We start from the raw sequence: 60,948 nt of genomic DNA on the forward strand, positions 1-60,948 counted from the left end.
ATGGATCGATTTTTGACCTAATTCGAACTCTCCACCTTTGATTTAACCAAAACATCCAAATTGACTCCAATTATATTCATCACACTTCCAATGTCCCAAAATACACCAAAGCACCTCAATGAGCTGGACTTTCTCATTGTTATTCAACTTATTTACTAAAAGAACTTTACTTTAAAATTACCATTTTCGATTTCCATCACCACCATTCATTAAATTCTAACTAAGTAACACAAGATATCACAACAATCATCATCACTAGGTTCTTTATGAAATTCGGCCATGGTGGGTGCATAAACACTATGGTTTTTCATACTTGATTTTTTTACACCATAAATCATTAGTTCCTAACCAAATCACCTGAAATAAAATCAAATCCACCATCAACATACCATAAGGAAGATTCGGCCAATGAGGGTGATGGAAGAACATTAATTTTTCTTGTTTGCTTTTCATGCTACACATCACCAACCAACTAAAAACACTAGAATAACATATTTTCCAACTAAATTCATCATCAAATCTTCTCCCCCTATGTTCGGCCAACAAGGGATCCATCATGAAATCATGAATTTCAACCATGAAAAATGAGAAAGAATGCTTAGGAAAGATAGATCTCAAGTTAAAATTGAAAAATCTTACCTTTTGTCACTTGATTCCTTGAAATTCTAAAATTTTTCCTTGAATTTTCTAATTAGGGTTTTGTTCTTTTTTTCTTTCCTCTTTTCCTTGGTGAGGCCAAACATATGGGAGTGAAATGGGAGAGTCATGTGCTGATTTTTAATGTAAATTATAAAGAAATGAAAGCTTGCCACTTGTCACCATTCCATTGGTCCATGTTTAACACTTAACAACTAAGCTTTCTTTCACCACCATATAAAATATCTCAATTATCCATAATATAAAATGTTAATGGATGAAATCCTTAGTTATGACAAGTGTTGGGTGGTGTAAAATTCCAATTTTGCTCTTGGATGGCAAAATGACCATTTTTCCCTTACGTCATGAAAATTCCAATTTGACTCCAAATCAATCCTCGAACTCTGAATCACCATATTAAGTCATTCTGGGTTTTTAAAATTCTCAATTTCATCTTAAAATCTCTATTTGGACTAGTTCGAGGCTTAATTTAGCTTAGTTGTACTACTGGGTTCACTACCGACTTTTAACGATTTTTCGGGGCTTTCCAAATATGCAAACATATTATAAAGTACATGAATGACATGGAAAATATTTTATAGAGTTAGGCTTGACAGGATGCACACGGTGACTCCGGCTATGTGCACGATGTGGGGGGATGCACATGAGCTGGATGAGATGATAGTGGTATTGGTATTTATCCATGTATGTATATGTATATATGTTTAGAGAATGAAAACTCATGAATATGGTTTATGGTTGAAATGCATATGAATTTGGCATGTTGAACTTTGGAAATCTTTATATGTTTCATGTTGATTTTGTTATTTCAGCAGGATGGCTTTTTCTTGAGGGGAATGGAAACTTTTTCTTAGTGCTCTGATTCTCGCTGCAGCGAGAAACTCTCAAGTTTTAAGGGGTAATGCTGGCCAAAATCTTGCTGCAGAGAGGCAGTTACTGTAGCTTCTCGTTGTAGCGAGAAACTTTATGTTTTATGGCATAAATTTTGCTGCAGGGAGATTCATTCTCGCTGCAGCGAAAAACTATCTATTTTGTTTCTTATTTTGTTCGGTTACTGTCCTATTTTCCACGTCTTTGGTACCATAGTTGAGCATGGACTTCTAACATTAAGAAATTAATTAGTTAAGTTTGAAATGAGGAGGTTTGGTGAGAAACCCTTAGCCAGTTGAGAAACCCTCGTTCGACTAATAACTTGAATCCTAACTTCGCTACAACGAGAATGCCTTTCCACTGCAACGAGGACCCGTCGTTTAATTGATTTGATTCACATGAATGCTATTAAAGTTTTCACTCTCCAAATCCTTTATTGAGCATGGACCCTTTTCATAAAGTGATTTACTCATGTGGTGTTTACATGAGGGGTTTTAATAATAACTAAAACAAATTGCATTGTTTTGAAAAATGAATGCATCATGATTTCGTTAAACATTCCTTAATGTTTGCTTGTTCCCTTCTTGTTCACTCACTGGGTTTATACTCACTATTTTCAACGTCATGTTTTTCAGATCAAGAGGCAGTCGGTAGCTAGGTCGAGGTGTCTTTGTAGATTCGTATCTTTGGTAGGTATCAATGGCATTCATTAGCTACACCTTCACTGTGGTCACTCCGCTGGAAGCCTAGAGTCATTTTGTTGTAAATATGTACAAGTGGTGTAAATTATTAAATTGAACGTTTAGACAATATATGTACATTTTGATTGGTATGAAACTATGAGTTGGCAATGTTTAGTATTATTTTGATTCAAAGTTATGGAATGTAACTTAGTAACTTTTGATGGAATGGTGAATAGGTCATATAAATAGGCTTGCTTAGGCTTAGTGGACTACGTCCATTGGGCCCATGCGCCGGTCATGGCTAGGAATTTAGGTCGTGACAGTTAAAAGGTGACTTATATAGTTAGGTTAAAATAACTTCAATTTTGAAATTAAGCCTCAATATTATAACACATTATAATATTGGGCCCATTACTTAATTAAACTCTTTCAATTAAGTCCTTGGAAATTAAAATCAAAATTAATTTCCTTTATATTTTGCAATCAAGGCCTTATAATTATAACTATTTATAATTATGCCAAAAACTTAATTAAACTCTTTTAATTAAGTTTATAGAAGTTAATTACCTAGAATGTGATTTAAGTCTAACTTAAATCGTCACTCTCCCAATTTAATTCAATTGCAATCATTGTGTGTGACTCATTAGGTTCCCAACATGTTGGCAATGGAATTGATTAATGACTTAATTGATTAATATAAATTTTAATCAATTAATTTATAATATATTATGTAGACCAAGATTGGCATCTAGCAATGCATCATGGCTACCCAATTGTTGGGAAAATCAAAGGGTTCTTTGACAACCTTTCAGTGTACAGTCTATCATTGTAATTCATTCTCTCATCATATATCCCGGAAATGATAAGAGCTTGGTACAATGTCTACTCTTATTGACCTCCATATTTGTTCCTGCAATTATAGCATTAGCTTTATAGAGAGTTATGAAACCTTTTTCATAATCTCCATGTCGCCTTGGCCAAGGACTTCAATAAGCTAATGTTAACCAAAAACTAATAGGATATATCTTTTAAAACACTTGAGGTGATGATTCCTATCTTGACCACTCATTTGCCTTCACATGCTTCATATTATACCCAAAAGCATCCTATTTTGGCATCCTTGGTTAGGCATCTGTAGGGATGAAATCAAAGCATAGCACTCCACACATAAGACAACCTGGTGTCTCAAGTCTAGAGAGTGTTTACACAACTGACACATAAGAAGTATTGCATAGACACTAGAGTGTATTACCAAATGCACTTCTCATGGAGGATCAAGTTCAGCGAACTTGCTCTCGTAGGCAAGCACCTATATTCTAGTTCCAAGTATCTCTATACTTCAATCTACGAGATCGATTGCTTACTTCCAAAGTAAGGAACATAGAATATACCAATCTCTAAGCATCATTGATATCCAGTCTCAAGGATACATTGACTAGGAACATTTTGAGATTATGCTTTGATGCATAGGAATCTCATAACTGCAACCCATTACAATTTCCTTGCAAGGCATATTAATCTCATGAACTTCATCCAATTAGACTTATAACTCATTATAATTGATGTCTTATTGATGAAGGAAAACATTTAATTATTCAACATGAATGATACTTGTAATACCCCGTACTTTGATATGGTTGTTGAAAGGATTTATTTGCCTAAGCTAGTTGAAAATTATTAAGATTATATGGCATGTTATTTGAAAGAAATGAAAAAGAAATATTATGGATGGAGGATTGAGAAACAAAGTATTAAAACTTACATAGATAACAATGCATGTAAACTAGGAAATAATCGAGTAAAAGTGAGAATGATTGTTGCTACCATATATGTGGATTATGTGTGGAAATATAAGATGGATTTGGGTGGAAATTATTTAGAAAGGTTGAAGTAGACACGTGACATCATAATTAAGTTACCGGTGATATAATTTAAGGAATTACGTACGCAATGGATATAAGTAATTTTAGTAAAAATGTATTAAGATGTGAGTTAATTGAAGATGGTTTCATGATAGGATGAAAAATATAAATTAAGTAAGGATTAATTGATTGAAGTGCCGCCCATATACGTATATAATTAAATATATTGAGTTCGTATTATTGTTAGGAAGTGCAAAGATAAGGTTAGAGTACTATGGTGGCGTGCCGGAGTAAATAACAAGCGACCGGCCAGTGAAAATAGTTAAAGCCAACTCCAAACAAATAATGACTTAATATCTCGTTGTTGCCAGGTGAGTGAACTTGCATTAAAATGTTTTGGGATATACACGTTTATGTTTGATTGAATCCTCTAAAACGTTTTATTGGTTTTTCTTCAACAACTTGCATGGGAACAAGCCGTTATGAAATGTTTTATGTTATGAAATGGATAGTGTGATGAATTCATATGTTTCTGTATAATGTGGATATATGTATATATATACTATGTCATAAATGGTACCATTGTGTGACAAATACAACCGTGCATGTGCGGGGTGAGGTGTATTTGCCGGTGATGACAGTGGTGAGGGAGATGGATGGTGACACTACCCGTGTGCATAATGTGGGGGGATATACACGATGGCATTATTTTGTGCATGATGTGGGGGGATGCACACGATGATTCCGGCTATGTGCACGATGTGGGGGGATGCACATGAGCTGGGTGAGATGGGATGTCCGGCTATGTGCACGATGTGGGGGGATGCATAGGAGCTGGATAAGATGTGGTGATATACTAGTTGATATATGCTTAAGTATATGTATATGCAATAGAAAGATTATGATTATAATATGTGATTATATGGCATGATGAATCTTGAAAATTTCCCATTTACTTGTGAATTGATTTTATTGCAGCAAGAAACATTCTGTTTATACTGCCTTGCTTGGATGATTGCTAAAAATTTCCTCTCTTTCCAATTTCATGCTGAATGTGGTTCCTTCATCATTAAATGATTTAATAACCAAGGGTTAAATGGAGGGATTTTAATAAGAACTTGAACTAAGTTGTATTGTTTTCGAACTTAAGTGCATCATGATTTCTAAGCTTCCTTAACGTTGCTTGTTCCCTTCCTATGTTCACTCATTGAGTTTGTACTCACGTTTTTAAAATTCATATTTTAGGTTTCTTGAGTTAAAGGTGATTGCATCCTAGGACGAGGTGCTTCTCCCTATACATTGCTCGGTAGGTTTAACGTAACACTAAATGTTAGTAACCATGCCCAGAGTCACTCTGCTGACGATCAAGTTCTAATTACATGTATATGATTATTTGTTGTGAAATGCTGAGATTCACTTGTCAAATTATATGTATGTATATAATGGTTGATGATGCCATTATGAATACATGACTTGGTTTTATGAGTTGTTTTCAAAGGAATTGTAATTGAGCATTATGAATTTCGGATTCTAAAGGAATATGGATTAACGTATAAGATCATGTAAGTAGGCTTGCTTGGGCTTGGTGGGCTGAGCCCATTGGTCCCTTGCACCGGTCATGGCCCAAAAATTAGGTTGTGACAAACTTGGTATCAGAACTCTAGGTTTAGTTAAATCCTAGGGATTTTTGTGTGGTCAGCAGAGTTGTTGGAGTCCATGTAGAGTCTTGTCCTTAGATTGTGGGTGCACAACGCAAGTCAAGGACGAGAGGCTACCTAGGCCCCTACTTCATTAGAAACCCACCTGTTATTATGATGTATAAATGGATAAGTAATCAATGCTTGGTTATGCATAGGTTGGAAGATGCGCATGTTGCACGCGCCATGTCTAGAAGATACGGTAGTCCTGATGCCCTTCATAGTACTAGTGAAGAATCATTAGATTCCACTGCTAGGAGCCAATGGCGCTCTGATCTAGGTAATCTGGAAGGTGACCTGTCTCGAATTCCTATTAACTGGATTCCCTTAGAATTAGAAGAATGGTTTTGTGATAAGGAAAGCCTTGAGAGTAGCGAAAGTCTTAAAAGTGTGGACAGCTCTAACATTCAGGAAGCTGTAAGAAATTTTCTTTTGAAAAGATCTGAGGAATGGCATAGGGAAAAGACGAAAAAGGCAATTGCAAAGGGGAATATTCATCCCAAGAAAGTATCTGTTGTCCAACGTTTTCCTCCTGGTTGTGGAATAAGTGTTGTGCCTGTGAGTAGTGAGGAATACAAGAGGATACAGTAAACTTGGGTTGAGGATAAAATGAGAAAATCTCAAGAGGAAGAAGAGGACCAGGAAGAGGATCTGTCGATGTGCTCGGATCAAGGTGACGAGGATCCTAAAGACACTTAATATTTTCGTTGAAGTTCGTATCACTTTAAGTGTAGGCAAATGTTGTGTAAGGGTAATAGTAGTAGTTATCCGTACAAAGGAGTTAAAAGTTGGATTTTATTTTGTATGACTCAAACGAATTATAAAGTAGCTGTTTAAATGACTTGATGCATATTGGAGTCCCTCGATATGATAGAGATAGATTAGCGATATAATGATTGAGGGAGGATATTCACCTTAGTGGCATGGTTGGTCGCCTTAGATAATTATTAAGGATCAACGTAGAAAGTCATTAATGGTACAAACAACTACGAGACCTGACAAATGATTACCAATTAATCGTGGAAAGGTGAAATTTGAAATCCCAGTTGCAGTTACAATTTGGAAGAATATAGGAGAAATCACTGAGGCTATAGGTGACACTTAGAATGAATGATGTGATGGAGTCAAGGATTGTAATTTAAGCATGGAGGGGATTACAAAATGATGCCATGACATTATAAGATGATAATTTGGCACAAATATGGACTAAGGGAGGCAATTATGGAACTTGAGAAAAGGTGAATCCTTGATTTAATAAAGATTGTAAGTGTAGAACGTGGAGAAAGATGAACTATTTTCATGGTCATTTGTACTGAAAGTTAACAAAACTATTTGAGTTACAGGACAAGAAAGACAATTAATTGTGAATGTTAAGGAATTGGGGAATGTCATAAATGTTGAATATTTTTGTGTGTGATATTATATATTGAGAATTTGATGCACAATATGGCAAGATTGTCCTAAGGTGCGACTTATTGGTTGAAGGTAAATGTTAAAGGATAAAATGAGTTTGAAAATATTGACTTGGATAAGTGCATATGAGAAGCAAAAGAGAAGATACGCATAGTCATGAAAATTATGGGATAGGCTTGGAGAAAAACCAAATGGATCAGTTTGATCCCCGTAGTAACTTTAAAGATGGAAGAACTTATTCGTGAAAGAAATTTTCAGCAGCCATAGTGCTACAACACTAACTCTTTAGCGCTGCAGTGTTGAAATTATCCCATGTCCAATAGCCGCGACGCTGCAGCATTAACTATCCAGCACCGCAGTGCTACGAATACCTCATGTTTATGATGCATGAGCAAGATGGGAGTGGCGCGATAATGAGCTTACAAGTTGAATTATGGTCATTGGTCATTGAGTTTTGTTATTTGGGAGTTTTAAATGTTCTGAAGAATGTTTACATGAATGAATTGAAAAGTTTCTTTATTACCTTGTATATGGGCATATAATTGAAAGAGAAGTTGAAAGATTCTTGGAATGGCTACCTTGAGATAAGATACCATGTGAAGTATTAGGATGAACAATATGTTGACCAAAGTCAAATCCTAAGAACTAAAGGAGACGAGAGATTAAACCTTGTTAAATGCTAAGGAAAAAGTGAGTGAAGAGTTAGATGAATATATGAGAGATGGGTAAAGGATGTCAATACCAAGTGATGAAACTGTGAATGAAGGATTACAAGGGTGGTATAGCAAATGAGTTTATATAGAATATCGTTATGAGAATTTGGAATTCTTGTCTTGACCCAACTAAATGAAAAGGGTTAGTAACAACACAAGGCCAATTGTGTGGCACACTAGAAACCTATGAAGATGAATTGCGGATTGAATGGACGAATATGTATTTGTATATCTTTAAGAATAAGTGCATGTCCATAGAACGATATGCTCAAGATGTTAAGGAACAAATAAGAGACTAAGTGTTTCAAGAATGCATAAACATCCTTGAAAAGGAATTACCAATCATAAGCAGCTAGTATAAAATGTGGGAATTTGAAACTTGCTAAGGAGCCTGACGGCTAAATCGCGAGTTATATGATCATGTGCGGTGAGACATAAGTTTAAGGTGGCTATCTGTAAGGAAATACTCAAAAGGAATCCTGCTATGAATCTTGTGAAAATAAGCATTAAGTTATGTGGTTACAAAAAGAAAGCCGTAAGCTGAGAATGGTACTCACAGTCACTTTGAAAGGTGTTTGAGAAGAACCTTATTTCCAGTCTTACAATTCCAAGTACAAATTGTGAATTGACTAAGGGAGAATGACGTTATATCAGTATAAGAGAATAGTATAAAGAATTATTGAAGGTAATCTCGATAGTGAAGTCGGATAATGAAAACCTCCTAATGTATTATGGGAATTAGAATTCGAAAACGCATAAGCTATGCATGATTCGAATAAGTCTAAGTTTTAAGTGACTGATTAGTTAGGAATTGCAAAAAGGATATAATATACATGTTCGAGGCATGAAAGATAATTGAGAAACAGGGATGACTTGGAGGGATTGTGGTATTGCATAAGATGCAATGATCAAGTAAAAATGAATCTTTAAAGGATCAATGAGTTTATAAAGCATATACGCATACTGGATTGCAAGATAATGAAAATGACATTTAGTAAGTGAAATGTGACTAATGACATTATGGTGCAAGGATATATATAGTACAATGAAACTTAAGTATATAATTGAAAATGATAAGAAGGGAGTATAAGCATGTAAATGATGTGAAGTTTTGTGTAGGCATAATGAGAATTCGTACGGATTATGTAAAAGATAACTTGTGGTAAACGCAAGTGGAATAGTGATTTAAACATATAAAAAGGGTAATCTGAAATTGATTATACCCCAATGTTTATAGATTAAATATGAGAATTATTATAGCGAATCTTGGTTATGGAGAAGAACAAATAAAGGGAAACTTAATCCAAAGACACTTGAACACAAAGATCCCTACACACAATGAAGAATATTGACATTAGAAGTGCGTATACATATGTATGTGTGGGATTGATGACGTGGCCAACTAAAATGAAGAACTGTCTTTAGAGATTTGAGATTTAAACTCAATATATTTGATGAGTTGTTTGGATAATACAATGATAAGAAATCTCGTCAAAAGTAGAAATATATTGATATAAGAAATTTTGGAGAAAGATCCAAGGAAATGATATCAAGGAAATGTAATCTATGGCGTGATTAAGCCATGCAAGATGGATTGATATGATTACGAAGATTTAAGTTGCATAAATACGAAAAAAAAAGGGACATGAAGTATGAGGGAACGGTTGAAAGATTCAACTCCCCAGAATGTTGGAAATATGTATAGGAATAAATAGGGCATTTTATGATGCCATAAGTCATATAATGGTGTATGAGGATAGGATGAATGAATGTTGAGAAGTTTGACAAGAAATGAAGTAATAAGATGGTGATTGGTATACATAGCAAGTATAAAATGTGATTGAAATCGGTATGATCAAGATGGAGTTATGGTTCAAATTTAATAATGGGGATAATGGCATACTCAACATCTTAAAATAAGAGATAATGATCGTGAAGGGTAACGCCGATTTGATTCTAAAGAATTATAACAGATATAAGTGAAGCATTATAATCGAACTGGAGGTAAACAAGGTGAATGAATGACTGACGGTTTGACAAGAATCGAAATTAAGATATGTTTGAGGGTAGTGACAGAATTAAAGGCATACTTGGGATCTTAGTGATAAGAAAGAATAATTGAGGAGGGTACCATGGTTTTGACTCAAGGATGATAATAGATAAAAGTTACGTACCCTGACCTCGTAAAGTGTTCTAGTCAAATTGAAGATAATGAGGCGCGTAAATCAAAATTCCCTATGAAGAAGAAAATGGAATATGATCATTGATGAGATTAACAACCAGATGTTAAAGAGAATTCGAGGACGAATTCTATTTAAGTGGAGAAGAGTGTAATACCCCATACTTTGATATGGTTGTTGAAAGGATTTATTTGCCTAAGCTAGTTGAAAATTATTAAGATTGTATGGCATGTTGTTTGAAAGAAATGAAAAAGAAATATTGTGGATGGAGGATTGAGAAACAAAGTATTGAAAGTTAGATAGATAACAATGCATGTAAACTAGGAAATAATCGAGTGAAAGTGAATGATTGTTGCCGCCATATATGTGGATTATGTGTGGAAATATAAGATGGATTTGGGTGGAAATTATTTAGAAAGGTTGAAGTAGACACGTGACATCATAATTAAGTTGTCGGTGATATAATTTAAGTAATTACGTAAGCAATGGATATAAGTAATTTTAGTAAAAATGTATTAAGATGTGAGTTAATTGAAGATGGTTTCATGATAGGATGAAAAATATAAATTGAGTAAGGATTAATTGATTGAAGTGCTGCCCATACATGTATATAATTAAATATATTGAGTTTGTATTATTGTTAGGAAGTACAAAGATAAGGTTAGAGTACTGTGGTGGCGTGTCGGAGTAAATAACGAGCGACCAGCTAGTGAAAATAGTTAGAGACACCTCCGAACAAATAGCGAACTAATATCTCATTGTTGCCAAGTGAGTGAACTTGCATTAAAATGTTTTGGGATATACACGTTTATGTTTGATTGAATCCTCTAAAACGTTTTATTGGTTTTTCTTCAACAACTTGCACGAGAACAAGCCTTTATGAAATGTTTTTATGTTATGAAATGGATAGTGTGATGAATTCATATGTTTCTGTATAATGTGGATATATATATATACTATGTCATAAATGGTACCATTGTGTGACAAATGCAACCGTGCATGTGCGGGGTGAGGTGCACTTGCCGATGATGACAGTGGTGAGGGAGATGGATGGTGACACTGCCCTTGTGCATAATGTGGGAGGATGTACACGATGGCATTTTTTTACGAACGATGTGGAGGGATGCACACGATGACTCCAACTATGTGCATGATGTGGGGGGATGCACATGAGCTAGGTGAAATGGGATGTCTGACTATGTGCACAATGTGGGGAATGCACAGGAGCTGGATGAGATGTGGTGATATACTAGTTGGTATATGCTTAAGTATATGTATATGCAATAGAAAGATTATGATTATAATATGTGATTATATGGCATGATGAATCTTGAAAATTTCCCATTTACTTGTGAATTGATTTTATTGCAGCAAGAAACATTCTGTTTATACTGCCTTGCTTGGATGATTGCTGGAAATTTCCTCTCTTTCCAATTTCATGCTGAATGTGGTTCCTTCATCATTAAATGATTTAATAACCAGGGGTTAAATGGAGGGATTTTAAAAAAAACTTGAACTAAGTTGTATTATTTTCGAACTTAAATGCATCATGATTTCTAAGCTTCCTTAACGTTGCTTGTTCCCTTCCTATCTTCACTCACTGAGTTTGTACTCACGTTTTTAAAATTCATGTTTTAGGTTTCCTGAGTTAAAGGTGATTGGATCCTAGGACTAGGTCCTTCTCCCTATACATTGCTCGGTAGGTTTAACGTAACACTAAATGTTAACAACCATGCCTAGAGTCACTCCGCTGATGGTCAAGTTCTAATTACGTGTATATGACTATTTGTTATGAAATGCTGAGATTCACTTGTCAAATTATATGTATGTATATAATGGTTGATGATGCCATTATGAATACATGATTGGGTTTTATGAGTTGTTTTCAAAGGAATTATAATTGAGCATTATGAATTTCGGATTCTAAAGGAATATGGATTAACGTATAAGATCATGTAAGTAGGCTTGCTTGGGCTTGGTGGGCTGAGCCCATTGGTCTCTTGTGCCGATCATGCCCCGAAAATTAGGCTATGACAATACTGTTGCATGATTGGAATCAAGTCACAACCAATCCTAATTGGCTGCAGGGCTCATCCCAACAGGCCTTCTATCTACATCCATTTACCATCCCTTTCATTACAAGAATTTGATGGACATGGGCCTTCCATCTACACCCATTTGCAATCTTTTTGCACAGTTTCGAGCATAGCGCATAATAAAACTCAATCACTAGTAATTCTTGCAATCTTATCATGCTCATACATCCATATACATGTTTATTTCTGTATTCAACCAAACTCATGGTTATCATTTTCCATAGTCATATACATATATAATTTCAATCACATTATCACAATGGTGCATGCATAACCATCCACATTTACATTTAACTATCTATATATTAATTCCATATCAACATAACATCGTAGACCATTTTGAAAGGAAATCATTTGAAAGTGCTTGTCCCTATGCATTAAAACTACTACATAGTATATATATTTACATAGCGTAGATTCTTTTGAAAACTCATTTAAAACATTAAATTCATCTTTAAACCTTTCACATTTATGAAAAATGACATAGAAATCATGTAAGGCAAAGTATTAAATAAACATGCTTATATATATATCAACATTTTTAAACATAATATCTACTTATTTGGATTAATCCCTTAGCTAACACAAAAATCAATAGACCAACATTTCACTCCGACTCGATTCTTAGAGCTTCAACAGTCCCTCAACTTAACTTAAGGTTATAACTTCTATAAATTGAAACTAAGTTAGCATAACTTTAACTTAATCACATTATAATATAGCTTTCAACACTTAATCTATTATTCATAGATAAACTTAATAATATAAATACTTAAATCTATGTCTTACTTATTAAAAGAGTCACTCAACTTACTCAAGAGATCAACATATCCTTTAATAAGATGAACATGCAACAAGAAGATATTCCAACATCTCAAAAGATCAACATATCTTTTAATAAGATGAGCACAGAACAAGATAATATTCCAATCAAGTCACAGTTAAAAGTAAGAAGGAAGCACCAAATAGAGTTAAAAACACTTAGATTAGAAAAGTCTTATCCTCACCTCAATCTTAGATAAGATAATTGGATAATATTTTATTTCTGTAACAATTTATCTAATCCTATACTTGTACTATAAATACATTGAAAGTGAATGCAAATATGTGGGCCTTATTTTCATATTTAATATTGCTTTTCTTCATCTCTTTTCATATGGTATTAGAGCCTCAAGCTCCATTGAGCATAACTAAACAACCCATGGCCTCATCAAACTCCAATAACATAATCTCCTCTCCTATAGTTTCTTTAAATCCCACTCTTCTTTACTCAAACCAACAAATACCATAATTACCATTAATGCAGTAGCTTATCTTCTTGTTAAGCTCACTCCCTTCAATTTTCCATCATGGAGAACCCAATTTAAATCCCTCCTTATTGGTTACAAATTTTTAGGATATGTAGATCAAACATTCCCTTATCCTCTTACCATGGTACCTCAGGAAGGCACTAATCCTCTTATAATGGTGTCCAATCCTACCTTTGATCATTGGACAAGACAAGATAAACTTTTTCTTCATGCCATAATCTCCTCTGCTACAAAAAGTGCTATCTTTTTTTTTTTGCTTTAGTTGAAACCTCATTTGATGCCTCGAATAAAATCACCAATCTTTATGCAAATAAATCAAGGTCAAAGATAATGAACTTGAGAGAAAACCTCACCAAGCCTAAAAAAACAAGATTAGTATTTGACTATTTTCAAAATCTTAAAACTGTTGTAGTTGAATTAGCTTTGGTAAATTCCCTTGTGAACGAAAAGGAGTTGTTTATCCACGCCTTGAATGGCATTGATATTGACTTCAAGGAGAGATTGTTGCTGATGTAAGGGCTCGAGATTGAAACATTTCATTTGAAGAGTTATTAGACAAGTTCTCAAATTAATGAAGAACTACTAAAGAAACAAGATATTTCCTCATAATTAAACATACTTTTTGCTCACGTTGTCAGTGAGTTAACTACGACATCCCTTCCTATCAAGTCCAAACAGTCTTACAATGGAAATGTCAAGCCCGACTCTACAATATGTTTATTATGTCATTCTTACATAAGAATGCATGTTTGATTACTTGGATACCTCGACAATCGTTAAAGGACGGCAATGTACCAAATGGTACAATTAAGTTGAATTAAGCCTCGAACTAGTCCAAATAGAGATTTTAAGATGAAATTGAGAATTTTAAAACCTCAGAATGACTTAAAATGGTGATTCGGAGTTCGAGGACCGATTTGGAGTCAAATTGGAATTTTCATGACCTAGGGGCAAAATGGTCATTTTATCACTTGAGGTTAAAATCGGAATGTTGGAAGAATTTTTTGACCAAGATTGATCATGTAGAACATAATTTGAGTTTCAGAAGTGAAAAATTTTAATTTCGACATTTTTTCTATCATAAGGGGTAAAATAGTCATTTTGCCACCTCATGGGCAAAATTGTAATTTTACATACCCAACACTTGTCCAGCACATGGATTTTACCCAATATTGTTATGGATAATTGAAGGATTTTATGTGGTGGAGAAAGAAAGCTTAATAGTTCAGAATTTAAAAATGGACTAATGATAAGGTGACAAGTGTCAAGCTTTTATTTCTTTATCATTTTCCTTATAAATTAGCACAAAATCAGCCCATTTCTCATTCATATGCCTGGCCAAAGAAGAACAAAGGAAGAAAAGAAAGAACAAGAACCCTAGGGTGAAAATTCAAGAAAAAATTGGTGGATTGCAAATAATCAAGCAATCAAAGGTAAAATTTCTTGATTTTGACTTGTGATCTACCTTTCCCATGCATTCTTTTGCATTTTCCATGGTTGAATCATATGAAATCATGATGAATCCCTTGCTGTCTGAACACTTAGAGAGAGATTTTGATGGTTGTTTTGGTTAGATTTTAAGATATTTTAGTGTTTTTAGATAGTTAGTGATGTGTAGCATGAAAAGCCAACAAGAAAAATTCACTTTCTCCCATCACCCATCATTGGCCGAATTTTCCTTGTAGAGTGTGGATGGTGGATTTAATTTTATTTCAAGTGAATTAGTTAGGAAATGATGCATTATGGTGAGAAAATCAAGTAGGAAAAATCATGGTGTTGATGCACCCACCATGGCCGAAATTCCCAAAAGAAAATGTGAAGATGATTTTGCTAAATTTTATGCTATTTGACTTGTGTTTGATGGTTTGGAGAATTGGAAGAAAAAATGGAGTTAATTGGAGTTGAATTGGACATATTGGCCAATTAATCGAGTGATAGATCGAATTAGGCCAATACCGTATTATTTAGGTACACAATTGATTTGTGTAGAACACCATGTTTAGACGATAATCCAAACAATTTGCATCCCATTTCATGCATTAGTAAAGAGCCTGAAATAGATTTATAATGGTATGACACAGTATATTGAATTATGTGTCATGTATTGTATATAGGTGGTGAGCCCTCTAACAAGGGTAAAGATGTTGTGTTAGAGGACTAAGAATAAGAGTATTTCAAACTCCTGATACTGTGAGTAACCTTATCATCATCTTGATTATCTGAAGTGAATTTTAATTCGTTTTTGTGATTTTATGAAAAATGAGTTTAAATGGTAAATCTTTAGGTTTTATAAAAAAAATGTGTTTAAATGAAATGATTTTATAAAATATCTTGAAATTGAATGATGGCTTTGAAAATAGAGTAATTGGAAACCATTTGATGTATTGTGAATTTATGGTTCTAATTGAATGGCTTATGATAATATTGGCATGAATGGTTGAATTGGCAAATGTGCTGAAAATGTATAAATTATTGATTTGCCTTGAAAGGCTGTAAAATAAAATAATTGCCATGTCATGCTATTGCAAATTTTATTGTATGGTGGGTTTAGCTTGCTGCAGTGGGCGAGTTTTCTGTGGACCAGCCTATTAGAGGGGCACAGAATCTTGTTATATTTTACCTCGGTTGGAGAGGCGAGTAGGGTAACTCTCGAGGTATAACTTTAGAGTTTCATTTCACACAAAACCACCACATGAGGGTGAACTAGGCCAACGCCAAGGAGCGACTATGTTGTCAAAATAAAAACATGATTTATGCGTACATGACTTTTTAATAGCCTTGGCGGACTCGGTTGGGATAGCCCTCAACCAAGGTATCCCTGATAACTGAGTATGAGAATAATTTTTGGCATGAGCCAAGTTTTAAGAAATTCAAAAGCCATGTTGATCACTCGATTTAAATGAATTGATTTTATTTGGTTGAAATGAGTTGAAAGGTGATAAATTACAGTATGATAATTTATTTTATTTGTCTCCATTTACTCGGCTTTAGATATTTTAGATTGTATTTGTTTACTCACTAGGATTATATAATCTTACCACCGTCCTTTCCACCCATTTTAGGCTCAGGATAGTCGGTAGATAGCTCACTTTGTTGAGGGCTACAGTTGGACTTGCATCCTCAAAAATTGTAGGTTTACCGCTTTTAATACTTTGGTCATTCATGGGCCCACGTGTCACTGTAAATTAAATTTTATACTTTGATTATATGTATTACAGTATGTATGAATTTATTTAGCTTTTACGCTACAAAAATTATTTATCGGTAACTCTATAAATATTGTTTTATAAGATAATAGAATATTTTATTAAATATTTTTATTGTATTCTAATAGTTATAATTTCACATTAAATGAATGTTTTAAACATCTAAACTTATTTTTGATTATGAATTATGTGTTTTGTACTCGCCTACTACATTTTTATCTGGTTTCGAGATTTTTGACGAAAAATGACCACAATGCCCCTGTGAGAAAAAAAATATTTTTCTATTTTTTTGATTTGAAAATAGTTTATAATCTCTCAACACATGATACTTAACAACTGTTGCTCACAAGGGAGATGCAAAAACTGATATTAAAGCCTTGCGAGGTTTCAGTTGGTATTTCGGGTAGTGAATGTCTATCGGGATATCGTGGCGGTCATCACAGGCTCGAGGGGAGTGCCGAGTCATGACAGAAAATTTCACCAAGTTCAATTCTATATCTTTGCCTCAAAATATCGTTTCTAAGCATGCCTCATAAACCATTTCTAGAGTTGTGTATAAGTTATGTGACAAACCAAGTCATTTTGCCAAAACTGCTTCACAGTTAGGCCTCGAAAATTTACTCCTGAAGTCAATAATGTCAAGCCTAGCTCTACAATATGTTTATTATGCCATTCTTACATAAGAATGCATGTTTGATTACTTGGGTACCTCAAAAATCGTTAAAGGACGATGATGTACCAAATGGTACAATTAAGTTGAATTAAGCCTCGAACTAGTCCAAATAGAGATTTTAAGATGAAATTGAGAATTTTAAAACCCCAGAATGACTTAAAATGGTGATTCAAAGTTTGAGGATCGATTTGGAGTCAAATTGGAATTTTCATTACCTAGGGGCAAAATGGTCATTTTGCCACCTGAGGTTAAAATTGGAATGTTGGAAGAAGTTTTTGATCAAGATTGACTATTTAGAACATAATTTGAGTTTGGGAAGTGAAAAAGTTTAATTTCGACATTTTTTCGAGCATAGGGGTAAAATAGTCATTTTACCACCCCAGGGGCAAAATTATAATTTTACACCACCTAACATTTGTCCAGCACATAGATATTACCCAATATTATCATGGATAATTGAGAAAATTTAAGTGGTGGAGAGAGATTGCTTAATGGCTAAGTATGACACATGGACCAATGGAATGGTGACGTGTCAAATTCTCATCCATTTATTATTTAGCTTAAAAATTAGCACAAAATCAGCCCATTTCTCTTCATATGGCTGGCCATAGCAAGAACAAAGGAAGAAAAGAAAGAACAAGAACCCTAGGTGGAAAAATTCAAGGGAAAAGTGTGAAAATTCAAAGAATCAAGTGACAAAAGGTAAAATTTCTTGATTTTGATTTGTGATCTACCTTTCCCATGCATTTTTTTTCATTTTCCATGGTTGAATCACATGATTTCATGATGGGTATCTTGCTGGCTGAACATTTAGAGAGAGGTTTTGATGCTTGATTTGGTTAGATTTTAAGATATTTTAGTGTTTTTAGTTAGTTAGTGATGTATAGCATGAAAATCAAGCAAGAAAAATTCATGTTCTTCTATCACCCATCATTGGCCGAATTCTCCATGTGGAATATTGAGGATGATTTTGATTTTATTTCAAGTGATTTGGTTAGGAATTAGTGATTTACGGTGAGAAAATCAAGTAGGAAAAATCATAGTGTTGATGCACTCACCATGGCCAAAATTCTCAAGGAGAAATGTGAAGATGATTTTGCTAGATTTTATGCTTTTTGACTTATGTTTGATGATTTGGAGAATTAGGAGAAAAATGAAATTATTTGGAGTTGAATTGGACGAATTGGCCAATTAATCGAGTGATAGATCGAATTAGGCCAATACCATTTAATTTAGATACACAATTGAATTTGTGTAGAACACCGTGTTTAGACGATAATTTGAACAATTTGCATCCCATTTCATACATTAGTATAAAGCCTGAATTGGTTTTATAATAGCTTAGCACAAATGTAGTAAATGGCTTATTGTGCATTATGTCTAGGTGGTGAGCTTTCTGGCAAAAGTAAATAGATAGTACCCGAGGATCAAGAATCGGAGTGCTTAGAATTCGACTCCCGAAATAGTGAGTAACCTTACTATCGTCTTAATTATCTAAAGTGGTTTTATCCGATTTTGTGATTTTATAGAAAATGAGTTTAAATGGTAAATCTTTATGTTTTACAAGCAAAATGAGATTAAATGGAAATAATTTTATAAATTGTCTTGAAATTGAATGATGGCTTTGAAAATAGAGTAATTGGAGACCATTTGATGTATTGTGAATTTATGGTTCTAATTGAATGGCTTATGATAATATTAGCATGAATGGTTGAATTGGTAAATGTGCTGAAAATGTATAAATTGTTTATTTGCCTTGAAAGGCTGTAAAATAAAATAAAATAATTGTCATGTCATGCTATTGCAAATTTTATTGTATGGTGGGGTAAGCTTGATGCAGTGGGCGGGTTTTCTGTGGACTAGCCTATTAGAGGGGCACGAAATCCCGTTATATTTTACCTCAGTTGGAGAGGCGAGTAGGGTAACTCCCGAGGTATAACTTTTAGAGTTACTTCACGCCAAACCACCACGTGAGGGTGAACTCGGCCAACGCCAAGGAACGGCTATGTTTTCAAAATAAAAATATGATTTATGCGTACATAACTTTTTAATAGCCTTGGCGGACTCGGTTTGGGATAGCCTTCAACCAAGGTATCCCTGATAACTAAGTATGGTAATGATTTTGGCACGAGCCAAAGTTTTAAGAAATTCATAAGCCACGTTGATTACTCGATTTATATGAATTGATTTTATTTGGTTGAAATGAGTTGAAAGGTGATGAATTACAGTATGATGGTTTATTTTAATCGTCTCCATTTACTCAACTTTAGATATTTTAGATGGTATTTGTTTACTCACTAAGATTATATAATCTCACCACCCTCCTTTCCACCCATTTCAGGCTCAAGAAAGTCGGTAGATAACTCACTTTGTTGAGGGCTATAGTTGGACTTGCATCCTCAAAAACTGTAAGTTTACCGTTTTTGATACTTTTGGTCGTTCGTGGGCCCACGTGTCATTGTAAATTAAATCTTATGCTTTGGTTATCTGTATTACAGTATGTATGAATTTATTTAGCTTTTACGCTACAAAAATTATTTACTGGTAACTCTATAAATATTGTTTTATAAGAAAATATAATATTTTATTAAATATTTTTTATTATATTCTAATAGTCATAATTTCACATTAAATGAATGTTTTAGACATTTAAACTTATTTTTGATTATGAAATATGTGTTTTCCACTCACATACTACATTTTTAGCTGGTTTCGAGATTTTTGAAGAAAAATGACCAAAATGCCCCGGTGAGAAAAAACTTATTTTTTCATTGTTTTGATTTGAAAATAGTTTATAATCTCTCAAAACATGATACTTAACAACTGTTGCTCACGGGGGAGGTGCGAAAACTGATATTAAAGCCTTGTGAGGTTCCGATTAACATTCCGGGCAGTGAATGTCTATCGGGACATCACGACGGTTGTCACGAGCTCAAGGGGAGTACCGGGTCATGACAAATAATGTTAACATTGAAAACTCAACAGATTGGCTAGTGGATTCTAGTGCATCTCATCATGTCAGCAACAAATTATAGAATTTGGATTTCTTTACAGAATATGGTGGTCATAATTCATTATACATTGGTGATGGTATTGATCTGTCTATCTCTTATACTAGTTTAACCTTTCATTCTTTTTCTTTAAATAATGTTCTTTATGTTCCACAAGCATAGTCTAATCTCATATCAGATTCAAAATTCACTAACTTTAATCAAGTTTCCATTGAATTTTTTCCTTTTTCTTTCTTGGTAAAGGATCTTCACACCGAGGAGTCATTTGCATAAGACTTGAATAGGAAAGGAGTTTATTCATTTCAAAATAAAGAACCCTTCATCAAACCTTTTACTCTTGCCTTTCGAGAAAAAAAAAACTGATATCTCTACTTGGCATTGGAAACTTGGAAATCCTTCTTGATAACTCTATTATATAGAGTTATCTTGCATTATTTTTGGGCATAAAAAGAGATAAGTCCTTGTGTTTTTAAGTTGCATTTAGATAATTTTCATGCTTTTCTTTAATAAGTTTAATGCATGTTTAATTATTTTAATTCAAGTGATTTTAATTTAATTTCATGTTAAAAATCCCAAATTGAGCCATCACTGACTTGGTACTATTGTTATTGAAGGTTTTTATGTGCAAAAGAGCTTAATGGATGATGAACCACGCAAAATGGCTTGAGGTGTATCCTAAACATGTTGCAGTGTTTTGAACACAACACGAGGTACAAAAGTCTAATCACTATGACTTTTAGACCAATAGAAAGTTAAGAGGAAGGGCTACAACTTTTGTTTTTATCATCTCATCTAGTTCTATTCAGATCATGTTCAAAATTGAATTAGAAACTAAAGGACTGTTGAGGACTACACAACAGTAAACAGAGCACTCAGCATCGCGGCCCCAAAGCCTCTAAGGCTGCAGCGCTGGGCACCTCTTAACCACAACAGCATGGGACAAAGATCTTAGAGTTGTGGCACCAGCACAGGGATTTAAAATTTGCACATGCTTGAAATTGTTTGCTAGGACATTTAAAGTGTGATATAAATAAGGCATTTTTAATGGGTTTTAGAGGTTGGAGGCAGAAAATATTTTGTACAAAAGGAAGCTTTCTACAAAAGGAGAAAAGGGGAGAAATCAAAGGAGATTTGGTTTCAAAAGTTGCAACAAATCATTTCTCTCACTAGTTTTCCTTTCTCTCCCTATCTTTTACTGTAGAAAATATTTATTTCCTAGAAATATTGAACTTTGCTGTAACTATGATGAACTAAATAGCTTTTGTCTAGGATTTTGGTGGATTTCTACATGTAACTTAGATTATTTGTTGCTCTTTTACTTACTTTGAATGGGTATGTTGATGTTTATTCAAATATGAATTTATATATTGACCATTGATTGCTTGATCACCAATTGAATGGTTGGGGTATCTAATGAGACTTGATAAAATTAGTTTAAATTAGACCTAGGTTTGGATAATATGTGTTCATATCACTTAGAAATTAAGTGCCTTGATTAGCAACTAGAGTAGACATACACCTAGATGCCACATATAGTCTAAGTAGAAATTTTGCTTAAAGAACCTAGTTTAATTGAATCCTATAGACATATAGAAACCCAATTAATCTAGGCAATTGTACAAATACATAGACATAGGTTTGTACATGCATTAGGATTCTAGACTAGCATCAACCTCAATTGAATTAAGTAATTAGAGAAATAACAATCTAAGTGAAATGTTGAATGAAATCATAATCCTAGATTTTTAATATACTACTTCCAGATTATTTTACCTTGAATTTATTTAATTATTTTAATTAATTAGTTTGTTTTGAATCATTTTGCACACTTTGGTTAGCTTGACCCAATTTTAGTGCTTAGTGAAAAATTATAGACAACTCCTTGTGGGATCAACACTTGTACTTATCACTTTATTACTTGTTCATGGCACATGCACTTGCGTGTTTGTTTAAATTCAGATAGGATTTAAGTGTGAAATCCCACCTTGAGTAAGAGGATAAGTTAGAAAATCCTTATGTGAGCATATAGATTTCATGTTTTGAATATCAAACTTAGTTTTAACCTTCAAAAAGAATTTATTGACACTTTGGTTGCCTGTCTCTTTTGAAGCAGAAATTTTTCTAACTCTATATGGGGTCAAAATATATGATTTTGATAGAACAATCTTTTGAAAATAAAATAATGGTGGTGATGATTCCCTTGATATTTAGATGACTAAAAATGATTTTTTCATAATTTTTGGAGTACATTTGCTATGGCAAATGGGAGTCGTAAATTTAATTTCAATTGAACTTTTTCTATTTTGTTCTTGAAACCAAAATTTAAGTTTTGATTCTTTTGGATTTTGATTTTTTTAACATTTTTATTGAATCCAAATGGAGGGTTGTTTGCTTATTAATATTAAATAGCTTAAGTAAATGGAGTGTAAAAAGGAAAAAAAGTAAAAACAAGGACTTTTAAGTAATTGGTATTTAAAGTAAACAAGCTAGGCAAGTTTTATAGCTAATCTGTCTCAGAAACTGCATTTTATTTCAAATGTATCTATACATGTTCATAATGTATCAATACATATGGTCATGTATCAATATATGTTCATAATATATTGATACAATTTTTCTAGAACCAAATGTATCAACACATAACCCAAATGTATCGATATATTTCATCGTTTTTAGAAAAATACAAGGGGTAAAATTGTATTTTCACACTCAATGCTACAAATACCTTACACTTTTCTAGGGTTTCAACCCTCAATTGTTTTCCTAAGGTATTTTTCTCAATTCAAACCCTCTCAACTCATTTTTGTCTCAAATCTTCATTTTTGATGATTAAATGATTTGGTTTAAAGTTGTAATGAAAAAAATGACATTTTTAAGCTTTGGAAACTTTAAATCTTGATTTCTATTTTTTGAAAATATGATTTTATTACCTAGATTTTCTGTTAGTGATTAAAGCTTAAAGGTTTTGTGATTTTCTTAAGCATCTAAGCTCACCTAAGGTAAGGATGAAACATTTATGGGTTTCTAAGCATGGGTTTTAGCTAGAAAATTGGTTTAGCTAAAAGCAAATAGTTTTGAAAGTACCAAAAATGATTATTACAAGCTTTTTATTCTAGGAAATGATTGTGATGATTGTTGTATGATAGGAACACTTAAAAACTCCATAATTATCGTTGAAACAGAGTTATGATTGGAGTTAGGAATCAACTCTCCAATTAGGTGAGTGGATACACCTTTTCAAGTATTTTGATATGTTAAGCTAGCATGATTTCTATGGAAATGATTGTTTAAGCATGTGAAATATTTTTTTCATAAAAGGTTTACCAAAGAATTAGAATTGATAATGATTTGTGATGTGTTGGCACAATGATTTTCAAATTGTTTATGAATCTACTACGTATGTAAATGCTCTATTATATATATTAGTTTTCAACAATAAAGGACAAGCCCTTTAATGTTTGTAGTCCACTTGATTACTCCGGCCTTGGGGCAAGCGTGGGTATGAGATATTTCTACGGTTAATGTTTGAATGTTATTATGCATATATTAGATACGATGTAGCATGAAAAGAATGTTGGATGCATGAACGTCCATTTATGAGAATAGGCATGATTATGATGTTGATATGTTGCGGACACATGAGATTCCACTTATGATGAAATTAATGATATGACATATATGCGTATGATGTCAATATGTGTAAAGGAGGTACGAATCCCTTCTCAAGATAAGATATGAAATGTATGCCATTAGTTGTATATGTTAAGGAAATTCATGTACACAATGGACTAAGTATGAATTGTTTATATGCATGAATGCCATGAAATGTATGTGTGTAGGTAGTTATGATTATGAAAGTGTTGTATGTACATGAATTGTTTATATGCATGAATGCCATGTACACTATGGGCTATGCTTGGTTATGATTATGAAAGTGTTGTATGTTCATGATGCAAGCAAAGGATGAGAACGATCCCAAGCTTAACAGATCTTATGATGAATGTGGATGAGGTCAATGTGCCACTCACACAACTATGATGATTGTTCACATGAGGTGAACTAGACGATAGTGAGGATTTTATCCATTACTTGCTTGAATGGGGTGGGACCACTCCATAGATCGTGGATGAGGCTAATGTTCCATTCATGAGAGCAAGCTAGGAACTCGAAATAGTGGGGGTTAAACTGTGAGACCTTGACCTTTATAGACTCGTAGCTAGAAGTAGACGTGATATCCTTGGTCAGGGGTAATTTCGTCATTTCCTTAGTAAGCCCCTAAAAGTAAGATTTTAAACAATATTATGGCCTAAGTAGGCCTAAGGCATAAATGGATGATTAAATAAGGGTAAAATGATGAAGAAAATAAAAATGATGATGATTTCCACGGTATGGGCAAAATGGTCATTTTTCACCTAGGTTCAAAATTTTTAAGTTTTCGCGAACTCGAGCATTTCTAGACAATTATGGACTTTGTTTTAGTGTCAAAAGAGTAAAAAGATTGTATAAAGGATTAGAGGAGAACAAGTTAACTTGTGATGGCATTTTGGTAATTTAAGTGGAGTGGATAAGCTTAGGCTATAAATATCTCTTTCTTCCAGCAGCTTCTTCTCCCATTTTCCAAAAGCTTCTTCTTATTCTTCCTTTTTTTCTTTCACGTTGCTTTCATCCTCCATGGAAGCTTGATATGAACCTCCATAACCTCTCTCAAAATAGCTCCACTTTTCATGCTTTTGGTGCACCATTTCATAAACCTTTGTGCTCTTCCACTCTCTCTCTCTTTAAAACCCTTGAAGAAAATCTTCTTTCCATACTCTCTCTCTAGTTAAGTGTTTTAGAGAGAGAAAGAGGTAGCTTCAATAATAGCTTGAAAGTTTTTGGAAAGAATTTCAAATACAAAGCTACCAAGGTGAGTAGTGAACTAGAATTGATTTTTAGTGTTGAAAATGATTAGTGTTTAGACTTATGGGTGTTTAGTAGTTGAGGTTGTTCATTCACTTTAGAGCGATTAGTATAATGAACATAGATAGCCACTTAAATGGCAATTGGAAGCTAGCTAATAGAAAGCATTTAGAATTTAAAAGTAAGTGAATTGACTTAATAGTGATGCTAATGTGATAATAGGTTCCAACGAAGCCTTATCGCCCCATTTGGACCGTTAGAGAAGTAGAGTCGACTAAAGGTTTAACAAAATACCGGTGAGTGGACTTGCATTTCAAACTTGTTTTGGGAATGCGAATGTGTTTGCACAATATATTTGAATGATTTTATCTAACTTTTCTTTGCAAATGTGTGCCAGGGAACAAGCCTTCACTAAATGTTTTTGATATTGTGAAATGTGAGATGTGTATAAGGATGAATCCATATGCTTTATATTATGTTGGTATGTATGTATATATCTTGTAAATATGTGCTGTGTATTGATGAATGATGTTGGGTGGTGATGTTGAGTGTGCGAGTAGGGAATGCACACATGATGATGATAGAGTGTGCAAGTAGGGAGTGCACACATGATGACAATGTATGTATATGTAAATGTGTGTGTTATAGAAAGCTCATGAATATGGTTTATAGATGTAATCATGTGAAATCTTGCATGATGAACTTTGGAAATTTCTAAGCATGTTTAAGTTGAGCTTGTCTTTGCAACTAAATGGCCTTTTTTTGAGGGGAATGGAAACTTTTTTCTTGGTGCTCTATTTCTTACTGCAGCGAGATTCAACTAAATGGCATTTTCTTGAGGGGAATGGAAACTTTTTTCTTGGTGCTCTATTTCTCGCTGCAGTGAGATTCAATTTCGCTGCAGCTAGAAACTCTATGGTTGTAAGGGTTTGTACCTGACCTGGTTCTCACTGCAGCCAGAAAGTTACTGTAGCTCCTCGCTGTAGCGAAAAACTCTCTATTTGGCCAACTGAATTTCGCTGCAGTGAGAAACTTTCTGTCCCACTTGGCTACCTTGTTGATTTTTGCCACATTTTCCACCCCTTTAACACCATAATGGATCATTGACTTCCAACATCAAGGAATTAATTAACTAAGTCAGGAATGAGGGGTTTAGAGAGAAACCCTCGACTAGTTAAGAAAATCCTCGTCCCGCTAATAACATGAGTCGAACTTCGCTGCAGCTAGAATGCCATTCCACTGCAACGAGGACTCGTTGTTTACTTGACTTGATTTGCATGATTGCTATTAAAGTTTTCACTCTCCAAATCCTTTGTTGAGCATGGACCCTTTTCATAAAGTAATTTACTCATGTGGGGTTTACATGAGGGGTTTTAATGAAAACTAAAATAAATTACATTGTTTTAAAGATAAATGCATCATGATTTCTTTAAGTCCTCCCTATTTTTTGCTCGTTCCCTTCTTTGTTCACTCACTGAGTTTATACTCACCGTTTTCAACTTCATGTTTTTAAATCAAGAGGCAGCTGGTAACTAGGTCGAGGTGCCCTTGTAGGTTCATATTTTTGGTAGGTATCAATGGCATTCAGTAGCTACACCTTCACTATGGTCACTTCGTTGGAAGCCCAAGGTCATTTTGGTGTAAATATGTACATGTGATGTAAATTATTAAATTGCACGTTTAGACAATATATGTACATTTTGATTGGTATACCACTATGAGTTGGCAATGCTTAGTATTATTTTGATTCAAAGTTATGAAATGTAACTTTGTAACCTTTGATGGAATAGTGAATAGGTCATATTAATAGGCTTGCTTGGGCTTAGTGGACTACATCTTTTGAGCCCATGCACCGGTCATGGCCTGAATTTGGGTCGTGACATAAACCACTATTTGTCAAAATGGGGTTGACCCACTCATAAATAAAATGATATGATAAATGAGGTTCATGAGTTTGAGAAATGAATGAATGAATATTGTTTGATGCTTATGTTTAAATGCTTAGCTTATAAATAAATGCTTATTGACAATGTTATTCACACTAAAATGTGGTTATTTTGGATTGGTTAGGAAGAACATTAGCTTAAGGAATAATCCTTAAGTGTTAAAAGGACTTATGAATGGTTTTGGTTCAGGATATTGCCCAAAAAATTGGATTCTATGGCAAAAGTATCACTACATTTGGAGCATGTATTGATGCATTTTCAACAAAATGCTACATAAGGCATTCTGTGTGAAATATATCGGTACATTCTTAAAGGTATCGACAGATTTCTTGCATATATCAATACATTTTAGAATGTATCGATAGATTTATTGCAATAGAGGTTTTCCATGTGGTTTTAAAGAGATTTTCAAGGATAAATGAGTTCTATGATTTAAGCAAAGTTGATTTCCATGCAATGTTATTCTAATGATGTATAAATGTTATGTTGCATGATCATTATGGCAATGAGAAAGAACTTATAAATCATATGTATTTACAATTGCATGGTTACGAAAAAGTCTTTCCCGTATCCACTCATGGAGTCTTTGTGACTCATACATTATTCCCCTCATTATTTTTGTTGCAAATCAATCATAGCATTTTGATAGCAACCAGTGTTACGGATACAAGTGTCGGGCCTTCATCCTTTGGTAGGTGTCTAGCAACCGCTTGATACCTAGATGGTCAGTCATGTTTTGCTAATAAGTTGGTTTTGTTATGTTATGTTTACAGACTATGAACATGTTTTATGGATTATGAATATGTTATGATAATGTAGCCAAATGTTTGGGCATACTACATTGTGAATGTTATGTTAAATCCATAAAGTGGCTCGAGAGCCCATATTGACACCCAAGGGTGTTAAGACATGTAAATGATATGGTGCACTGAGAACATGGCATTTTGACGATATATGAAATTTTTGGACTTATACTAATATGTTGAGAAGTTCAATGTATGCATAATGTTGCGTATGATGGTATGCATGAGTTGATAATGTATGCTTATGGATGTTAAAATATGCTTCCACATTAATGAATGTTTAATGATGAATGTTATAGAGGTTTGCTTAGGCCTATCATGCGATATACCTATCTGGGTTTATGTGTCGGTCATGTTCCACTACGAAATGGGATGTGACAAAGTTGGTATTAGAGTTGTAAGTTCGTGGAGTCTTAAGTTTTCTTAGTTGTCAGTGGAATGTTTAGAGTTGTGTGTAAGAATCTTGTTTTTGTTTTGTGTACCTGAGTACAAATTTAAAACGAGAAGACCCACATATAATTCCTTATTTGTCCACCCACTTTATGCTGAAAAGTTACGTTTAGAATTATTGTGAGTTTGTAAAGTTGAGTCTTATAGTATATGACTACTCTTTTCTGAGTGAGATATCCCGCCTAGGACACGGGCTAGTGCTAGAGGAGCAAGGCTCCCACGAAGACTACCGATAGACCACGTACACCTATTGCTAGAGGCTATGGCAGATGTGGCAAGGTTGCTAGTTTGGGCAGGATAGATAGCCCTACTAAGGCATAAATAGAGGTATAGGGTCTTGAGGTAGGTGTTGAAAAACAAGCTCTTGAGGTTGTCGCACCTATAACTAGGGTAGTGACTTTAGAAGATTTAGCTGTCGGCTTACCAGAAGTTAGTCAAACTATGGAACTTTTTGCTCAAAGATCTTAGATCAGATATGACAGGTTGAGGATCTTTGAGACCTTGATCTTTATAGACTCGTAGCTAGAAATAGACGCGATATCTCGGACTAGGGGTAATTTCATCATTTCCTTAGTGAGCCCCTAGAAGTATGCTTTCAAACAATATTAAGGCCTAAGTAAGCGTAAGGCATAAATGAATGATGAAAATAAGGATAAAATGAAAAAAGGAAATAGAAATAATGATGATTTCCAAGATAAGGGCAAAATGGTCATTTTTTCATCTCGAGTCGAAATTTTAAGTTTTCGTGAACCTGATTATTTGTAGACTATTATGGACTTTATTCCAGGGTTAAAAGAGTAAAAAGATTGCACAAAGGATTGGAGGAGAACAAGCCAACTTGTTAAGGGCATTTTCGTAATTTAAGTAGAGTTTGGATAAACTTTAGCTATAAATATCATTTTTCTGGTAGCTTTTTCATTTCTCCAGCAACTTCTTCTTTTTCTCATCCTAACTCACGTTTCTTTCATCCTCCATGAAAGCTTCTCTCAAGGCTTCCATCACCCTCTCAAGCTAACCTCAAATTTCATGCTTTTACACACCTTGTTATAGGGTTTTTCGTACCCTTTTACCTTAAAAAACTCTCAAAAGTCTTACTCCTATACTTTCTCTCATGAGCTATGTGTTTTAGAGAGAGAAAGAGAGAGCTTCTACAATAACTTGAAAACTCTTAGAAAGGGATTCAATTATAAACTTACCAAGGTGAGTAGTGAAGTAAAGTTAAAATCGTAATTTTTCCAATCACAGACAAAATTTGAGATTTTGAGAGAATTAGATCATATTTGAGAAATTGGAGAATGGTATGAGTATAAGGGATGAAAAATATGTCTATGGGCAATTTTTCAGTTTTTGGGGTAAAAATGTAATTTTTGACTTTTACGGGGGCAAAAGTGTAAATTTCAAAAATTACTTTACCAAGACTTTGGATAGTCTGAGAATTTTATCTAAGTTGTGGATATTTGAAGGAATAATGTGTGGTGGAGATTTAAAGCTTAAAAGATAAGAATTTAAAAAAATAGACCAATAATGTAGTGACATGTGGCAAGTTTAGATTATTATATTATTTAGCTATCAAAATCAGCCCACACCACCATTTTCTCTTCATTTTGGCCGGCCATAGCAAGAAAACAAAGGGGAAAAGAAAAACAAAAACATAGGTGGAGAAATCCAAGGGAAAATTGGTGAAAATTCAAGGAAACAAGTGACAAAAGGTAAAATTCCTTGATTTTTGACTTGTGATCTACCTTTCCCATGCTTTTCTCCTTATTTTTCATGGTTGGATTTCATGTTTTCATGGTGAATTCATGGCTGCCCAAATGGGTATGGAGAGAGAATGAAGTTAGATTAATTTGATTTTAAGTTATGTTAGTGTTTTAAGTTAGTTTAGCATATTTAGAAACAAAACAACAAGAAAAGAATTCATTTTCCTCCATTACCATTATTGGCTGAATTTTCTAGGGGAATATTGGCTGCTGATCTTGATGTTTATTTAAGGAATTATGATGAATAATGATGAATTATGAGCCTAGAAAAATAATGGGAATTTTCAGAGCAAAACTATGAATTTTTACCCACTAGGGGTATTTTCGTAATTTACTATCGAGACTGATAATTTGCACCACACTGAGGAACATTAAGTCAATTTGGGTGCAATTGAGTATAGAAACTGAAAAAAATTAATTTGGGATTAAATTGGACTCGTTAGTAATTTAATCGGGTAATAGGTCGAATTAGGTCAGCACCGCATTTAAGTGGTAGTCAGATAAGTTGCATGTCATATCATGCATATACACCGAGCCTGAATTGATTTTATAATGGTCAAGCATTAATGTGGTGAATTATGTATTGTACATTGTGGATAGGTGGTGAGCAAATTACACTAATAAAAGTACAGAGATTGTGCTTGAAGACTGGGGTCAAGAGTATATAGACTCCTAGAACTGTGAGTGGACAATTTATCGTCTTAAATATCTAGAGTAATTATACTTATTTGATGCTTTTATTGAATGGTGAGTTTAAATTATAAAATATTATGTTTTCCAATTAAAATGTTTTTTTAATAAAAATGAGATTTATACTGGTTTTGAAATCAAATATTGTGTAAAGCCCGACCTTATAAAATACTATTCATGACATACATGTGATGATAGCATGATTGCATGCTAGGAGAGTCCCAAAAAATTTACAAAAGTCGGTATTGTACCTAGAGGTACAACAAAGTTGATTTAATCCTCGAACTAGATCAAATAAGAATTTTAAGGTGAGATTAAGAGTTTCACAGTCCATGGATGACTTAAAATGGTAATTCAGAGTTTGAGGATCAATTTGGAGTCAAACCGGAATTTTCACTATCTAGGGGTAAAATGGTCATTTGCCACCTGAGGACAAAATGAGAATTTTAGAAAAGATTTATTTGTCCCCATTTGACTTATTGGAATATAATTTGACTTACTGGAGTATGATTTGAGGTTTAGAAGTGAAAAATTTTAATTTCGGTATAATTTGGAGTAAAAGGGTAAAATGGTAATTTTGCCACCCCAGGGGCAAAATTGTAATTTTCCACCATCAGGACATTTTTTCCAGCACATGGTCTTCCTTTATCTTCATCTTTGACCCTTGACTAATCATGTGGTAGAGATAAAATGTTTAAATTTTTAAAATTTTAAAAATAGACCAATAAGAAAATGCCATGTGTCAAGCTTAGGATATTTTATTATTTAACTAAAAATCAGCATAAATCAGCCCATTACTCTCCAAATATTTGGCCAAGCAAGGAAGAGAGAGAAAGAGAGGAAGAACAAACCCTAGGTGAGGAATTTCAAGAGAAAAAGTGTGAAAAATCAAGGAAAACAAGTGAAAAATGTAGGATTTTTCAACTTAAGCTTGAAATCTATTTTCCTTAAGCATTTCTCCTTATTTTCCATGCTTAAATTACATATTTTTATGATGAATTGTTGGCTGATCAAAATGGGTTAGGAGAGAGAAAGTTGTTAGATTAATTTGATTTTAAGTTATGTTAGTGTTTTTAGTTAGTTTAGCATATTTAGAAACAAAACAACAAGAAAAGAATTTATTTTCTCCCACAACCATTAATGGCCGAATTTACCATGTATGAGTGAGGATGAATTTGATTTTCATTCTAGGAGAATTGGTTAAGAAATGATGAATTATGAGCCTAGAAAAACAATGGAAATTGTCGGAGCAAAAATATGAATTTTTACCCACTAAGGGCACTTTTGTAATTTGCTATCATGATTGATAATTTGCACCACATTAAGAGACATTAAGTCAATTTGGGTGCAATTGAGGTATAGAAACTGAAAACAATTAATTTGGGATTAAATTGGACGAGTTAGTAATTTAATCGGGTGATAAGACGCATTAAGCCAATACTGAGTTTAGATAGTTACCAGTGTATTTTTGCATTCCATATTATGCATTAATAGTCTAAATTAGTTTAATTTCAATTTAGTACCAATGTAGTGAATTTCTCGATTTTGTACTGCGTTAAGGTGGTGAGTCCTCCAATAAAGACAAGGAAATTGCATCCGAGGACCAGTAGACAGAGTGCGTCGAAAGTCTGCACTCTAGACATTGTGAGTAAACTTATTGTCATTTTAATTATCTAGGGTGGTTTTTAGATGATTTCATGAATTCTATGGAAAAAGGAATTTAAAAAGGTAAATTTTCATGTTTTATGAAAAAATGTGTTTCAATGAAATTAAATTATAAATTGTTTTGAAATTAATAGTGATTTTGAAAAATAGAGTACACGGAGACTGTTAATTGTGGCAATTTGATTGTTTAAATTGATTGGCTTATGATAAATCGGGCATGACTGGCTAGTTGGCAATTGTACTGAAATGCGAATTGGTTGGTTACCTTGAAAGACTGTGAATTACAAAATTGCCATATCATGTTATTGAGTTTTATTGTATGGTGGATTATATATAATAATTAATCACTACAGTAGGGGGTTTTTGTGGACCAGCCTTTTAGAGGGGCATGGTAAACCCCATTATATTCTTACCTTGAACGGAGAGGCGCGTAGGGTATCTCCTGGGGTAAAGCTTAGGGTTCACTTCACGCCAAACCACCACGTGAGGGGGAACTCAGCCAACGCTAAGGAATGGCTATGTTTTCAAAACAAAAACATGATTTATGTGAAATGTGAATTTTAATAGCCTTGGCGATCTCGGTAGGATGCCTCGGCCAAGGTGTTCCCGAGAATGGATTTATGGCACAAGCCTAGTTTTTATGAGATTCATAAGCCTCTCTACATATTTTAAATGAAATGTATTCTAATGCTGTGACCCAGTTTACGATGATTTATTTTGTTGTCTCCATGTACTCAACTCTAGATATTTATGATGATGTCTGTTTACTCATTGGGATTTTATAATCTCGCCACCCTCCTTTCCACCCATTTCAGGTTCAGTATAGGCTGTAGATAGCTGATCTCTTCGAGGACTATCGTTGGATCTGCATTTTTCCAAACCGTAGGTTCACAGTCCTCTTTACTTTTGTTTATTCGGGGGCCCTCTTGTTATTGTAAATTAAATTAAATATTTTGGCTTACTGTATTTCAGTATGTATAAATTTATTTAGCTTTTACGCTATAAAAAATTATTCACGTATAACTCTATAAATATTGTTTTATTAGAAAATAGAATATTTTACTTAATATTTCTTTTATTTTCTTGTTATATTCAAATAACCGTAATTTCATTTTAAATGAAGATTTTAGACTTTTAAACTCATTTTGAACATGAATTATGTGTTTTGTACTTGTATATTACGTTTTAGCCAGTTTCAAAATTTTTGAAAAAAAAATGACCAAAATACCCTTGTGAGACGAAAAATTAATATTTTATTTATTTTTAATTGGAAACAGTTTAAATTTTTTTAGAACACGATATTTGACAATGGTTGCTCACAAGGGAAATGAGAAACTGATAGTAAAACCTTGCGGGGTTTCGGGTTGACATTCCAAGCAATGAGTGTTTACCAGGACATCGCAACGATTGTCACGGGCTCGAAGGGAGTACCGGGTCGTGACATATTGTTTGGAAAAAATTGAGTATATGGAGACTATGTTGAATTTATGATTTTATATGTTATTGAAATTGTGGTTTATGACACTATGGTAGCATAATGGCTAAATTTTTGGGGTTGGCATGAAATATATGAATAGTTTTTGATTGGTCTCGGTAGACTGGATTACATTTTATTCGCCATATTATGCTACTGAAATTTTTATGGGTCTAGTGGTATATTAAATGGTCACTGCAGTGGTGGTGTTTCCATAGACTGCCTATGAGAGGGGCACAATAACTCAATTATATACTTACCTCCGGGGGGAGATGTTGGGTGAAGTATCTCTTGAGGTATGATTTGAGTGCACCTCACGTTCGGGCCACCACGTGAGAGTGAGACTCAGCCAACGCCAAGGAATGGTTGTGTGTCAGATGTGAAAACATGTTTATGGGTATGGGTCATTGAACAGCCTTGGCGGTCTCAGTGGGATACCTTGGCGAAGGTACCTGCGAGAATGATTCTAGCAGGGGCCAAGTTTAAGAAATTCATAAGCTGGGAAATTTTGATGAAAAGAAATTGTTTGGTATAGATTGAAACGAATTTTGCATTATGAACATTATTGAGATATAATGTTTTTATATTGTCTCCATCTACTCGGCTTTAGATGCTTTTGATGGTAATTGTTTACTCACTGGGATTATGTAATCATAATCTCACCCCTCTTCCTATCCATTTTTCAAGCTTAGGACAGTTTGTTGATAGTTGGTTAAGACGATAATTAATCTCGGAGTTTCATCCTAAAAAGTAAGGGTTCGTAGCCCTACACCTTCTTGGTCAGTTGGGGACCCACGTGTCATTGTAAAAGTAATTTTATACTTTAGTTATTTAATTTAAAGTATGTATGAATATATTTAGCTTTTACACCATGTTTTTGGCGAGGTTCGATATTTTCAAAGAAAAATGACGAAAATGCCCCTGTGAGCCAGAAAGTAATATTTTATTGTTTTGATTTTAAAATGACTTATGATTTTTTTGAAATGTGAGATTTAATAACTGTCGCTCACTGGGGAGATGCGGAAGCTGATGCTAAACCTTGCGGGGTTTCGATCGGCATTCGGGGTAATGAGTGCCTATCGGGACGTCGCGGCAGTTGTCACTGGCTCGATGGGAGTTCCGGGTCATGACACATATTCCATCCTCCCACACAATCTAATTTTTCTTGGTTAGTTAGTTTCCATTTAACTTCAAATATTGAAATTGCACATAAGTTCTCAATTTTTTCCTTATTTACCATGTGTTAGTGATTTTACATATGTGTATTTGAATGAAATCTTGTGTGGTACAATTTGTGTGGAGAATTGTATAGCTAATGTGGCTTGTATATGCTGGAAATTATCCAAATATTTTAGTTTCATGAATGAAGTATCAATACCTAGTGAGCAGAATGCCCCAAGAAGCATTCTGCGAGAAAAGTATTGATACTTCCCCAAGAGGTATCGATAGCTCGTGTCCAAAAAGCTTTTTGGATGAAAAGTATCGATACCTCTCAATGAGGTATCAATACCTATGGTGTAGAACATCTTATTTACTCATTTTTAGTGGCTTATCACTTGTTTTTTACTCCCTTTTTCAATCTAAACTGCTAAATGACTTTGATTTCAACTAGAATCATTTGAATGAGTTTGGAAACAACATTATTTCAAGGACTTCGATGAAAACTAATGATTATTTCTAAATTCATATTTATATCAAGAATGTGGTTTATGTAAAAATTCATCCCCTTTGGCTTGTCTCCTTTCCATATCTACTCACTAATTTTTATAACTCACACAAGAAACATGCACTTGTTTTGTTTCAGATTAGTAGATTGTTTGGCTCGTCGACTATTAGATAAATCTCTCAACTTGATTTGGTAAGTGTATCAGAGCCCTTCTTACAACTTCCAATGTTGAGTCACGCACCACTGTTTGTAACACCCCGTACCTTCGTTTAGCCGTCAATAATACCCTATCGATAAAACGAAGAGTCACTTGATGTAAATTAAGGGTCGAAAAGCAAGTACGGGTGAGAAGAACATTTTAGAATAAAATATTATTTTATTTTATAAATAAAATAATATTAAAATATTAATATTTTATTAGTTGTCAAAATTAGTCATGAAATAAGGTTCTATAACTAATTTAAGTGGGGGAGAAGAAGTATGAATGAATTTTGTAGATAAATGACGTAAGTGAAACCGCGTGATTTTATTAAATAGAGCTAACACGGGTAAGTCAATATTTAAATATTACGGTGATACCGCGTTGAAGAACAACTTCGATATTTTGGTTGTACACGTGTAAGAGAAGGAAGATAGAAGGAAATTAAAATTTTTACACGTGTCAAAAGGACCAATTTTAAAATACGAAAACTTGAGGATTGTGTAGCAAATACAAGGAAGTTGGGAATTTGTATGTAAATTTTATTATTTTGAAGAAATAAAATAAATAATAATAAAAATAATAATAATAGTAAATGAATAAAAAATGTATATATATAATTGTAAAAAAAAAAAGGGAAAGACCAACATGGGTAGCCGCCCATGTGGTCAAATAAGAAGCTAAACCAATATTTTTGTGTTGAATGGGTAGAGGCCGACCACATGGAGTGAAGGAAAAAAATAAAACGGAGATAAATGAGGGTGGTTTGGCTGGAAAGAAAAAGAGATGAAAAAGAGAGAAAAAGGAAGGAAAAATCTAGAGAGTGGCCGACCAAAGAAGAAGAAGGAAAGAAAGGTGACTGGCGGTGAAGGAGGGAAAGAAGGAAGCCATTTATTAAGCAAAAATAAAAGGGAGGAACAAGCTGATTTTTGAGAGAGGAAAGAAAGAGCTGTGCAACTGATTTTGAGAAGGGAAAACAAGGGTGTTGGTTGTTAGAATTTGGAGGAAGGAAAAGAGAGGAAGTTGGGTTTTGGGGGTGCCATCGACTGTGAGAGAGAAAGGAGGGAGAAGAAAGGAAAAAAAAAGAGGGAAAAGGAAGGTGTTGCCGACCGACGGGGAAGAAGAGCAAAAGAGAGAGAGAAAGAAATGGGAAAAGAAAAAAAAAAGAAGAAAAAAAAAAGGGGAGTGGGCATAGCCCAATAAGAAGAAATGGAAAGAGCCCATGAGAAAGGCCCAATGGCAACAAGGAAAGAAAAGTCCAAAAGAGAAAATAAAGATGGAAACGTGGGCCAACTTAGCCCAATTTGGAAGTGTTAAAATAAAGATAGTGCACTATAGTGGCGTTCCGGAGGAAGTAACGAGCGGCCAACAAGTAGAAATAGCGATGTAATATCCCGCTATTGTGAGGTGAGTAAGGGGTGTCAATTTTAAAATTTTTGTATATATATATACATGTACGTATATTTTACGTTAAGTGCAAAACTTGTGGATAGCATGAGCTGGTAGAAAATTTAGGAAATTGTGAACATAAATTATTTTTATAAATTATTTTGGATATATACATATATAGAAAAATTATATGTAAAGTGTTTTTACATTGGGAAACAAGCTTTTCAAGACGATTTACATCAAAAAAAATGTGCCTTATATTTGTGTAGTGTGCATTCATGAAATTTATCACATATTCACCATGCCATTTTGATATAAAAATATCATGCAAATATTTACAATGAACATCTCATGAAAAAGAGTTTTAACGTGATACGGTGATCGATGTTTTGAGAATGCCATAAAATATCTTCTTGAAAACCCAATTTGGATTTTTAAAATGATTTTATTTAATCGAGAGATTCGAGAGTAGGTCGGATGTCACATCGGTTAAGTGTGACTCTCGTGCACGAGTGAGCTCTAGCTAGAGAACCTTCCGGTCGTCAACGGACGATTAGGCGTGGCAAGGGCCACAGCCTGTGATATATGTATGCGTGGCTAGGCCACCAGTCATACGCGGTTGCGACCACTTGATATCTCCGATGTCAGCCAACATCGTTGAGATGGCCATGGCAATATAGGAATCCGGTGGAAGCAATGCTCCCGGATGTTATTACATGGTAGTGGGACCATGGGTTTATTTCCATTCCCTACTCAATAGTGGCATCTCTAGGTTTTCAAACTCATATTTCTTTGCCTGGTGAAAACGGAATTAAACGGGTTTTTGCAGCTTTTCTATTTTTGCGGTGAAATGAATTTCAACTCCTTGAGTACGAGGTGATTTGTGATTTACATATAAGTTTGATTAGCATTCGATTTCATGGGAGCTTGCCCGAATTTATTGATTTGATTGAAGAAAAATGTCGATTGATTTCAACGGTGGAATTCTTTTATGTAAAATTGTTTTAATTCAATATTTCAAATGATTGACTTGAATAAGGTTATTGATCTGTTTTGTAGCGAAAATTTTTATCTACCTTGGTTGATTTACCAATTGAAGTGTTACAATACATAAGAAATCCTTGATTTTTCATATAAGGCACAAACTCTCGTTTGAAATGAATTATTTTTTTATAATCCTGCATTTTAATATTCAACTGATCTGTTGTTTGCTTGTTTCCCATCTACGCCCTACTCACGGAGCCAATGATCATTGAGTCTGTGAGACTCACACCCCTCTTTTTCTCTTTTTGCAGATAGGATCAGCATAGCGTGTAATCATCAACGTGTATGGTCCACCACAAATAGATAAAGCCATCTCATAGCATTTTATCTCGAGTCGCTCCGCTGTTAAAGGTCGAATCGTAGCACTTTGTTTATTAAGTTGTAAACAAATATTGATGTTGATATAAGTAAATAATTAGAGATCATGGATTTCAATATATATACTTGTGAATAAATGGTTTAAAGATTGAATTGATTATTATGTTTATAGTTCAAATCATGATATGATAGAATAATGTTTTAAGTACCAACATGGAATGGTGATTGTATATAGTGAACTAACGGGTACTTCGAGAAAGGCTTGTTCGAGACTTGACGGGTCTTTCCCAGAGGTCTCGGACGTCGGTAGCGATCGAGGAGGAGTCATTACACTGTTGAGTCAAGTCTTATATGTTTTTTTTTTTTTGTTTTACTTTATCATGTTAAGAAATATAGTTATGTAGCCACAATTGGTAATACTTTTGTTTATCTACTCAAGTTGTGTGATAATCATGTTTAGCATCGAAAGAGGTACGAGTGACTATAGATGTTAATGAGCATAGGAAACATGTCGAACTATTAATAATGTGATAAATGTGGATATTGATGAATGAATATATTTATATATTTATGCATGTCTTCTATTGTATGACTTGATTGAATTGGTGAACACAGACACCCTTATCTATGCATTGAATAATACAAGTATAATGATGAAATGTGTAAGTCTTGCTTACCCTTACGTCAGTCATGGTCTGGGAATGTGTTGTGACAGATAAGGTATAGAATAGTTACTTCGTGATAATAGAATAAAGTAAGAATAATTATCATCTACTTTTGTTCATGAAATGAAATTATTATTTTGACATTATGTCAATGTTTATGTCAAGCCCGACTTTATAAATATTAGCCATGTCATTCATGTGATTGACAGAATGCTTGCATACTTGGAAAGCCCCAAAAAATGGTCAAAGGACGATAATGTACCAAATTGTACAACTAAGTTAAATTAAGCCTCGAACTAGTCCAAATAGAGATTGTAAGATGAAATTAAAAATTTTAAAACTCCAGAATGACTTAAAATGGTGATTCGAAGTTCGAGGACCGATTTGGAGTTAAATTAAAATTTTCATGACCCAAGGGCAAAATGGTCATTTTGCCACCTGAGGTTAAAACTGGAATGCTGGAAAAAGTTTTTGATCAAGATTGACTATTTAGAGTATAATTTGAGTTTGTGAAGTGAAGAATTTTAATTTCGGCATATTTTCGAGCATAAGGGTAAAATAGTCATTTTGCCACCCCAGGGGCAAACTTGTAATTTTACACACCCAACACTTATCCAGCATATGAAATTTACCCAATATTATCATGGATAATTAAAGAAATTTATATAGTGGAGAGAGAAAGCTTAATAGTTAAGAAATTAAAAATGGACCAATGGTAAGGTGACACATGGTAAATTTTTGTCTATTTATTATTTAGCTTAAAAATCAGCACAAAATCAGCCCATTTCTCTTCATATGGCCGGCCATAGCAAGAACATGGCAAGAACAAAGGAAGAAAAGAAGAACAAAAACCCTAGGTGGAAAAATTCAAGGGAAAAGTGTGAAAATTCAAGGAAACAAGTGGAAAAAGGTAAGATTTTTCAAATTAAGCTTGAGATCTCTCTTTCTTAAGCATTTTTTCTTATTTTCCACGGTTGAATCATATGAAATCATGATGAATCTTTTGCTGGCTGGACATGGGGGGAGGAGTTTTGATGCTTGATTTGGTTGGATTTCAATGAATTTTAGTGTTTTTAGTTAGTTAGTGATGTGTAGCATGAAAAGCCAACAAGTTAAATTCATTTTCTTCCATCAACCATCATAGGCCGAATTTTCCATGTAGATTGTGGAAGATGATTTTGATTTTATTTCAAGTGATTTGGTTAGAAAATGATGAATTTCAGTGAAAAAATCAAGTAAGAAAAATTATAGTATTGATGCACCCACCATGGCCGAACTTTCCAAGGGAAAATGTGAAGTTGATTTTGCTAAATTTTATGCTATTGGATTGTGATTGATGGTTTAGAGAATTGAAAAAAAAATGGAGTTAATTGGAGTTGAATTGGCCAATTAATTAAGTGATATATCGAATTAGGCGAACACCGTGTTTAGACTATAATCCGAACAATGTGCATTCCATTTCATGCATCCATAAAGTTTTATAACGGTTTAGCACCAAATGTGGTGAATTGCTTGATTTTGTATCATGTCTAAGTGGTGAATCCTCCGCTAAGGGCAAGGAAATTGTACCCGAGGATCGGTAGTCAGAGTACTCTAAAAATTCAACTCCCGAAATAGTGAGTAACCTTACTATCATCTTGATTATCTAAAGAGGTTTTATTCGATTTTGTGAATTTTATGGAAAATAAATTAAATGATTAATTTTTTGATTTTATAAACAAAATGTGATTTAATGAAATGATTTCATAAAATTGTTTTGAAATTAAATGATGGCTTTGAAAATAAAGTAATTAGAGACCACTTGATGTGTTGTAAATTTATGGTTCTAATTGATTGGCTTATGGTAATATTGGTGTGAGACCCCAACCTCTATGGGCTTGTAACTAAGCATAGATGTAATAATACGAGCCAGGGGTAGTTTCATCATTTTCTCTAATAAGCTCCCAGAAGAAAGTTTTATGATATTTTAAGGTCTAAATAACTATAAGACTGCATAAATGATGTGTACTGATGAAAACACGAAGAAAACTAGAAGTTTCAACAATTTTCATAACAGGGGCAAAATGGTCATTTTTCATCTCGGGTTAAAATATTAAGTTTTTATGAATCCGAGTATGTTTAGACCATTATGGACCCTGTCCCAATGTTAAAAGAGCAAAAAGATTGTATAAAAGATTGGAGGAGAATAAGTAAATTGGTGGAGGGGTAAATTGGTAATTTTAAGGGAATGGATAAAATTGGCCTATAAATATCTTGAATTTCCAGCAGCTTCTTGAAATTTTCAGCAACTGGTCTTCTTCTTCCCTTCTCTTCTCTCACATTTCTTCAATTTCTCCATGGGAGTTTTCTTCAAGCTTCCATAACGTTCTCTCTCTAGCTCTAATTTTCATGCTTTTGGTGTACTCTTCCATAAACCCTTGTGCTATTTCATCCTCTCACTTTAAAACCCTTCAAAAATCTGGTTTTCATACTTTCTCTCACTAGCTGGACGTTCTAGAGACAGAAAGAGAGAATTATACCATTTATTTGGAAGCTATTGGGAGAGAATTTGACTACAAAGGAGCCCTAGGGTAAGTGATTAACTAAGCTCGATTTTTAGCTGCAGAAAATGGCTAGTAATTGGGATTTATGAGCTGTTTATTGTTGACTATGTTCATTACTTTTTAGTGATTAAGATAGTGAACATAGATAGCCATTTAAGATGGCAATTGGAAGCTAGCTAAGAGATAGCTTTTAGGGTTCATAGTGTGTAAATTGACTTATTGATTATGCTAATGTGATCCTAGGTTCTAAGGAAGCCCCATCATCTCATTTGGACAATTAGGAGAATTGGAGTCATCTAAAGGCTCTACAATCAATTGGTGAGTGGACTGCCTTCAAAATTTGTTTTGGGAAATATAATGTATTTGCCACCCATTTGAATGAATTATCAAGTTTTTCATAAAGACAAGTGCCTTGGGAACAAGCTTTTACAAAATGGTTTTATATTGTGATATGTGAATGCTATGGATTCATGCACTATTGTAGTATGATGATATATAAATGTGTGTGTTGTGCATGATGAATGATATTGTGTATAATGACTGTAACCATGTGTGTGCACGGTGTGGGGGGATGCAAATGCCTGTGATGATGATGGCGTGAGAGGTGGATGATGATAGTGCCTGTGTGCATGATGTGGGGGGATGTACACGATGGCACTGATTGTGCACGATGTGGGGGGATGTACATGAGCCAGGTGTGTTTATGATGATGTTGATGTTTATCTATGTAATTATGCATATCTAGACTTATGAAATGAAAACTTATGAATGTGATATATGATTGACATATATGAGAAATTTGGGAACATTGTACTTTGGGAATTTTCATGTGTTGTATGTTGATTTTGTTGGTTTAGCAAGATGGCTTTTTGTTGAGTGAGGGGAAACTTTTCTCTAGTTGCTCTGTTTTCGTTGCAGCGAAATTCATTCTCGTTGTAGCAAGAAACTCTCGGGTTTGAGAACCTTCACCAGAATTGGTTCTCGCTGCAGCGAGAATGTATTTTGCTGCAGCGAGATAGTCACTGTAGCTTATCGCTGCAGTGAAAAAAGAAACTCGCTACAGCGAAAAACTCTCTGTTTCATCAGCAAAATTTCGCTGCAGCGAGAAACCTTCTGTTTTTGGGTTAGTATTTCGCTGTAGCAAGATTCTTTCTCGCTGCAGCAAAAAATTTTCTGTTCTGGTCTCTTATCTTACCTAATTGCTGCCCTATCTTTCACTTCTTTGCTACCATATCGGAGCATGGACTTTCAACATTAAAGATTAAATGAGTTAAGTTTAAAATGGGGAGGTTTAGTGAGAAACCTTCGGTCATTTGAGAAACCCTCGTTCTGCTAATAACTTAATCCCAACGTCGCTGCAGCGGAAAGGCATTCTCGCTGCAGCTAGATTCGTTGTCGTATTTGACTTGCTTGCGTAATATTGAAGCTTTTGGTTTTCAAATTATTTTATATATATGGATTCATTATTACAATTGATTAATTATTTAAGGGCTAGATGAGGGGTTTTTAATAAGAATAGAAACAAATTGCATTGTTTTGAAAAAAGAATGCATCATAATTTCATTAAAGATTCCTTATGGTATGCTTGTTCCCTTTCTTGTTCACTCACTGGGTTTATACTCACCGTTTTTAACTTCATGTTTTCAGATCACGAGGCAGTCGGTAACTAGGACGAGGTGTCCTTATAGACTTGTACACATCTTTTGGTAGGTGTCTCGGCATTCAGTAGCTATACACTCGTCCGAGTCCCTCCGTTGGAAGTCGAGTATTATTTTGTTGTGTATAGACGAACCTAATGTAATTGTTAAGATACATGTTGTAAACAAATGTATATACACTTGTTTAGTATGCCAATATGAGATAACAATGTTTAATAATATTTTGATTCTAAGTTTTGAAATATGACTTAGCAGTTTATGGTGGAATGATAAACACGTCAGACTAATAGGCTTGCTTGGGCTTAGTGAACTACGTCCATTGGGCTCATGCGCCGGTCATGGCTCAAAATTTAGGTCGTGACAATTGGCATGAATGGTTGAATTAGTAAATGTGCTGAAAATGTATGAACTGTTGATTTGCTTTGAGAGGCTGTAAAATAAAATAATTACAATGTCATGCTATTGTAAATTTTATTGTATGGTGGGGTAAGCTTGCTGCAGTGGGCGGGTTTTCTGTGGACCAGCCTATTAGAGAGGCACGAAATCCCGTTATATTTTACCTCAGTTGGAGAGGCGAGTAGGGTAACTCCCAAGGTATAACTTTTAGAGTCACTTCACGTCAAACCACCACGTGAGGTTGAACTCAGCCAACGCCAAGGAACGGCTATGATTTCAAAATAAAAACATGATTTATGCGTACATAACTTTTAAATAGCCTTAGCGGACTCAGTTTGGGATATCCCTCGGCCAAGGTATCCCTGATAATTGAGTATGATAATGATTTTGGCACGAGCCAAAGTTTTAAAAAATTCATAAGCCATGTTGATTACTCGATTTATATGAATTGATTTTATTTGGTTGAAATGAATTGAAAAGTGATGAATTACAGTATGTTAAACTATTTATCTGTCTCCATTTACTCAGCTTTAGATATTTTTTACGGTATTTATTTTACTCACTAGGATTATATAATCTCACCACCCTCCTTTCCACCCATTTCAGGCTCAGAATGGGCTGTAGATAGTGGATTTTATTGAGGCTATCATTGGATTTGCATCACTCAGAAACTGTAGGTTTACCGCTTTTGATACTTTTGGTTGTTCGTAGGCCCACGTGTTACTATAAATTAAATTTTATACTTTGGTTAACTGTATTACAGTATGTATGAATTTATTTTGCTTTTACACTGCAAAAATTATTTACGCAGTATTCTAAAAATATTGTTTTATGAGAAAATTGAATATTTTATTCAATATTTTTATTTTATTCTAATAGTCATAATTTTATTTTAATATGAAGGTTTTAGACGTTTAAACTTATTTTTGATTATGAATTGTGTGTTTTATACTCGTATACTACATTTTTAGCTAGTTTCGAAATTTTAGGAGAAAAATGACTAAAATACCCTTGTGTGACAAAAATTATTTTTTTATTATTTTAAGTTGGAAATAGTTTAAAATCTTTTAGAACGTGATATTTGGCAACAGTTACTCACAGGAGAAATGAGAAACTGATGTTAAGCCTTACGAGGTTTCGATTGACATTCCGGGTAATGAATGTCTATCAGGGCGTCGCGACGGTTGTCACGGGCTCGATGGGAGTTCCGAGTTGTGACAGTTTAGTTGATAGAAAGAGTTTTGAAGTAACTAAAGAACAAGTGGTGAAATGATAAAAATGTCTTTTATTATAATTTTTATTTTTAATTTAAAATATTTGATTTTTTATAATTTATTAAAATATTAATAAATTTGAATTAAACTTTAATTATTTTATTTAATTTCTTCTCTATTTTCATTTTTTTTAATTTTAAAATATTAATAATTTATAATTTGTTTAAATATTATTAATGTATAATTAACTTTAATTTAATTTTTAATTTAAAATATTAATTTTTTAAAATTTATAATTAAAATAATTTTTTATTTTATTTTATTTTATTTCTCTTTTTTCATTTTTTTCTCATTTTTTTCTGTTCTTTCTACGCTGCCAACTTGTTACTAAAGATGTAATCGGCATAATGGAATACCTTCTTGTGATCGGATTTAGCAATAGAGTGCCAGATTTGATACTTCCCATGGTCGAACCAGGTCATGGAGCAATAAATTGATACTTCTTGTGGCCAGATTTGACGATGGAGTCATCGATCGACCACTGTTGTAGGAGGATAGTGATAATGAAGGAAGTTTAGATAGATGAGAAAGGGTAATGAGGTAAAAAGAGAAAAAAGAAAAAGGAAAATGAAAGTTTATAGGTTAAAGTGTTATTATATATAAGCGTAATAATTTGGCAAAATGGATAAGGAGATTTTTGTCTAAAATTTTCGTCCAAAGGAGGATCAATAATAACTATTTCGACTTCTTCTAGAATGATCATTCCACATAAACCAAACAAATGAATAAAATAAGAAAAGATAAGTATGGAATAGCTATTTGATTCCCCTAACCTAACATGCTGTGATTACAAATTAAGAATCATCAGCAATTACAGGAATAGTGAACCGAACTCATATCGTAGAATTGTGTCAAATTTGAGGGAAAGTAAAAGGTTGACCTATTCAAGCAAAATTGTAAATTATGAGTTAAAATTGAAAACCTTCCACTCCTATTTCCTTTTTTTTCATTTTCCAAGGTTGATTTTGTTCTTTTGTTATATGTTTTAAAAAATTTTCATCTTTTTACTTCATTTTATTTTAAAACTTTTGAAAACTTAAAACATTTTTTGTTAAGAACATCTAAAAATTGTTCAAAACATACTAACTCAATAAAAAAAATCTTTCGAATTAAATAAAAATAATAAAGTATTTAATAAATAAACTTTACATGATTCAAATAGTACTATTAAAATAATATTATTTAATATTATCTAATAACCATATCAAATGTTCTTATTTAATTATATTATAATTAATATTATTTAAATATTAGTATTATAATTACACAATATATTAAATAGTATATATTTATATTTAATATTATAATTATATAAAATATTAATTATGATTTAATATTAATTTTTCATAAATGATAACAATATTAATTAATTTTGTTTTGAATTGTTTTAGTTGATATAAATAATTTGATAATAAAATATTCAATTATTTCATATAACATAAAATAATTTACTATAATTTTAAATATTTTAAATACAAAATAGTATTAATGTATAATATTATTCCTTTATTATTTTCTATATGAATACTATCCACCTACTTATGCACAATTTTGATAATTTAGTTTTCATTTTAAAAAAATTGAACACAAAAACTTGTTACCGAACATGTTTATTTTTTCTTGGTTTCAAAAGAAATAACTGAAAATGTCAAACCACAAACAAGTTTTTTTTTTTTTAAGCAATTCAACTAATAAAACGGTTACTATTTACTGTATAGGATTTAAGACTTAGGGTATGAAGTAATTCTGGAAATTGATAATTACGGCTCACTGGGTATTGAGCGCTGTCATGTCCTCTTTGATAGTTTAGGAAGCGAATGAGATGCTCATTGCACAACTTGAAGAAGCTTCTTGTTTTGGAGGCACAAAGTCAAAACTACAATTTCATTTGGTGGTGCTCACTACAGCTCTTGTGCGCCATACCATATGTCCCTTTCATTCTAATTATACCACATCCTCGTATTTTTATAATAAAAATAACTATTATAAGAATCATTCATAAATTTACTAAAATATACATCATTACGATGCAATAAATATTCACTATTTAATTATCACACACGCGTGAATATATATATATGATCTGTGTGATATAATAATTTATTAAATTTAAACATCAACACCAGCCACATGTTATGCTACTCTTGGCATTACAGACAACTCTTTCTTCTTTTAGAGAGTGGTTACGAAAAGATAAAGGTCGTTTGGCTAAAGCAATCTTTTCTACTTACTTTTTGTTGAGTAAAGAAAATGACTATATAGACAAAGTATTTACGAAAGAATAGTGTTAAAGACTTAAAGTGGATCGTCCATGTCGTGAGTCATGACTCCGCTGACTGACTCATTCATGAAGCAAGTAAATTCTTCCTTACCAACCAAAAAGATTCCACATTGCACAATCACAACCGTCAACTCACTCAGCATTTCCATTCTAAACACTGTCCAACTCAGCACATTATTAAAAAAAGAAAAAGAAAAGCCTAGCAGCCATTGATCAATCCAGGAATATAACTTTGTTTCCGCAAAGCAAAAGGGCAGGCATCTGAATGCTGATTGTAACCTCAATGGAACTTCAAATTCCAGGCTTGGGGCCATCGCAAGCAAAGGGGGAAAAAAAAGAAACAGAACTAAGATGCTATTTTGTTAGCCGCAAGTAATTTTGTCACACATCTTCTGGTTTTAATGTGTATTTTTAAACAACTTTTGTAGGTGATTACTTAATTGTTGAGATGGATGCTAAACGGATATGATTCCCATTCTTTTTCTGTTTTTGATTATTAATTATTTTCAGGAACAGGAACATGAACATTCGCCTAACCAGGAATTTCTTCCCCTTGGGTTCATTTTAGCCTACCGGATGTCTCTCTCACTTTTAGTCACCGCCGCTTATATTCTATTAGCTCTTTTTTCTCGTCCAGAAAAAATAAAATAAAATAAAATACTTGAATTCCATTGTATTTCTCAAGACGTTGACCTTGGAGCTGTCTATTTAGGCAAAATTTCGCTTGACCCTTTCAGTTACAGGCTTTTTATTTAGTTCCAGATACGAAGAAAGAGAAAATTACAGCTTTCAAATCTAATTATAATGGATCAAACTTATCAATCAATATTATATATATATATATATATATATTATTTTTTATACATATTAATCTCGGAAGAAAAAACAAAGATGCTCTACCATGAATGGGCGGCTGTGAGAGGCTGAGGGGATCCCCTTTGATTTAAAACCAGGTTGTCAGGCGTCAAACAGTTCCAGATTAGCTATCAAACGATCTTTAAAGTTGTACTAGTGCATTTTCCATTTTTCTTAAAATAGATGAATAATTTTCTACCAAGTAGCTGGTCTTGTCATGGAATTTAGAATATATCCTATTCCATAGCATGTAGAACTCATTCAAAACCAAAATTAAATATCACCAGGCCACCACCTATATAAAGACCCACCAATACATCCTAATATTCCAAGCCTCAGCACTTTGACAAGAATATTGTTGTCTAATTTCAACTTAGGTTTATAGTTAAGAAAAAAAAAAATGGGGGCTAACGCTTCCACTCCTCGGATCATTGAAATGCAGTCCAAGAGCCAGTGGAGAGCGCAGCTCGAGGCCTCCAAGCAAAGTAACAAGCTGGTAAACTTCACTGCTTATCTTTTAACCTGGTTACTAGTTGAGGTAAATGTTACTGATTCATTTTTCCTTGTTTGGTGCTGAAAGTTGGTTATCGATTGCACGGCCACGTGGTGTGGACCTTGCAAACGGATGGAACCAGCGATTGAAGAGTTTGCCACCATATATGCAGATGTTCAGTTCATCAAGATTGATGTGGATCTGTTGGCGGTAACACTTAATTCTCTGCTATTGCATATTACTCTTTTAACTTCCATTTTTTGCAGTATCCTTTACTAATGAAGAACACAAAATATGAATGAAACAGGATGTGGCTGGGGAATTAAAGGTTGATTCAATGCCAACCTTCGTTCTTGTTAAGAAAGGGAAAGAAGTAGACAGGTTGGTTGGGGCCAGGAAGGATGAATTGCAGAGGATGATTGAGAAACACAGGATATGATGTAAGAATTCAACATGGTGAATGCACTATCAGCAAGGCCCTGGAGTTATATTCCGTTACCTTTAAGAGGAATAAGAGAGAAATAAAAAATAGCAACACATAACCGATGGTGATACACACCATTAAGCCACTGCTAAATAAGGTTGCTGTAACGCTAATATGACCAGTGGCCAATGATACACAATTTTTTTTATTTTGCGTCAGAGTTCTTGTTTAAAGTCATAGCCTTTCTTTCTAATCCTAGCATGCTACTGCACAATTTAACAATAGCAAGTTCCATTGTTCGAATTGATGTCCTGAACATGAACATGTCTACAATATGATAATTCAAAATACTCCATCAAAAAGAATATATAATTCTAAAATACATGCAAACTCCTATGGTTAAATTTGAAAACAGATAATGCATTAAAATTCTGTCATTTCCGAAATATATAGCACGAAAGTTCTTTCCTGCAACTTCCAGTACAAAACCACCACTGAATACAAGTATACAATTTTCAATTAGAATATAGTGGCAGAACATCGCTTGCAACCCTTCAAACTTGTTTCCTACTATGCACAATCTTTCCTCTTTAGTAGTTGATAATTAAACCTATTTACATTGAGTTGACAATCAATATCAATCAGTGTTAATAGATGGTTGTGACCTCAAGCATGGACTATTGACTATTTATCAGCTCCACCCAATGCCCTCCTCAGATCAGACTTCTGTTCTGCAGTGAGCCTTGACGGAAAGATGATCTCAAATTTGATTTTAAGGTGTCCCTTCTTGCTAGGTTCTTTTGAGATTGGCATTCCTTCATTTGGGATCACCACTTCATGACCTGGTTTCACAATATCTTTTACCGGGATTGTGAGATTTCTTCCATCCAAGGTTGCCAAACTGAGGGTAATCCCAGTGAGGGCCTCAAGAAGAGAGATTTTCTGATTGATAACCAGATCATTCCCATCCCTCTTAAATATAGCATGGGGTTTCTCATCCACCACAAAGATAAGATCAGCTGGAGTGATGCCGGGTTCATGGTTTCCTTTCTCAGGAAAAGTAATTTTTGTGCCCTTCTTCCAGCCAGGCTTGATATCTATTTTTAAAATTTCGTCCACGGTCTTTGGCTTACTGCAAACAATGTTACTTGCATATCAAAGAGAGAAGAAAAGAATCCAGAAAAACAACAAAGCAGTAGCATTCAGGAATAACCAAATCACTACACGTTGCTGCTCCCACCCAATATTTTAAGTGATGAAAACAATGCAAGAAGTGAGGGGAAAAAAACAAAAGGGACTTAAAAATCCTATACTTTTGCAGATTTATTTCACTACACTACACTTTTATCTAGGTAAGGTTATAACTTGTTTTGAATAAACTGGAGTCAGTCACACCTCAGAGCCAAACTGATTGAATTCAACTGTGGACAAAGTGAAGGTCCGTACTGTCTAGGTCACTTTTAAATCCTGAAAATTTAACTAATAAACATACATCAAGGATAAACACATTCAATATTCCAATTAAAATCTCGTAATAGCAGCGAGTCTTGATACAAACCATGTTGTCAGGTCAATTATAATTTATTTTCTAAATCAACCACTCAGCCGACACAAACATACGAGGACAACAGAAGTGTCACATTTCTCATTCAAGTGGACACACAGATGACAACAAAAGAAACTCCATCAGCCTATAAAAACATTTGGAAGACAACAAAGTAACAAGGAGCGTTTTCCAACCTCTGACACTACTATCACAATGACATGTTTGTCTTCATGATTTACATAAATAAGATTGCCAGGGTTCTAGTGATTTAATTGCTTTATTAGTGAAGGAACAATTTGCTAAAATATAATAGGACGAGAACAAATGAAGCTAGACAGGTAAATAACAAACTGGCTTAATATTCTATGACTGAAACTGGTAAATAGCAAACAGGGCTAATATTATAAGACCGAAAATCTTTTCCAGGGTAATAACATGCCAAAATACAAAATAAGAGGTAGTGACTGTAATTTCATTTACTGGATAACTCCACAAGCTGCAAATCCATAGGGGTCAACCGACCAAAGTTAGCAATCAAATTCTGATTTCACCAACTTGTGTTCCCAACATACCAAAATGCAAATTTATAAAACAGGACATAGAACAATCAGAACCGAACCAATATACAGCTTTGGAAGCAGAATTAGGATAACCCAACTAACATCAATTCACAGCACATCCACAAAATATCAACTGATCCGAAAGAAATTTCATAAGGGCCCATATTTTCCAAATTTGAGTAGACCCTAGTAAAAACCACTAATTAGGGACACCATCATCACTTTCCCTCAAATCTTCACAACATAACTGGCAAAAACCAAATCCAAAATACAACCCCCCTCTCCTCCCCTCTGCTTTTCATAAATAAATACCTTCACCATGCATAAATTATCTGCAAGTCTTAAATTTTTAAAAAGTTTAATTCTTTCACAATGAAAAACATTAAAAAGAATCAATTTCCCTCGATTTTAAAAAGAAAAAAAATGAAGAATTAACATCCATTCCAAGATTGCTCCTTCCCCAAAAGTCATCTTGTAAGCAGCAAACAAAAACAGATTGAATAAATAAAGAAAAAAAGGAACCATCTTCCAGCATGCAAAATTTTTCCTTAAATCCCAAATTTTTTATATAAAAAATCCACATTAATGAAAATTAGAAAAAAAATCGCATGTACCGACCCAAATTCATCAGGAACGGTCCGGGAAATCCGCATTTTTCTCCTACCACCTTTATAAAGCTCCTCCAAACTGCAAACCAACCTGCTTTCGACCGGCGCCGCCTTCTTGTTCCCTTGACTCCCGACCCCACCATCTCCATAAAACCTCTTCTCGGGCCCTCCAAAAAACTCAGCGAATATGTCATCCGCATTCCTCGGATTAAACCTGTAGGCCCCACCACCGACACCACCGCCAGCAAAGCCACTGGGACTGGATAATTCAGCAGACTTAATCCCTTCTTCACCGTAAAGATCATAGATCTGACGCTTTTGCTGGTCGCTGAGGACGTCGTAGGCTTCAGAAATCTGCTTGAATTTAGCCTCCGCTTCTTTCTTGTTGACAGGGTTCTTGTCCGGGTGCCACCTCATGGCTAGGCGTTTGTAGGATTTTTTGAGGTCCTCCTCCGTCGCGTTACGGCTGACTCTAAGAATGTTGTAGTAGTCAACTCCCATTTGATTATCAGCTCTTGGGGTCGTTATTTTTGGTTTTGGGAAGATGTGAACTTCTTTTTGGTTTTGGTTTTGGGGTTTTGTGGGATTGACTGCTAATGGGGATGATGTAGGAAAGTGGAAATGGGCAATGGGAAATGGGAAGGAGAAAAGGCAGCGGCGAGTCTGCCGGCTTTAGGAAGCGAAAAGGAAACAGGATACGAGATAGCTGGAGCAGTAATCGCGGTTTTTGATACGCGTTTGCTTGATTTTTTATTTTGGCAAAGTTTTGGGTAACAGCTTATGCCCCGAAAGTTTCCTCAATACCCAATTGGATTTGGGCACCACACATATTCTACTACAGTCCACACAATCTAGTTGCTTTTTTACTATTTCCACCCATGTTTTTTCTTTTTCTTGTAAAATTTGACTACAGGTTTAGAAATTCAAGATAATATTTGTGGTTTAATTTAAATTTACTACTATTTCAAGCAAATCATACTAATTAAATATAGTACTAGTTACTTTCTTGTACTAATATAGTATAAAATTTTAAGTTGTACCTGATTCTATAATATTCAAATTCTTAGCTCTGATTCTATTTCTTTTTTTTCATATTTTCAAAAAAGAAAACATTAATTGAGGCAATCTCAATCTTTACACCTTTTCTTCTTAGGTAAATATTAATTTTATAAATGACAACTTTCTTTTTTGTGCACGTAGGTACTTACAATTATAGAATTTATATTTAATGTAGGATCAATATATGGATTTTATACATTATTAATAAATCAAATATTATTATTTCATTAATCAATAAATTTAAAAATCAAAAACCTCCAATTATAAATACTCAATATAAATATTTACAATGTTAATTTTTTATGATTAAATGATACTATATAAATATTATAAAACAAATATGACACATAAATAATTAATTATGTGAAAAGAATGTAATATATTTAGAAAGGTGACAGGCTTGTGAAGGTATCAAAAAGCGAAAAATGGGAATACTATAATGGGACGTGCCGTGCAGTCAAGAAGGAATAGGAATAGGAATAGCTGGGGTAGAGAGAGTATCTTGCGTTTAAAGAATTGTCAAATTATTTTGTTTAAATGAATACAGATTCTGGTCGGAATCATCGGATAGGCAACAAAATAAATACCCCTTGAAAACGACATCGTCTACTCCCAAGTATTTTATTATTGATCCAACACATCTTGGTCAATTCATTATTTCCTATTTTATTTTATGCTGTATTTTTATTAGATTTAGTAATTCGTATTTTCATATCATAATTGTGTTAGATATGATTAATTATGAAATACGTTAAGATTAAATACGAACACAATATAAATAATATTCATATCTTAAATCTGAAACACGTATACGAATATATTTAACAACTGTGTAATACGATATAATAGGATTAACACGATTATTAAATGTGTCAATATATGACACGACACAATTAATAACATGATTAACATATTTAATATGATTAAATAACAATATTTAAATTAAATATAATTTTATTATTTAAATTTAAAATTAATAGTTATAAAAAAAATTATAACAAAACAAAATTATAATAACATCAAATATAATAAAATAAAAGTTCAAAAATTAAAGTTTGGGCATGGCATAATTACATTATTATTTTTATAAAATTTATAAAACTTATTAAAATAATTGTTTAAAATTATTTAGGTAAGGCTAAAATAGTCTTTAACATTAATATTTAACCAGTTGATAAACGTATAACGTATGCACGTTTAAAGACGATTAAACACATTTATATGTTTAAACAAGATAATACGATTTACACGATTAATTAAACGTATTTTAAATATATTATTCATGTCTTAAATGTGTCAAATATGATTAGACATGAAATATATTAAAATTAAAATCTAAACCTGTTTACCCCTATGTCGTATCTAAAATTACCAAATATAATCTCTACTTGTTCCATTCCCTTCACTCCTCAATTAAGTTTCCCTTCATTGATTTTATTCCTCCTAATTTATCTACTAATTAATTTACAAAATTACACCTTTTAATCAAGATTAAAGGACACCATGTCCAATTAGGTTTGGTGTTATTTATTATTTGATCCTTTTTTGTAAATAATTCTACAAGCTTACATTGTCTACTTTTGTTTGAAAATTTACCTTTTAATTTATCACATTATGTTTTTGATGGGCACAACTCTACAATTAGAATTTCATAGATTAACTTCGAGGTTTTGAATTCAAAGGTGTAAAATAAAAGAAATAAGATTTCTGAAATAGCAATAAACTATTTTTTATTATATGATACAAAATCGCACATAAATTATATATTTGGTTATGTATCGTAGTAAGCATAACGTTTAGCTTTTAACAATAAAACTTGACACAAACCCTTTTCAGCTCCGTATCTCTCTTCTCTGATATTTGGAAGGCTTTACCTTCCTTACTAAACATAGGAAAAGCTATGAGTTTGCCATAAATATGCAGGAACGTGCAAGACCGACCACTTTTTGGTCTACAAGAAAGGTTTAGTGGTTAGAGATAAGAATGGGTGAGAAAAGGATTCGAGGATTCAGCTATGGGGCAGGCTCCATGTGGTAGGACCGAGCAATCAGGCAAAAGATTAGCTTATTTATAATGATTAGGAGCTTTTAGTTATATTGTTAAAAGGCTAGTTGCATAGCTACAAGATTAAGATTATATTAAAGTTGGAAGCTTTCCAACTTTTCCAATTGCTTTTATATGTCTGAATTGAGTCATATCATGTGCCCAAAACTTGTAAATGAAGCTGCAAAAGTACATGTTTTGATTTCCCAACTATCAAGCCTTTTTGTACATTGGAAGGATTTCTATTTGAAGTCATTTTGACACAAAAAGTTTAAAAAGAGTGGCTTTTGTCCCTTCCTTTGCAAATTGTGAACAAGACTTAGGATGCCAACTATGGTGCTTTCTAGTTGTATACATGGTCGACCCACACCCTTTCCGCATTTCAAAAAAAAAAAAAAAATAGTCTTAACCCAAGTCCTACCCCCACTTTAATCAAAGGTACATTACAAAATTTTCCCTTACTGCATCAGGGTTATTTTAGAAAATATAATATGTATTCACTTCATTAATCATGGAAAAGATATTTCTCTGAGTATATTTTATATCAAACATGAAATGTAATATTTCGTAATTAAAATATAAAGAAGGTTAACCACATCCACTATATCAAATGCAATCATATAAAATTTTGAACTTAAAAATCAATATATTATTTAGATATATGGATCAAGACAAGCTTAATATTTAAAATTAAAACTTTAAAATATTTGATTACCAAATTGGACTCAAACATGTCAAAATTTACTGAATTGTTGAGTGAGTTTGAACTAGGCTGTACTTAGCTCGTGGAGACGGCTAGTGTGTAAATTAGAACATTGCCCAGAGTTATTACATGGCATGCATGTAAAACACATGGCTTGTCACATAAATTTGTCTGTACATGAGGTGTAGTGTAGTAAACATGGCATTTAGCAAAATCATTAGAACATTGCCTAGAGTTATACACCATGCATGTAACATCTCTAATGCTCATGGCGTGTAAAAAATATATTAAAATAACATGTTTTAGTACATGGCATGTAATATGTTTTTTTGAACATGGCGTGTAACAATTTTTTTGAATATGGCGTGCAACAAATTTTTTCAACATAGCATGTCGTGTAACAACATGTTTTCAACAAGGCGTGTAGCAACATTTTAGAACACAATATGTAATGTGTAAATTGACTGACATTTTTTAAAAAAAATTTAGTGGCATTCCAATTATGCGATTTGTGATAAGACACGGTGGTCAGTTGGTTGATGGCATTTACAAGGGTGGTGAGTCATGAATGCGGGGGGTTAGGAGTGATTTGTCATTTGTGGGCTTGATGAAGGTGGTTGAAGATGTTATTGAGTAAACTCACAAATTCACGAGATTGAGTTACATGCATTGATCAGTACACCCGAAGAGCTATCACGCTCAATTATCAAGGACGACGAGGATGTTGCATTAATTCTGCTAGAACAAAGGAATGTTTCAGCAGTGTATGTTGCCATTAAGGAGTGCCATACAAATGATATGGGACATGAAGAAGCTGTACAACATGGTAATCATGTCACAACCCAAATTTCAAGCTATGACCGGCGCATGGGCTCAGTGGGCATAGCCCACTAGGCCGATGCAAGTCTCTTTATGAGATTCTGCTCCTCATTCCATCCATCATCTTTAAAACCATGTGTTATAATTCTCAAAGATGAATGTTTCAGTAATATTTTATAGCAACCGAATATTCATCTTTGTATTATCTCAAAGTACTGTCATTCATTGTCATCTCATAAGGGCATTGTCGTAACGTGCGGGTCTGGGAACCTGACCGCTAGACGTGGAGTGATTTATTGGAGTCGCCACCAATCTTTTTTTATCTAGGTGTGATTGGCCACCTAATAAATTTGTTTTATTCGACGAAATCTTAAATTAACTTAAGAATCATCGAAAGGAGGATAAACCGGCCTACGTATCTTTTAGAGTTGGATTTGGGAGTACGGTTACGCACAGGGAAGGGTAAGCACCCCCGTGATGCCCGTTCCATGAACGATACCATTTAATCATATATTATCCTAACCCATTAATTTTATTCTTATGTTTCCTTAATTGTTATTTATTTAATTTGTCTTTTATTCTATCCAGTCAAAACATTTTACGAGTTTGGCGCACACATGATGCAATCGTGAAATGCATGGCATAAAATCGAGATAATGTCAAACGAAAATCTTTTATTGAGCGTACTTTCCGAATCCACCCATCATACTAGTGGGATCCGAGAGTATTCTCTCACCTAGAGAAATACCTTAAAAACTCGCCTTTGCAAGCTTACAAGGTAAATCCCATCATCGGGATAGTCGTTTGCGAGTAAGAAAAAACAATGTTTTCATGAATGCAAATCCTAATGCGGACAAAAGCTTTTTATCAAAGATATCTCCCCGAACCCTCCCATCATACTGGTGGGATCCAGGGATACCTTTTCACCTAGGGAATTTACCAGAGAAACTCACATTCGCAAGCTTTTTCGAAAAGTCCCATCGTTGGGGTTATGCCCGTATACAGAACATATCTATATGCCATGACATTTAACAATGCAACAATGATACGCGACGTACTCGTAAATTCAATATTCGTTTCATATTTAATACTTTCCTTTGATATTATTTATCATGACCAAATATTTTACATTTGTTTATTATTTTTATAACCATTTCTATTTCGTCATATATTTTACCATGTTTGTATTTATTCATTTTACTATATAAAATTCCCCTAAAATCATAGTCTTAGACCACATATATTTTTTATTATTCGTAATCATTGTTATTTATGCATGTGTATTTTATCCATTTTTGTACTATTATGATTAAAAAATTTATTAATTTCTCATTTCTTTTACTTATAGATTTTGATTAATTGGTGATTAAATATATTCAAGGTTTTTTTTATTATTTGCTTAAAATTAGAGATATCGAAATTCCGAATAAGGACCCTCCCATCATACTGATGGGGTCCTAATCAAAATTCCAAACCTAGGGAAATTTACTCGGAATTGCGACTTCTCGCGTTCCGAATGGACATCCCATCATCAGTCCCAAAATGATTATTGCATTTTTCTATATATATAATTTTTACTACATTACATTCTTTATTTTCTACACATACTTGTATGTATATGAATTTGAGTAATTAAATATTTTATTGCTATCACATACTTAACTCATTCTTATTATTAAAACATATTTCATTTACATTTATCTACTAACTCCTTTTAATATAATGACCCATTTTAATACTATTTTTAGTCCTCGCTTAGGCGAATTTTTTCTATGACTAAATATCTTTTTTATACATATGTGTATTTTATATATTTCCTTTCTTAAATTAATTTTTTTGAATTATTTAACAAAATTTTAAACACTAAATTTTCTTGGATTACAAGTGGGTAAGCCCTAATAAACAAAATCAAACCCAACAACAAGGATAGAGCTTTACTTGATTTGGGCTCGGACTAGCCCAAGAACGCCTTGGCTGTGAAGGGCCGCAGCAGCTCACCAAAGCCCCAGCAAGCTTCTTTCAAAATGCACAGCTTGGTGCTTCAAAAACCCTTCTAAATGACGCCGTTTTGACACTTTCTCTTTCGAAATTTTTAACTTTGAAACAGCACCGTTTTGAAACCCTAAAACCTAGCTATTTAAACTCTTTTTCTCTCTTTCCTTATTCACTTTCACTTTTTACTTTTTCTCTCTAAAAAACACTCCCTCTGCCCTCTCTCTAGACTGTTCAACTGCTCCACTTCTCATTTTCTCTCTCTTCTCCCTCTCTCCTTTTCCTTTTAGCAGGTCGGCGACTTCTTTCCTTTTCTTTTTCTTTTCACCGGTCGACGACTTCTTCTCTATTCCCTACCGTCGTAGATCGGCGATCCTAGATCCCAAATCTCCCTTTCTCTGTCGTCGGCTCTCCTACACCCTCCCTATCGCAGAAGATCGACAAACCCAGATCCCAAATCTCCCTTTCTCTGTCTCAAATCGACAGATCTAAACCCTCAAGAGTTTCCCCCTTTGTTCCGCCGGCCACCCACTATCTCTCTCTCCTTTCACCGCCTGCCTACCATACCCACCAAATCACAATTTTTTTACACTACCCGAACCCACTAATTTTTCTTTCTTTTCTTTTTTTATGTGCTTTTTTTTTTATCTTTTGATTGATTTTGGTTTATTGTTGTTATTGTGGCTAGGGTAATTTGCTGGTAGAATTTAGGATCTTTGGATCTGATTTGTGGTTTTTGTTGTTGCTGCTGTTTGAAAATGAAAATTTTTGGTTGGATCTGGACCTTTTTTTTTTGAAACGTTTTCTCTCTTGTTTTTTCAAAATCTACCCCCCCTTGTTGTTGAATCTGCCTACATTTTAAAAGATCCGGATTGTCTAAAATTTTGGACAATCTCAAGAGTGTAATCATGTGATTTTCGGAGGGCTCCTAGCACAAGCAAGCCCGGGGCAAGTAGTTGGAGGTGACAGGAGAGGGAGGCTGAACAAACGTTCAGTCTTTTCCCTTCTCTGTTCTTTTTTTTTTAATTTTATTATTTTTTAATTAATTTTTTTAATTTTAATTTTTATTATGTTATTTGATTATTTTATTTTTTATTTTTTTTAAATGGGTGTCTACGGGCATCATCATCAATCCAACATATACATACTTCATTTATAACATGACTGTTAGTAGTTTACATTACATATACGTGTACACAGACAAAAGACTCTCAACCGTCAATGGAGTGACTTTAAGTGAAGGTACCATTACTGAGATGCCATAGTACCTACCAAGAAGACAAGCATACGTGTACACTCAATCTAGGTCTCAACTGCCTCCAAATCTGAAAACATGAAGTTTAAAAACGTGAGTATAAAACTCAGTGAGTGAACATAAGAAGGGAACAAGCAATCGATAAGGAGAACTTGGAAATCATGATGCACTTGTTTCAAAAATAATGCAATTGATTTAATTTCTTACTAAAAACCCCTCATTTCAAACTTTGATTAATAGCCTCATACTATTGAAAAAACTCATGATCAATCCATGAAGTTAAATGGGTGAAAAATATGTCAAAATCAGGCAAGGTAGCAAGCATGACAGCAAGTTTCTCGCTGCAACGAGAAACATTCTTAGTTTGCATATGTTTCTGTTTTTCTAGTATCTCTCCCACTACAGAAGTTCAATTGACATGACTTTTAGACCATTAGAAAGATAAGAGGCTGGGCTACAACTTTTATGTTTATCACTTTGCCCAATTCTGACCGAAAGGTGGTCAAATCTGTGTCAAAGTGAAGGCACTGCACTAGAAAATTGGGAACCACCCGAGAGTTTCTCGCTGTAGTGAGAATCCATTTTCGCTGCAGCGAGAATTCTTTTTCCCTGCAGCTAGAAACAGGGTTGATTTGTGCCCCCACCACCCGAGAGTTTCTCGCTGCAACAAGATTCAAGGCAGATGACAATTAAGGGATTTTCACATGCCACAAAAATCCATTTCTACCATATTGCACATCAAAGTGAACACATTGACAACAATCAAGTTTCTCATTATTCATTTCAATCACATATTATAATCATAAACTTTCTATCACATATACATATATAAACATGTACACCACCCCGCTTCATTCATCATCATGTGCACTCCATACTCGCACATTTCAACATCATTATGTTTGTGTGCTCCCCCATATCGCGCACAACTAATGCCATCATGTGCTCCCTCACATAGCGCACAACTAATGCCATCATGTGCTCCCCCACATCGCGTACATAGGCAATATCATCATCATTGTGTGCTCCCCCACATCGCGCACATAAGCAATATCATCATCCACACTCCCGCACCCCGTCATCACCAACATGTGCACCCC

General features: G+C 33.8%; 2 protein-coding genes across 2 annotated transcripts; one reads left to right on the forward strand and one right to left on the reverse strand.

Annotated features, from left to right (window-relative positions):
* Positions 1-48,655: 48,655 nt before the first annotated feature.
* On the forward strand, positions 48,656-49,545 carry LOC18609295 (thioredoxin H7). The gene is made up of 3 exons (XM_007044330.3): positions 48,656-48,842; positions 48,927-49,049; positions 49,147-49,545. Exons 1-3 carry the CDS (start codon positions 48,747-48,749, stop codon positions 49,276-49,278), a joined length of 351 nt encoding a protein of 116 aa, XP_007044392.1. The 5' UTR covers positions 48,656-48,746; the 3' UTR covers positions 49,279-49,545.
* A 137-nt stretch (positions 49,546-49,682) lies between these two features.
* Positions 49,683-52,733, reverse strand: LOC18609296 (uncharacterized). The gene is made up of 2 exons (XM_007044331.3): positions 51,988-52,733; positions 49,683-50,395 (listed from the first exon to the last, which is right to left on the reverse strand). The coding sequence occupies exons 1-2, from the start codon at positions 52,476-52,478 to the stop codon at positions 49,948-49,950; spliced, it is 939 nt and encodes a 312-aa protein (XP_007044393.1). The 5' UTR covers positions 52,479-52,733; the 3' UTR covers positions 49,683-49,947.
* Between the last annotated feature and the right edge of the window lie 8,215 nt (positions 52,734-60,948).

Source organism: Theobroma cacao, chromosome 2 (genome assembly GCF_053813885.1).
Source record: "Theobroma cacao isolate CCN51 chromosome 2, ASM5381388v1, whole genome shotgun sequence".
NCBI lineage: Eukaryota > Viridiplantae > Streptophyta > Magnoliopsida > Malvales > Malvaceae > Theobroma > Theobroma cacao.

What these genes read in the sequence shown, in the direction of transcription:
- LOC18609295 (XM_007044330.3), top strand. Translation starts at nt 48,747, where the DNA reads ATGGGGGCTAACGCTTCCACTCCTCGGATCATTGAAATGCAGTCCAAG. An exon ending in CCAAGCAAAGTAACAAGCTG is followed by an intron (nt 48,843 to 48,926) that starts GTAAACTTCACT and finishes TGGTGCTGAAAG; the next exon opens with TTGGTTATCGATTGCACGGC. An exon ending in TTGATGTGGATCTGTTGGCG is followed by an intron (nt 49,050 to 49,146) that starts GTAACACTTAAT and finishes TGAATGAAACAG; the next exon opens with GATGTGGCTGGGGAATTAAA.
- LOC18609296 (XM_007044331.3), bottom strand. Translation starts at nt 52,478, where the DNA reads ATGGGAGTTGACTACTACAACATTCTTAGAGTCAGCCGTAACGCGACG. An exon ending in ACCGTTCCTGATGAATTTGG is followed by an intron (nt 50,396 to 51,987) that starts GTCGGTACATGC and finishes CATTGTTTGCAG; the next exon opens with TAAGCCAAAGACCGTGGACG.